Genomic DNA, 72,089 nt, shown 5'->3' on the forward strand with positions numbered 1-72,089 from the left:
GAAACTAAACTTTGTGCATATGAAAGAGTCAAAACAAGTGCTATGGTGGAAAAACAGTAAACAGCAAACTATTTATATTTACATAATTTCCATGTTGTGGCTTTATAGAAATCAGTGAAGCAGCATATGGTCATTTTCGGAATTTCATTGGCTATTTAAAGGGCCAGTCATCCGCAGAATGTGCTCCTATTGGTTTTACATGAAAGAAGAGGGGCAGGCACCTCCTTTCAGCACGGACTCTCGCTGGATATTGGAGGCTGTGGACAAGACATGAGGTGATGCCGCCATTTTGATACCAAGATGTGGCTAACGTTTACTTGCTAACACCAGTTATGATGGGGAATATGTGGGAAGATTTGGACATCTGCCAGCTAATTTGAAATGATGCAAATGCCGTTTGTGGATATTTATTGGTGTAATAATGTGTTTTGTATTAAATATTTTACTGGGTTTGATCGACTACACCTTTGCCAATGTAACAAGACTGTTTTTGTCAGAGTTGAATCAGGCAGAGTAACATGAGGCTTCATAGGTGAGTAGTGTGAATTTTGTAATTGTTTTTTTGTTGGTCTGTTGTCTGTTCATTGTACCTGCTGTTGATTGTATCTTGAAATGGTTTCTATCAATAGAATCACAAGAATCTTAGCTTTCCAAAGATGCGTCGCACGAGTACCCATTTAAAGACAGGAGTCGTGCACATATTATAGTTGTGTACTTAACAGTGTGACAGCCCGTGGATGGGCTGTCAGAACGTTAAGGGTTGATCAACCTTTTCACCTTTGTGGTTGCAATACAGTAAAATTGTAAATTCTTATGTTGGTATTAGGTGCAGCAACTGGTTGCGATTTGTCAGAGAATAAAAAAAGAAAAAAAAAATGTATATAACCACCTGTCATGTCAGCCTGTCCTCACAAGAAAAATGACAGTATAGGTCAAAAAATTCAGGTGGCAAAAACAATCTATAGTTATGTTTACGCCATCTAGCGGCTGCAGTAATTATAAGCCGGGGAAGTGACGCAGTTCAAATGTCAATATAAGGTAACAGATTTCCGTATAGACCGCTGTTCACTTTCCATATCCAGCCATGAGTGTCACGTTTCCATCTGCGAGTCCGGAGAGTTTTTTTAAAAACCGTAACTTTGAATTTTGTGGTGTTTACTGTTGCCATGGCGATGAAGGTTGCGTAACTTTAACCCACACCATGTTTCAAGTTCATCATTTTAACCCAAACCATGATCTTTCTGTAACCCTAACCAAGTGGTTTTGCGTAAACCTACCCGGACCTCAACCACAGCGTCATCACGCCATAAAACATCATTATTTTTTTACGACTACTGCTAATAGAGGCTGCATATTAGAAAATGCTCCTATAGGTCATTCTGGAAACACTCCTATGAGTTGTTCTGGAGTGCAGGTACAATGGACCTATGTGGTCGTTTCATTATGAAGCAAACTTTTGCAATTAGGGAATATAGAAAAATTATTTGTTAGGAAAGAAACATTCATTCATTTCTCAAAAGAGAATAATGAGCTATGAATGTCCACCTAATATGACATGGCCTCTAATTAAAAATGTCAATGATTAAAATTCAATTTAAGCAAACATGAAACTGAAACTGATAATAATCAAACGTGCCTAAATATAATAAGTAAAATGAAAACTAAATCAAAAGAAGCTGTCAGAATTGGCCGGACAAAAGGAAAGATTTTGTTCCAGCAGAAAGCAGGTGTAGAGGAGGGTGACAGACCATATGGGTTTTTGTTTACATAATTAAATCTTGATGGGGATTGTGCAAGGGAGGGGCTGGTAGGTTTAGCACTAAGTGTCTAATTTGCTGCAGGGTGAAAATAAGCAGCTTAAAAACATATGAAGTTGCATTCTGTCAGATGGTTCTGTGTTATTTGTCGGCAGGCTCTAATTACTCTGTCTGCACTTTATTGCAACGTGCATTCAGCGATGAAAAGGGAAGAGAGAGGAGAGGAGGCAGAGAGCGGAGCCGCAGAAAAATATTAGAAAGAGAGAGAAATATTAGCCTCCGTTCCATTATTTCAGTGAGCCGATGTTGGTGGAGCCCAGCAGGAGGCCTGTTATCATGCATGTACTGTCATGTGATTATCATTCCTGTTATTCCCAGTGGAATATGTAACATTTTGAGGTAGTTTCAGCATTAAAATGTGTTTTGATAACATTCCTAGTGAGCAACGTATATTTTATTTTCATGGTCTTTGTTCAGTGAATGTATGTTTAGTTTGTTAGTTATTATGGAGATTATTTCGGGCTTTCTATTTTTATTTTAGAGCGCTCCAGGGATGACTTGCATTTGAAATCCAGAATTTGAAGCTTTGCAATTGGCTGACCGGGGGACCCACCGCCCGGACCGTATTAAGGTTTTCTTTTAATGATATCTGGCAGAGACTCAGTAGACTAGCCAGACTGAATGTCCTACTCCTTACCACATGGGCTATAATGAGAGGATATGCAGTTTGCTGAATAAAAAGAGACATTATTCATTTCCCTGTTGTTTAGGCATTTAGTTGTGAGCAGAGATTTTTACAAAAAACACTAGTGTGGATACGCAATTGTTTACACATGTACACAGTGTTTTAAAAAATGTTGCTTGCTTAGCGTGGACTTAAACTGGAATTATGGTTCTCCAAAGACGCAAGTAAGCATCTCTACAAACCTACACAGAGAAGGGTGTTATGGGTTCCAAATCTCAATAACGCGGAGTGCAGACCTGCAAGACGAAAAAAAAAGCTTAACCCTTGTTAAAAAAATATAAAAGATAGAGCCACACGAACCTCTCTGAGCCACATCAGTTGTGACTGAAATCTCCATTCTCTGCTCATTTGCTACAAGCTGCAGGTTGTAGCAAGCAAAGAAACAGTATTCCCTATGTACAAATGAGGCAGTACATAGGGAATACTGTTGGCTTTTGACTATTTTTTTGGTCAACATTGGGTTTATTTTGTTTGTTTTTGCTTCATTTAATGCAGATAACATTCAATAATGACAAACAGAAGTGGCAGTAAAATAGGAATAATGGAGTAAAAAGCAGCCGTGTGTTTTCCTCGCTGAACCTTCTTCTGTTTAAGGGTTTCCTGTCCACAGGAGGCTTTTCTTTAATGTGATTCTGTATAGTTTTCTGCTTTGTCTTTTATCTTTATTCTCAGTAGAAAGGGCGTGATGTTCTAGGCTCCTAATGTTGCTCAGAGCCTAACATGGTTACCTTAGTGTTACACACTGAATATTTGTTCACCTCTAACAGAATGCCACAAATGGATCGGAAATGGCTGTACAAAAACAGTGGTAGTTCTTAAGTGCAGCCAGCTAAAATAACAGGTCTGGAGGGCACTAAGGACGGATGGAAAACTAAACCTAACAATGAGCCTCTTTCAAAGGAGGTTTCTTACATGCCACTGGCACAAGATGATCTGCAGTGTTTTGTCCAAATCCTTGCTTCTGGCTGCATACTGCTGCCAACTTCTACCTTCAAATTTGACTGAGCTAGCTGCAGGTGAAAAATTTGTCTATAAATCACATTTTTTTTGTGCTCTGTGTATAAATTGATTTGACTTCACTTAAACTTGAATGTTACCATTCTTTTCGATTTCTTTCAGAGTTTTTTTCTCTCTTTCCCCACAACCTTCCTTTCAATGGCTTCATCACCTGTTGTCACATTGTCCTTGATGCTCAGCAGCAGAGTACTCTGTTCTCTGCATCCTGAACTGCTCAGTTTGTTTCTTTCAGCTTCGCTGCAGGGAGGAGCTCCCACTGCACCCTGAGCTGAGGACCATTATGTAATTTGGCACCGCAGTGCTTGTCACACCAGTCAATGCCCGCACTGGTACAGATGGGTTAATTGGTTCTTGGCCCTACAGAGCACCTTCAGGCTGGAGTACAGAAAAAAGGAAAAAAAAAAAAAATGACACTGCATGGAGCAAGATTTTCTCTCCCTCTGGCACTAGAAATAACACACAATAGTATCACATTTTTAAACTACAAACATTACTAGCATTAATTTACCAGCATTTTTAGTATATAACATTTATCAATTCAAGATAATAATCCAGATCCTCATTAATACACCTGCCATAGTTCAGTTACATGCAGACCAGTCCAGTACAAGAACAGTTCTGCTCTAGAAAATAAATCCATGACCAAAACCAACCATGATGTCAAAGAAAATTCTAATCTGGTCCTATTTTGGTGCTCTGCCCATTTTAAGGTTTTGAAGCAGGATTAAGAATGGGGACATCTCTCTACATATAGCTATCTAACTACCTAGCTACACACTCCCCTTCCCGCTAGGAAAAGACAAACATGAACATGATGTCAGACTGTACAAATAAAGTGAGATGAAATGGTTGATTATCAGGTTAAAGAAATACACAGTCCCCGTCAGCTTTATGTACTAATATATCAATATTACAGATATTATTTTATATATTTTTTTAAACCTGCAATAACAGATTTTTGGTTACTTCAGGGCAGTGAAAATAAGTTGTGAGCACAACACTAACATATTATTACCTTTTAAGCTGATATGTTTTCACATCCAGCAGTTATGGAGCAACATTGTCATTCATTTGGAGTTGTGATTCTATCTACCTGAATGTAAGTCAAAATAGTCACTGTCTTTTAGCTAAATGCTCCACTATGCTCATCAGCCAGCCTTAAATGTGTCGGTTTGCCATTTGGTGCTGAGCAATGATGCTACGAGAGCACTGAGACAGTTAAGTTGCAGCTAAACGATGAGCTGAAACTCGCTATAAAGCTCCGTAAAGCCGAGCGGAGCTGCAGAGTCACTGCTAATTCTGTAGGTTCATCGCTACGAGCCACACCTCGGCATTACACATTGCCATTTTGTTCATTATTAGAAAATACAATATATAGAAAGTAAAGGGTCCTTATAAAACCTTAACAATATTTAAGAGATGGTAATAAAATTAAATACCCTAAAATATAACTGCACCAGCTGTATATAACAATATAAATTAATTAAATAAACCAGCATTACATAAACATCCTGTCCTCTCTGATCATTCTCCTCCAGCACTTATATAACAATATAAAAATAAATAAATAAAAAGCCGACAGCATTACCTCAAAGCAAGACATATTAAAGTTATAGTTGTGTCTCACATCCAGCTAATTAGCTTGATTCAAAAAAGTCTAGATAATTGACTAACTTCTCCTTTCCCCCTCTTCCTCTAACTGACTTGGATTAGGTTGCATTTGAACATGCAAGTTTATAAAAAGTTACTTCCTTGGTAGTAGGAGAGTACATCCAGTAGATAGACTGCAGGCTGAATATGGGAATTGGAAACCAAAATGTCCAAAGCTCATTTTCAATTTCTCCTCAGATCAGATGAAGCTTGCTGCTGCTTTAAGCCTGTGCTGTGCAAAGAGAGTCTATGAAATACATAGGAAATAACTTAAGAAAGATTTATTTTACATTCAAAAATGCAGAATACAAAATATTAACAGCTTAATATTTAGTTCAAACGGTTCTAACATCTAAAATAAATGTTGACTGACCTCTTTCTGACCACTTCTTTTCTTCTTCTTTTTGAGACGTACTGAAATGAACCGATTCCCTTTATTCTTCTATTCCTTTGGAATGTGCTGCTTTATAAATGCTCGACTGAGATTCAGACAGACACAAGGAACTGAAATTAATTAAGATGAACAAAAATCAAAATCAAAAGGACGCTGGAAAAACAAGACACTGACCCCAAAATAACTTTACAGACTCTTAGACTGTCTTTGCTGGGTCCTGCAGTGTTTAAATTCCATGTCAAAGAAAATGAGAGATTCCTTTTTTAACACATCATACATGTGTAACTGGTGGTTTCTAGTGTTGTGTTATAAGGAAGAGCCTCAGACCAGGGTGTCTTTGGAGGTGTCCATTTATTCCTGCAACTGACGACAGAAGTAAATAAAAGAAATACTCCGATCAATTGTGATGCTAACTCAGGCTCCTACACAAATTTAATAACACAGAAATGTGTTAGCATACTGCACAAAGAGTCCAAGCTAATAAACAAACTTACACCCGTAATTCAAAGGAAATGCACAACGTCGCTTACCTCTCCCATGAAGTACAACAACAAAAGGGGAGACGTAAAGGTGGGGGACATCATTTATAGGGGGTGGGGGGGCACCCACAAAAGTGAACGTAGGGGTACAATGAACTGAGTCTTAAATGTTCCACATGTTGACCCCGGAGGAGTAGCACATCAAATTTCGTGTAATTATAATACACATGCTACACAGTTGACCATGTTACACATGTTGCCGAAAACATGTGAGAAGACTGTGAACTATGTGGTACTGAACTGTGGATTTAATGTGTTAAACTGTTTTTCACCATTACTGTGTTCAGGATTTTTTGGGCGGGCCTGAAATGGTGAATCCATGACATAGAGAAGTGATTAGCACCTCCCCCACTATATAAACACTAGAGCGCACATACTCACAGTTACTATTTTTACACTGGTTAGTTTTATATCAGAGACAACTGGGATTCACTTCAGATAGTCCGCTATTACTGGTGAATGGGGCTGTTTTCAGTCAATGTTAGCGCTCAAGGAGTTATTTTAAACCCAGTGAAGTGTCCGTTGACGTGTGGAGCCGCCAGCAGCTTCAGCTAGGAGGACGGGTAGAGTCAACAGACGTGGCGCCAGCAACGGCTGACACCAGCCGTCGCTTCAGCTTCAGCACCAGCTGTACGGCTGGGAGGTCCCTGGCCAGAAGAAGAGTATTTGCTGGGCAGCACTTCACCAAAAAACACACCATGAGAGGCTTTTGCTCCAAGGGTGATGGACACAATGAAGCTGCCTTTCAGCAGAGATGTGTGTAACGTTAAGTACAACGAATTCCATTGAAAAAAAGGACAATTTAACAGAACGATGATTGGTGATGGTTCACGTGTTAACTAGTCATTTAAATGACATTTTTACTGAAACAAGTCCACATTTACCCACAAAACATGTGCTGAATAAAACGTTTCTCCTAACGTTACTCTATTTTTAAAATATCCTCCATGTTGCTAGCCTTACACCTACAAAAAATTTAAAATTGTGTATTTTCATAAGGGAGTTTGGTATGAGCATTGTCAACTCAGACAGACACGCCCCCCAGCATTTCAGAGCAGAAAATACTGCTTATTCTTCCTCGATTTTCAAATCTTATTTTATAAGCTTGGTGACTTTTTTTAATCATTCAAATGTGGCTGGGTGCTTAAATATACATTTTTCTGTGGTGTGACAAATTCAGAACACATATTTAGTATTGTTTTATACACAGACTTTAAGTCGTCATCTAAACTAGAGACTGTTGAGGTCATCTACCTTTAAACCAAACCAAATGACCCAAACCAAACAGAAATGACCTCCAGTAACCTGTGCAAAGTGATACTGTAATGAAAGTGACTTTTTTTATTGCAGTGAAGCAAAATGCCCTGTCATGTGGTAACAACATGGCAAAGTTGAGATTATACTTTTGAGATGAAATGCTAAAAGGCTTTCAGAGTAATATTGTGACACAGGGGCTCAAACTGCAGATTCTACAAAAAGTTGGGTCTCCGCAGTTAGTGAGCTCAAACAGTGAGTTGGAAAGGATGAAGGGTTTTAAATGTTCTGCATGCCAATGGTAAGAAGGAGGGTTTTGGCGTCACACCTTGAAGAGAGGATGAAGGATGGATTTTGACTTGCAGTATGCAGAGAAGGAGATGGATGAAACTGTTTCCCAGTAGGGTGGAGGGATTGCTTTGCTGTGCAGAGGGAGACAATAAAGTTCAGGTGTAAAAAGTAGATGTGCTGGTGTGTTTTAGTAGAAGTAGCAGAAGTCAAAATGCAAGAGTGAAGAGCAGCTAAAAGGTGATAATGATAATGATTGACATAATAAAAAAGACATTTTGACAGTCTTTTGGTAGACTTTTAGGCTGTAAATTAAATGCCTTAAAGGAGGGTAGTTTGATAGAGTCAAAGTGGTAGAATTGCCCCTGAGTATTTTAAGTTGTCACTTTTTAAAGCTAAAATGTATGTTTAGAGAATAAGGCACTTCAGCCAGCACAAATGAGAGGATTTACTATTGAAGTGCATATGTACAGAGTGGATATTTGGCATCTAAGCTCTGACCTCGTCAGTCCCTGTAAACATACATACACAACTCAGTGCTTCAGAAAATACAGAGTGACAAGAGGAGTTAAATTTTGGCAGGTGGACACTGGGGTGAAGCTGAGGCTTATGAAGTCTCCCCCTTCTGGCAGTGAGAGTAATTACAAAAACACTGTCGACACGTTAACGTCATCGGCTCCACTGTAGCCTAAGTTACTCCGTCGCTACTGTTGCAGCTGTCAAACAGTGGATAAATTGTTCTAAGTAACACATAACCCCTGCAAAATGATTCGTTTCACTAGCAGAATTTGATCCATTCGATCTGATAAGATTTGGAAAGTCTGGATGAGCCGCACGATTAAATTATCTTATCCCCATTCAAGTTAGCAGAGAGCTAACTGGAAGTTAGCAGGCTTGGCCGGCAGAAGTCTCTGGTACACATGCTGTGCATGCTCAGCATGCGCCGTAAGCTAGATTTTAAAACTCTGTATACTGTGGAATGCAGCAAGATTTACCTGGTAGTACTAGATTTAATCAGCATTATGTGAACTCGTCTGGCGAGGGCTTGAATGTAATAGATGTTTGTTTATTTGTAAAAGTTCTGTACTGCAGGTTTAAATACACTACTTTATTGCAAAAGGTGTGTTGGATATATGATGCACCATGAAGAGCATATCAAGCCAAATGCTGTATATATTTCCATTCATATAAAGAAAATCCATTTCACAATGCAGCTGAAAAATCAGCAGGAGGCACCGGGTTGCCTGAGGGTGGCCAACACCAAGTCAAATTTACCTACAAGATCTCACTGTTTGATAACAGACACGGGGGGCCAACCTGGTCTTTAGAAAACTCTGGAAAAAAAAATCTATACTAAGTTTTCCTCTGCCTGAAAAGGATTTTCAAGCATTGTTTTGTGACAATTACACGAGGCTCAGATGTGCATCACTCATCAAGTCACATGCAGGCCACATAGCGTGAGGTCCTAAAGTGCACTGAGCTGCTGCCTCATCTGGACGGTTGTGTTTATGTTTTTTTAAACAAGCCGGTGATGAAAACATTCCTACAGTACGGCTAGAATTAATGGGACAGTCCACAGATTGACTGAGTATTGATTTCTGGATTGACACTCAATTAGTTTTTCCAGTGGTGTTTTCTACATTTTTAAAACATTTCCAAATCCATTATTGATGTCTGTCTATAATGTACTTCATTGCTCTTCCCCTGTTTATTGTATTTTGTCTTAGCTTTTACGTGTTTGATATGTTTAAGGTATCTGCAATGAATATATATATTATTTTACAAACAGTTTTTGAAGTATGCCGCATTATTGGGCACACCCCTAGGCCTCTTTGCCAGTTTGGGAATGCGATTAGCCTCAAACTACATGACCATATACATAGCCCATCTATGTGTGAACACCCCACTGGCTGATGAGAGTGTATACGTATATGATTGGTTGGTTGACTTAACCTTTTGTAAATGATCTTATGCAAATGTCCTTTATAATGTGTTGTATACTGACCCTTTTATCAATTGTTTTTTATATGTCTTTTTACTTGTGTTGCTTTTATATGCCTTTTATGCTCTATGTAAAGCACTTTGAATCACCTTGTTGTTGAAATGTGCTACACAAATAAACTTGCCTTGCCTTGCTGAAGGCCACTAGCAGAAACATGTTGGCTTTTATGGCATAAAACAGCTCATAAACATTATGTAGCTTCTTTCTCCCTCTCTTAGATCATCAAAGACAGTTGAACATACACATCCACAGCCACATGCTCCCTCTTTTCTCTCTCATTATCAAATTCTTTGACATTCTGACCAAAAACTGAACTGCTGTCCTTTATTGAGTGTGTTACTGTGTGGGTAAGTGACAGAGTGAGTTCAGGACAGAGTGTGAATGAATGTCTGTGTGTGTGTGTGTGTGTGTGTGCGTGTCTCTCACCTTTCTTTGCCAACACAATACCTCAAGTCATAATGTACTGTGTATTTCATGCTTTGTTGGCCCTTGCTGCATGTCGAGTCTCAGCAGCCATCAAACATCCATATTACAGAAGCGCATTTACATATCAAGGGACCCTGCTCAGCCAAATCTAGTTGGAGCGAGTACCTTTCCCTCTCTGTCCCGTTATCGCTCTCTCTGTATGTTTCATGTCTCAGTCTGGCTCTTCAGCTCCCTGCCCAATCCCCCCCCCCCCCCTCACACACACACACACACACACACACACACACACACACACACCGTTTTGTTCTAATCCTCTTTTGTTAAAAGCCTCTTTGTCTTTCCTTTTGTGTTCATTATTCATTCCTTCTTCGATTCCTGTAAAACTTTGGGAGGAGGAGAAGCAAAGACCTGCACACATGGTCCTCTGTGGTTGTGGATAGGAAGATACCTCACTGCTAAATCTGCTTAATAAACAAATGCATGTGAAAGCAGTAATTAACAAACAAATGTGGCGACTTTCACAACCCTCCTCTGCTGCAGCTGTGTAGGATAGCTTTTATAGCACTTAACTATTTATATTTTCATTACACAGTTCATAGTACATCCAGAGGATTATAAGAATGGTCTAATTAGTAGTTCAAAAAACAAAGATGGGTTGTTTCTTGTGGGTTTCTGGATGAACATTTGGATGGAGTGACCAGTAAAATAGTCTACAACATGTCCTCAACACCATTAAAATGAATCACGCAGACTGTTGTAGAGTTAAAAAAGCTTCCTGGGATTTGATATCAGGTTTTTTGAAGCCCCTGTAGCTCACTTTTGACACCTAAGTGGCCCACATGGACAGCGATAGATGTCTGTATGCAGGCTAAAGGACACTTCTGACTGGGTGTCCTTCATCCACTGAGAGCCATGACAGGGATAAATGTTGAGGATTCCCCACCCGCCAAACGATTTGAAGAAGTGATCTGCAGGAAAAGTGAAAACATTTTCAGTGGATTGCTTAATTTGTATTTATAACTAAGTTTACTATAAAAAAGATGTGAGATACAGCATAAACCTAATTTCATTGTATTATCTATATTCAAACAGTACACACTTTTTAATGGCAAGGTTATGTAATTTGTTGAAATCAGTGATAGCGACCATAGAAACCCATAAACAGCAACGGTTGTCATTTAGTTCCAGTCTAACAGGAACCTATTTGTTATTCATCTTCCACTAGAGTAATCTCAAGGTTAATGCATTTTACCAAGAGGGATTGAGTTTGTATGTTGCCTAAGCATATATGTGGTATTACATCCCTGAAGCTACTTTCGCTCCTGTCTTTCCTCAGCTCCTCACTGCTTCTTCTTCTACTTTTTATCATCTTTTTCTCTCATTTTCATTCCATCTATGCCTAAATCCACTCTTCTTTTGCTATTCTTCCTTTTTCCCAAGGCTCCTCTGCCTTTTTCATGTCTTATCTTCTACCCTGCCTCCATGTTAGTTATATTTTCTGCTCCTCCTCTCATCCCTCTTTTCTTTCACTCCATCTCTGATCTCACTGCCCACATTTGTGTTTCTGTATCTGTATTTTCCATCTCGTACTCTCTCTCCCTCTGTGCGCCACTATTTTCCACTTTTCCTGCCTTTTACACCTTGTCAGCAGCTTGTAAATTCAAACTGCGGCCACCAACGCACAAATGATACACTGTCCTTAGCACATCTGTCCATGTTACACTGCATATCCTTCTCTCTCTCTCTCTCTCTCTCTGCAGGTGTGGATGTCTTGTGGTTGCATGGAGGACATCACTTGCTCTAGGGTAGGACACATCGACAGGAAGTGTATTCTCTACAAGCTCCCCTGTGGCATCAGACTGTGGAGGGCAAGTCTGACACTCTGCTGTAAAAGGCAGACTTTCTGTATTATACCAGCCACCAACATCTAATCATAAGACAATACTGGAGGTGAAGCTTATTTTTTCTTGAAGCATATTTTTCATCTTATTATGTAAACCGCAAGAAAATATATAATAACATTTACCTGTATTTCCTCCACATTGTCTCATATATTCTATCTCAATAGAAAATGTAAATGTACCTGTGTTCGCCCTCTGGACTGTTGTTTCTGTCCCCAAATGACACAATCCTAGCTACATTTCCAAATAAAATATGAATCACTCTATTTTCGAAAAGTGGAATATTAACAGGATGCAACAAGATTACACAAACACAATGCCAGTAACCCTGATTCCAGGGTTACTGGCATTGTGCCTACTATCCAACTGATGATTAGTCTCCTCTGCGCACACACACACACACACCATGTGGTGATTTTGTCAGCCACTGTGAGGATCCCACAGGCTGTATATAAATATGGACGACACGTCCCCACTTCCTACCGCTATGCAAAAATGGAGTCAAAATATCTTGTTTCTTGGAGCTGCCATCTTGCTTGTGTGATGTCATGTGGAGCCAGTAGTAGAGTTGGGTGGGAGGAGAGGAGTCGGGCAGCAGGATGACAGCCCACGGGACACGCCCCCCTTAGCCGTCCTGCCACCTGACAGAGGTTTGAGAGCGGCTGTCACAGCTGTCAATCACAACATGATTATTAGTTATAATAGTTGGCTTTATTTGTCGTGTCATCACCGTTCTTATCTGTACAACCAGTGTGTTTGTGATTAAATTGTTTACCAGAGCACAAAACTGTTTACAAGAACACAACATTCTTCATAGATCTAGCCTCTTAATTGTTCTCAAAGTGCACCTTATTCATGCATTTAACTTTAAGATGCACAAATTTTTCTTCAGTGCCCCCAGACCCCCCCTAGGGAATTCACATCTTTGTCAACCTTTTCACCCCTGATGAGTTTTCACCCCTGTGTCTTGTGTCAGTATCAGTCTGAAAAGATTCCAGATCAGTTTGTGACAGCTCAGACAACAAGGTGCACAACTCCCACACGAGTCTTTTATATAACTCCCACGTCAAATATTACTGAGTTACATTGTTAATTTACTGAGTTACATCGTGCACACTTGTGTCTACTGTTTATCTCACAAAGCCTGGCATTGCTTTGTTTATCTGAATCAGTTGACCCACAGACAATAATGCTACAGTGGTTTACTGCCAGGAATACAGGAAGACAGAGCAGTACAGTCATAGATAAAACAACACTGTCTGTTTCTGTTCATCTGGTTCCAGAGTGGAGAAACAGCTGAATAAGTGTCACCAACAAAACTACTGAAGGCCAGTAGAAGAATATCAGCTCCAACAAAGAAACATTTTGCGAGTTTCATTCACCACAAACATAAAAAAACACAAATATGTCATATTTTGGCTAAAGTTTTCAGTGTAGTTAGTCATAAACTTTGAATCGCTGTTTCTACAGTCTTCACTTCCTGCAGAGTCGATGAGTGGAAATATAGACAGCGCCACTCGGCCATTGCAACCCACACTGTGGTCAGAGAAAGGATTACACCCGAGGGTTTAGCTGGATGCTCACATTGCGCCCCCCCCCCCCCCCCACGCTGCGCTCCCTGTGGCCCTCCTTGTGGAGTCCAAGAGCCAAAGACTCAATGACTATCATTTCTATCTGCATAATAAATGTTATATTTTCTCATTCAATGGTCTCTCCTGACTGAACTAGTTTTCAAAGCCGATCGTGGTCCAGTATGGAACTTACACAAATGCGAGGTGGAAACTTGAAGCATTTGCATATTCATGGGGGGATGGAGGAAATGTAAGCACCCAAACCAGAAACAAATTATCATTCCAAGCAGAGTATTGTTATTTGTCTTAAAACATGTCTGAAGGTCATTTTTAAGCATAATGACTCATTGCTCACTGGGTACCTTTCTTATCCTTTATTTTTTGGTGTTTTTATGCAAAACCGCTTAATAATTAACTGTTATAGCAGTTCTAGACCCCACAATAAAGATGATTATAGTATAGCATTTCTACCCCTGTAGTAAATTATATGGCTTAAAAGCTCCCATATCACCTCTTTCCAAAGAAGTCTCTTGACAACGAGAGTTAATTCTAAACTTTAAGGCCTGAAGCACCATCATTCGGCTATAATCAGCACACTGTTTCTCCTGCGAATGACATTCATATACAGCTAGTTTATTCTGCCTATACATTTTGTGGGAAGTTACATCACATTTGTTTCGAGGCCTTCCTCCAAAGTGACTTACAAGAAGTGCTTTCAACACCCACATGAATAAGAGCTGGTGAAGTCATCAAACATTAGAATCATAAGTGCAAGAGGTTTTTATAAGAAATGAGACATTAGTTAGTGCTTTTGCTTACTGGGGTGTCAAGGTGTACTTTGGAAAGGTTGGTTTTCAGCCTGTGACTTTGCAGGGAGTTGCAGTAGTCCAGGCATAGCTGACAAGCTCCTGGATGAGGGGATAGTAACTGGCAAATTTTCCGTACGTTGCACATGAAGGGCTCAGAAATCCATTTGCTGTAAGAGAGAAAGGTGTTGTAGGTGTTCTCTTTTAGTGTTTTTTTTTTTTCACCCCCATATCCTCATTGTAGAGGATTTGGTTCTCATGTTACTGTCAAATCTTTGGCTGGGGAGAGCTGTCTGCACATCCAGCTTCAGTGCAGCGTCCTCTGGAAAGATGTCAATGTGTTCCTCACAGTGCGGCCTTTGACGTACTTCACACATTAAAGATGGAGGTGTAAAGGCTTCTGGCAGTCGTACCAGAGATTTCTTAAGCACATTTCACATATGATATGTCTTGCACAAAAAAAAAAAAAAAAATCCTGTATCATGTTACTTTGGTCCTGTTCTCTTAAACAAGCTGAAATCTTTCCTGTTTACTGAGGCTTATGATTAATTACTGTATGTATGTATGTGTCTGCAGGGTGGATATGGGTTCCTCACTGTCATTGATTGGGTTGATATTTGTGTATGCATTTAAATAAAGCACATTGAATCTACTTGTCATGGTATGTGCCAAATAAATTAAATTCCATTGCTTTTTACTGTACATGGGAAGGTTTAAAGCAGACGTACAGTATGTCACCCTGCAGCATTGCGCGTCAACTGGTGGTGATTTCTGGTTTATTGTTAGGTTTGTTGTCCAAGCTACATAAAATTTGTGAAGTTTCCCATTTTTAATTTATTATTAAAGATATATTACAAGCACATGGTACAAAGACATGACACACACACAAACTCATCACCCTTCAAACCATAGATACAGATAAACACACATAGACTGTGGTTTGTCTGTGATATTAACCATGATGTTCTCTTTCTTCTTGTCTGTCAGTCTCTGTCAGGAGCTAAATCCTAATTTGGGTAAAGTCAAAGGTAAGTCTAAACAAAGAAATTGCATTATTTCAAAAGATACTTGAGACTACATTTTTGTCATGAAGTATAAATATAAAGTATATATTTCTTTAAATGTCTACAAATGAAGCACACAAGTATTGATCATATTAATTCTTTCAATTTTTCACTAACCCTCAGAAAAGAGCCACTTCATTTGTGTTCCTGGCCATGAGTGGCTTCAAGAATGAGAAATGAAAAACCTACTGTCAATGCACACACTACAGCATACACCATGTTGTATTCATTCATAAACCCCTCTTTAATTTAAAGTCTAACCACCAAGAAGAACATTTTACATTTCACACAAGTACTCTTAATATGGACTAAAGAGTAGACATGTTTTTTAATTAATTTGCTGTAATTAATGATCATGGTGCTTTCTTACCCACGAGGGCCTTAACAAATCTCTATGCATGTTTCCTCTCTTTCTGCACATTTTTGTTTATTTTAGCATTTGCAGCTTTTGTTTATTTGCAGTGCATTTATCTCAGCGATTCTTTCACAGTAGGAGCAGTACGTGACCATGTGCCATTCTAAGGTCTATAATCTGGATATGCTGAGTGAAGTAAGAATAGACAGAAGAAGCTGAAGACAATGCTTGAGGCTGAAATATTTTCTCCGTAGTGCTTGTCCTTCCCCGGGCCACCTGAAGGCTGAACAGCACTTCAAGGGTGAATATGAAGGGACCTGAGATGAAACTCAAGAAGGCTGTTAGTGATAGCTAAGGCAGAAGAACAGAGCTCCAGCATGTCCCTGAGCAAGGCAGCGCATATACACCCGTAGTGAGCATCTCTGTGGGATAACGGCTACGCACATCCAGAACACAGTGTTTAGTCTGCAACAGACACTGGAACAACAACCTAAAAATAGGGAATCTAGCTAGTGTTAGGTGAACACAAAGGGGTTGACAGACAGTGGCGAACTGAGGAACCAACAGGGAGAGTGACTAAGTATGTAGGCTACTACAGGGGCACGGACTCAGCGATGTTGAGCTGCAGTCACTGCCTGTCAAGGCCAAATAGAGGTGAAAAGGGAATTATTCAGCGATGCCGTCTGGAGACAGCTTGTGGCAAAGTGAGAACTTCGGTTTGAAAGGAAGCGGAGAAGAGAGGTTACTTGTGCTGAAGGTGTGACACCACAGAGACACACAACCTTACATTGTTGTACACAGGAAATTAAGGATTGTGCACACCTGGATTTTTTGGCATCTTTCTATCATTCAAATCTTGTACATGCACAGAAACCTTGCACACAGATCAGATGCATTTTTCTAAAATTCTTATGAAGATTTGTAATATATGAATCTGTCTGAAGAGTAAGAGGAATTTCACAAGCTGATACAGGAGGTGCAGAAGGCTGGATTATCAACTGGACCAACCCCAGACTCCCAAGTCCAAGGTTTAACTCCATGTCAGTTTGTTTTGGTAATTTGATAATTTACCATTTAAGGGCTGGTCCTACATTAATAGCTGTTCTTGACAACCGGATCTAAGCAAGATCACTTCAAGATCTAATTTCTGATGTGGGGAACCAAGTTTGATTGCTGTACTAGTTATTGATTCTGAACAGAAACACTAGTATGACATAGGCCCCATTTAAACCTGGTATTAATATGTGATCTGTATCGGGATTCAATATTTGAATAATGACATCCGATCCACTGGCCTTTGCATTTACACCTGGTATTAATAAGCATTCACCTTTAATTCAGCTTTCAGTTCTGCCCATTTTGACTGGGTCTCAACATTTGAGTCTTTTAAAGAAAGATGGTCCCACGTGAAGGGAAGCACATGACTTGGTGTCGCTCATTTTTAAATCACTTTTTGTGAGGGAAGACTTTCTAGCTACTGCTAGTACTTGTAGCTTTTAGCAGGCAGCTTGAGCTAGCATGAAGAGGTGGAGGAGGAGTTAGGTGATCATTCAACTTGCTGGGTGGATTTTTGTCAAGAATTTGGTTACACTTAACAGATAGCATTTACATCTGGCTGAGATCTAATCATTATGCAAGCAAGACCATCCCCAGATGTAATAAGGATTGTGTGGTCGCATTCCAATCACAATATCTTTTGTATGCATGTAGACCTGCATCAACATGTGGTTTTTCTTTAAACAGATACACCCGGATACAGATCACATATTAATGCCAGGTTCAGATGGGGTCATAAAGACACAAGGGAAACATATTAAATTTATCTTAAATATATCTATCTTTTGATATCTTAAAAGACATTTTAAAAAAAAGACAAAATGTATGTTTATCCGACAGGAAAAGTACATTAATAAATCTCAAGATTGTTCTGAAACAATTTATGATGAATGGCAGTTGTGGAGTTGGTGTGTAAAACATAACAAAAGACTAAACATGAGATTCTTTTGGTTTTGTTTTTTTATTCATGTAAACCTAATTGTCCGGAAAGGGATCAAAGTTATTTGAATTACATCAACACCCTTCGTAGAGTCTTCACTGCACAGTCAAAAACAACAGATTGAACCATGAATTACACAGGAAAGTTTCTTAAAGTAAAGTCGAGGCAACTTCAGCTTGTGAAATATTTAGCGGATGGGTTATTCCCTCAAGTGTCTGTCACAGAAAACCTTGTCTAAACCTGTCCTCTTTCTGCTCAATTCTGCGGGTGCTATATGGCTTTTCAGCATGTCGGCCTTTCTCTCCCAACCCCCTTCATACATTTTGCACACTCCTTCTATCTATGCACTAATCCCTCCTATCAACACTTAAGTGCAGTGTGTAGGTGTGTTTGTGTGTCAGAATCAATGCGTGTCCTTCAGCTGGCTCACTGAGGAGGATTTGAAGTGAATGTTGAGTGTGTTACCTCCATTGCTGAGGGAGGTATGGGAAAGTTTTCACTTGGTTTATTTATTTATTTTGTGAACTCAGGATATTGCCTGTTACATCAGTTTCTCCATTATGCTAAATACCCAGAATGCATATCAATTTTGTTAAATGAGCTGACAAGGAAACAAAATTGATTTGCTGCATTTATCATGCAGGACCAGACTGAAAGTAACTACATTTATTTGAGAGAGAGAGAGAGAGAGAGAGAGAGAGAGAGAGAGAGAGAGAGAGAGAGAGAGAGAAATGGTGAGAGTTTGCTAAATTTCAGCTCATTTCAAACCATTTGCGGAATAACATACCAAGTTTGTGAGAGGTTGTTTTAACCCAGTGCGTTAAAAAGTGACGCCACGGGGTCCTGACCAAGCTTCGATATGTGACGAGTTGGGAGTGAGAACGGGCTGTTAGATCACATAACATACAACATTACAGTTTACACTCAGTGCTACACAGTCTTACTTTTAGTAAGACATGATTAATGACAACACCTGTATGGCAAAAGGGATGCAATGATGAAACTACACAACATTCTTGTCATTTGAAATCATCAGATCATAGTTTTCAGTCTTTCATTACCTGCATGATGTGCAAAGCTGATTGTCAAAAACCAAGCTGCCCGAAGCATAAAGGGTTCAGTATGCTTGAGACTATCTAGTTCATACAAGGCGCCGTTTGATCATGTTTGAAGGCAAAAGAGTTGATACCTGTTACAAATGGCCACATTCAATGGCAGGGTGAAAAGCCTGCTGTCACAGCCTCCTCCTGGTTGCATCCTGCTGCGTCCGTGATCATCTGTCCAAGAGCTCTGTATCTTTTTTTTTTGTCTTTGTGATCTCAGCGTAATGAATTTGACAAATGGGGATGAGGGCGAAAACTTTCGGACAGTCTCACCTTAAAGGCAGTCAGGGTGTTATACTCGGTTGTTCACCCGAAAAGTGATTGAAATAGATGTGTAATGGTTTGCCTACTTTCAGGCCTCTGCACGCCTGACAAATGGCTGCGTGAAGTAGGCGTGCTTGTCAGAAAAATTGTTGGACACAACAACCTGAATTTTGACATTTGAAAGGTTTTGGGGAGAGGGGGTTTCAGACACTGTTTAATGATCCGACAAGCACTTTGTCTGAAGCATGATCCCTTAATGGAGCACTTAGTAAACATCGTCAAACCAGGTGAGAGGAAGCAAAATAATTCTGAGGGATTTTGTTTCCACGAAAATGCCCTGTCTGTTAGATTGGACTGATATCATCTGATATTGCATAGTCTGATTAAAGCATAATGCTAACCAGATGCTAATGCAAACCCTAACTAGAGGGTGTTATTCTGAGTCTAAGCACCAAACACACCTCAAACTGACAACTGTTTTTCTTGGTTATTGCTAAAAAGAACGTTTATTTTAATATCTTGGGGGGAAAAAAAAAAAAGCACTCTCATGTTCTGTGTCTGTTCACGTCACACACTACACTCTTAATTATCTATCAGTTGCTCTACTGGAGCTTATCTCTTCCTGTTGTCACCCTAAAGATGTTTAAATGGCGCTAACAGCTTTGACAAATCACTTTAATTCCATAGATGAAATACTGCAGGTCTGGGTACACTTCAACTGCTGTAACGATGATAAATAAATCATCTATCTATTACAGTGGTTCCCTACTGGCCAAGCCCCAGGATGCAAATTTTCATTTAGACATCAGGTCATGGTCCACAGACCAACTTAACACCCATTCAGTTTTATTTATATTTTCATTTTTATCCACCTGTAGATTTGAACCCAGAACCTTCGTGCTGTGTAGACAGTACTAACCACTGTGCTGTCCTTCAGTTTTATTTCCAAAATGAAAACAAAAAATAACAAAAGTAAAACTCAAAACTCAATGAAATAAGAAGCATTGAAGCAAGGGAAGGCAATTAGGACTTAAAAACAAACATGAAAAAATTATTAAAAGCATTGCAACAGCAGTTACAACTAAGCCAGGCTTATAAAGGTTATTAAAACTATTTTTTATAACATAGCATGTAAATGCAACAGTTGCAGTGCTGACAATTATAAAGAAAAGAAAAGTCATTTTCATGCTTGTTCCGCAAATTCACTAGTGGTTCAGTTGGGAACATTGAATATATAAATATGGACGACGCGTCTCCACTTCCTACCACTATGCAAAAGTGAAGCCAAAATATCTCAAGCAAGCTGCCATCTTGCTTGTTTGATGTCATTTGGAGCTAGAGTCTGCACAGTAGAGTGGGGCGGCAGAATGACGACCCCTCAGCTGTCCCGCCACCTGACAGAGGTTTGAGAGCAGCTGTCACAGCTGTCAATCATGACATCACAGTCCCTTTTGATATCATCAAATAACTAATTAAAAACACACTTATCAGAAAAATGAGCACTTTGACAAACTTCAGCACAAAAAGAGCTACCTAAAATGACAGAAACCATCTTTAGGAAAAATGCATTTTACATGCACTTTGATTTTTTAGTTTTGCCCACATACCACTAACATGGAGGGGGCGGGACTTATGACCTATACTGCAGCCAGCCACCAGGGGGCGATCGAGATGTTTTGGCTTCATATTTGGATTCATTATTATTGTTATCATTGCTGTTCCCATTCAGTTAGTTTCAGTTCAGTGAGGACTGTGCTTTAAAAAATTGCTAAATTAATATTACCTATCATTCTGAAAAGCAAATTCTAGTCGGTTTGGTTTGTTGTTGTTTGTTTGTTTGTTTGTTTTTTCATTTATTTACATTAACAAAAATCATACTTTGCTTTTACTTGGTTTGCTGATCTGTAAGACAGACTTAAAAGTGTGGAACATTGAAAATGTCGTCAGCAAAAACAGTCACATATGTGTTGATAATCATTTTACTTTAATAAACCAAGCAAATGAAACTTTGTGTTGTTATTTGTTCTGTTGTAAATATGAATAAAAAAACAAAAAAAAGTCATCACATGTTAATCATAAATCCTGCCATTTGCCCTGTTAAGGCCCAGATAGCTTGTAGATACAGGCATCTTTGCTGAGAGGGAGTTGTAAGATCTTAGTGTGTTACGTTCTGTGGTATTGATGACATTGTATTTATTGGAAAAAGTCTCAATGAAAGCTCAAAGTACTCAGCTTCAGTACCATCAAGTCATTTGAAAATAGTAAGACTTTAAAAGGGAATAAAGATGTATGTGCACTTATGTTGTGTTATATTAAATGTGAAAGTAATGCATTTATTTTTATATCCACTTGCTTTGCATCTCCAGCACCTGGCTGTGCAGTGATTAGTCTCTCCAGTAGTTTTTCCCTGAGAAAGTTTGTCTTGTGGAGACAAGCTCTGCAAACCTTCCTCACCATCTTTCCATTCATACGTAAGAGTGTCACTCTTAATCAAAGTAGGAAATGTGGAATTCCTGACAGATCTCACCAACTGGCACCGCCACAACCTTTCTGGAATAAAAAATTCACTGCCACACCACTGGGATAATCAGTACAAGCAGCTGTGCAGCCAAACTTTGTTCAAACCCACATAACTTTATGCTAAATTCTCATGGAGAGCCTAAAGTTTCCAAAGATACAAGATGTGTCAGACTGAGTTGTGGAGTAATATTTCCATTTGATGGGATGACGCAGTCATAAAAAATATGGAGCCTTGGGTTTTAATATTTTATTCAATGTAAACATCATAAAGTTTCAATGAGGAGCTGAAATAGGCTGATACAGAATATACATACAGTATATTGGAACATACTGGCTGTTTCTGTATGTATGTTTTTTTTATATATATATTCATATTTTGGTGTACTACAGTCCCCAAATGGCTATAGTGGGAATTGAAAAATACAGTTGTACTCCCTCAAAATACTGTTTGCCTACACCTGCAATATTTTTGTGCTCTCGTGTGGTAGTTTTTTCTCTGCAACCCATCCTTTCCTTACAACCACATATTGCCACTGATGATGTGTGATCCTTCTTCAAAAAGTAGAGAGAGATTAGACATTGGAGCAGGTTGTATCTGTGGTTAAATGCAAGTGAATGCACAAGTTTTAAGGAATAAAAGTCATAAACAGAATCTGGTAGTGTCTAGTTCTCTAGGAAAAATAATAAGGTATATAATAATGTATATAATGTAATGCAATTTTAAAAAATGGAGCTAAATGTGCTGTGCTGAAAAGTGGATGTATTTATAGTAAACTTGTGTTGGCTGTATAGCATCTTAAAGAGGACATATCATGCACATTTCCAGGTCTATTTTTTTTATTCTGGGGCTCTACTGAAATAACTTTGCACGATTTACAGTTCAAAAAAACTATATGCTCAAAGAATCTGACGTCATAATGGATGTAGGAAGCACTGAAAATGTGGATAGGACAATCTAATGGCGGGTCTGGGGGGGTCCCCCAAAAAACATTTAACAGAGTATTCTGGTGCCTTTTAACAGGTGGTTTGATACTTTTATGCTATACTAGCATGACAGAAATTATTGGTACATTTTGTAATTTCATCCAGAGGAAGTGGCCCCAGATCACATATTTGAAGATCAAAAGATATTAAAAAGCTGAAAGTACAGAAATTGATTTGATGACTAATACAGAGTCATTTTTTTAATGATAACCACTAACTGTATATTTAAACTTGAGGATCTCTTTATGCTTGCATGCAATTGCAATTTCTGTTAAATTAATTTCTTTAATGTTACCAGATCAATGAGGAAAGTGGAGAGGACAACTGTAGTATTGATTTGATTTGATTTGATTTGTGGATATAGAAGGCAATGAATCAAAGGGATAACATGTAAAAGTGCAACACTTGTTTCCAACATGGTCCCTGATGTCAGAAGTCAAAATGCCACCATGTATTCTCCAATAAACTACATTCATCTTCCAGTCATTTCTACTGCTATGAAGAATCACCAGGACCTGAGGCCTGTTTCTCAAACCCAGATTATGTTATTAGCCAGTTAGCTTTGTTCACACACACATTTTTTCACACTTAACACTGCTACCGAGAGGCACTCCACATAAATATTTAGGGCAACATTTCATGACAAAAGGCATCAAAATAACAACCATCTGCCACCTTTCATGAAAAGCAAAGCATTCCTAAGTGGGGACGTTTGTGGTACAGGCCTCTGATATATACTTTTTCGGCTAAAAATACACATTTGCTCACATTTCAAATAGCAAATAATTTAAAATCCAACACATAGAACCCCCAAATCTCATGAAATATTGAAATGAATGTGACATAATTAATCACCAACAGTGACTTAATGGGGTTGTTGCTTGTTGCTGTTTTTTATTAAATACATTTCATAACCTCACACAATTATCAGGTGCCCAGTTGTATCAACTAATGTAATGGTGGCACTGGAGTAACACTTAAAATATTTAAAGATGATAATAAAAAATCTGCCTTGGTACCTCTTTCATTATTAGTCCCTTCATCCCTTTTTGTTTCCTTGCTTACTTCACTTTTCCCTACTTTAACTCTTCATTTAATCCCTTTCTTTCTCTCCTACTCTTTCTTTCTCATTTGCCATCTTACTTTCCTCCTTCCTGTCATGTTTTCCTTCTTCCTACCTAGTGTTAGTGGCATACTGGTGTACGTGTGTGTGCGTGCTATGTAAGAATCTGCCTGAGTGCAAGGTAGCAGTGAAAACGTTGTATTGAATTTCACTGATTTGTACAGTCTCTCAATAAACAAGCGGAATGGACGCACTGACACAGCACTCTGAAAAGAATGCCGATGCACTGATTTTGGACATGGTAAAACATGGTAAAGGGGGGATGGGGGGGACTTGTCAAACCCTCATATGATAGCTGAAATGCCCGTGGACATATGACAAGGAGGAAGCAGAGGTAACATTGCAAACAGAGTGTTCACAGCAGGCTGACCCCCTGGCTTTTGACTTTCAGGGAGCATTTTTACATATGTTAACCTCATGTTTGGGAACTTTAACCATGTTTAACATAGACATCTAAAATTATAACAGTATATAAATGACAGAAAATCACAAAAAGCATGTTATGTTCCCTTTAATGGTATTTAGTCAGTTTGACAGACATTTTGATACTTTACCTCATTTTACATTCCATTTCTAAATCCTGCTGTGAATTGTGACCAGTTCATCTTGTTCATTTATGAATATTAGACAGCATCAAATGAGCAAAATGAAACCTTGAAACTAAAATGATTGAATACCAAAAAATGTATTCTGCCTTTTTTTTTTTTTTTTTTTACATTTTTCTGAAAATATTCAGCAGACATAAATTGGGATGAAAGACCAGAGTTCATCCATGCAAACCTTAGAAGAACTGAAGTAGTAGAAGACAGTGTAAACAGGTTTTACAATTATAAAAGATGTGGTCTGTCAATGAGGTGAATGCAGGTCTGTATCTACTTAAAACCACTTCATCCCTGAGAGGTTAAAGAACCTGAGAGAAAAGAAAGAGCCTCAAGACTAAGAAGGGGCCTGAATACTAAAAACATTGAGACATGAATTGTTCAAAACCAGACTTTTTTTAACAATTGTGTATAGCAATCCAAAGTAAGGTAAATTGAAGTCTCTCTCTTTGACTCTTTAGGGAGATGCCTGCTGCTGGTGTGACTAATATCCACGCTGGCAAACGCCCCTCTAGGCTTCTGATTCGTTGAGTCCGGGGAGTCAGGAGAGGTGTGACAGGCCTGCTCTGCACATAACCTATCAGCTGAATAATTACCGCTAACCTGCTTCTCCACAGGGCTTCTCTTCTATAAATGGCCGTGCTGTCTCACATTAATGGAAAATCACCGCTGTGCCAGTGTCACAGCAGCAGAGGCTCAGGTCACCGGGGACCTGGGTGGACGTATTCAGGTCAGTTACTGTCGAAAGATGAGTGAGGCCCTGGAGTAAAGAACCAGGAGTGCAAACAAGAGATTTTTCTCATTGTTCCTGCAGCACCCTGGTTATCAGCAATGTCCTGTTCCAACTGTTGAAAACTCAGTGACTTTGTCATAAGAAGATTGGTTTCACTGCTCCCTTTCCTGTGTACTCTGGCAATTGATAATTTGTCCTTTGACACTCGCCACACTCATTCCTGTACAGCAAGTCCTTACAGACAACATAACACAATCATGAAGACTTCACTAAGTTCAGAAAAACATTCATTCAAGTGAAGCCAAGTTCCAGTCAGAAACAGTTGTTGGGAGAAAAGGAAAAAGTGGGAATTTTGTGACTTGAGCTAAACAAAGAAACTGACACCATTAATATGACAAATCAAAGAAACTGACAGGTATCAAGGGTACAATTTTTGAAAATTTCCACACAAAAACACAGTAATTTGTATTCACAAATTAATGATCTGTGCCTGTTTATCAATAAATCCAGAGGTTAGTAATTGAGGTTGTGTCTGCAGACTATCAAGACAACATGACAAGAAGATTTTGTAAGAGAATAATGAGGATACAACTTACTGTTAACTTAGCCCAGTGTGAATTTGGCAAGGTGTGAATGAGTGTTAGTGCTAGAACCATTGTAAGATACCTGGGAAAAGTGGTGATGGACGCAACAATCTCAGCCATTCAGGCAACTCCTTCTGCTGAAAAAGAGCTTATGCGCTTCCTTGGCATGACCAGCTACTATGGTAGTTTTTGTACTAACTTGTCCTCTATAGCTCTCACAAAGTTGTAGCTACCTCTACCTCCTGAGCCACAGCCGCCCCATACTAGGTGACCCGTGTACCACTGCTCCTCGGTTAGGAGAACTATTCCAGCTACGAATTGATGCCAGTCATTTTGGTGCTGCTGCTGTTCTGTTACAAACAGAAATGTTCTCAGCAATAGAAAAGGAACATCTTGCACTTATTAGGGCCCTGCATCATTTACACTGAAGCACCACATTGTTTACACAGATATCAATCCACTGACCTTCCTGTAATTACTGTCAAAGTCGCAGGACTTTGTTGCTCTAAAATAACGTCATTTAATTTTCTCCTGAGATCACATCATAATTACTACAGATGCTACATTTTTTTTCTAGGGAGAACAGTCTCTGTACATTACACAATCCTTCACACTCATCCATGCACACTATACACCACTGATGTTCGATTTACAGACTATAAAGAAATCTTTTGAAAGTCACCTCTTTGTCTCTCCCATGAGCTGAGCTGTGACAACAATTTTGAAAAGTGTGTTTCAAGAGGATGATGTCCAACTGCACCTGATCCTTTTTAACTGTGTAAAATCCATCAAAGGGTAATTTACTGAGTTAATGTGCTGATATGCTCTGGCTGTTATCTGTTGTACATAGTATCTTGTGATGTTCTCAAAGACAAATTTCACACCGCAGTAGATAAGCTAACAAGATTCTGCCTTTGTTGTTGTGTCACTGGCGGCCACAACTCTCTAATCCCCACTCAGGGAGACAGTGAGCTGACAGAGTTGGTCCCTTACTGTATGTTTCATGTTTCATCTGTGACACAGTTTTGTCCCAAAATCTGTCTTATGAGTATGAACATGCATCCCATGCAGGCTTGAAAAAGGGCTCTACTGTTTTTTACATTTGTCTTTAAAGGAGAATGGAGGGTGTGTTCAGCTTTGATTTATGTTGGTGATGAGTTTTCACTGCAGGAAAAAAATATCAAAAGACCCAAAGAAACTTTTCAAAACACTCAAGGAACATAATCAATTTCTCTGGTTTCTATCCATATTTTCTTATATTTTGAGTTTGGATTTGATATTTATTTGTCTAAATACACAATATCCATCTTATTCATCATGCATGTTGGAAGACATGTTAGTTGTACAGCACCCTCTCGGCTTCAGGTCTACAAGGGGTGTGTAATACTAAAAAGATATAATTTTGGTGACGAGGATTTGTTTTTGCATGTCTGGCCATCAGTTTTATCAGATATGATACTGTTGTAAATGCTGAAATCTTGGAATGTGGCATCGCCCAACAAGCTGTCAGATGATCATATAGGTTACAGAAAAACTGGTTGTAGAAAATAAGATCTCAGCATTATAATAAACCGTAGCTTTCATTTAAAGCCTGACTGAGACTCTAACATAACAATTCCAATTATTTGGTATCGCTACCATGTGCTGCTGCTGCCACAGGGTACAGGATTAATTGAATAGTCCCTGCTGGTAGTTGCTGTCATGCCAGAGAGATTCAGAAAGCTCAGTCAAGATCCAGTTGAGCAGCCCAATCAAAACCTGTTTCTCCTGTTTCTTTGTAATAAATATATATTTATTTTTGGCTGTAAACGTCACATATTTGTGAGTGAAGGGCAATAAGCACAAAGACTGTCTGAATCCAGATGTCCAGACTGACAGGCTTAAGGCGCCTTTAGACTGTGTGACAACAACCGTTATGTAAATTTACTGCATGTCACATTGTGCAAGCCCCTTATAATAAAATCATGGTCACAATCTGTGTCAGACTGCAAAATATCACTGTGAGACTTTCAGATTGTGCCTTGAATTTGTGGTGAATCATAGCGCTGTGCAGTAAATAGAAAAAGGTCTATGAAAGCAGAGACACGTCATCAGCTTGCGTCATCCATCATATCTTTTGATCAATCGTTTTTGGGTTGGTTTTTTTTGTGCCATGGGTGTACCCTAAACCTCAACTTTTCAGCAAAGTTGTCAAGACTGCACTTATGTTGTATTCTGATTGGTTTATTTATAGCCGTGGGTTGAAGCATTAGTCACATTGTGAGAATTTGGTCTTAAATTTCTGACACTGTCAAAATTTTGCCTCAGGCTGTCTTTGGTCACCAAAGCTCTACATCAGTCTTCAGTGGATATATCTCACAGTGCGATCTAGGACAGTGTTACGGATTGACAACCAAAGATTTGACCATGTATCTCTCATGACTGTAAACTTTCATCTCAGACAGCCCAGAATCACACAGTGTAAATGGGCCTTTAATTGGTGAAAGTCACATCTTGAATGACTGTTCAAGTCTACAATTAATAAAGTCTGTTAGGGCACACATGCAGATGTTATGTATAATACTACAAATAATGATAGCAATACTATCAATTATAAAATTAATAATGATCATTTAAAAAAATCAAATGAAATTTATATTCAACTCTGGCCTATCTAAAGCAGAAGCCTCTGAGCATATACCTCAAGCAGCTAAAACTAACCACACATGGGAATCCCTATGATGATGAGGGTGTCATCTTTGTTTGGCCTCTTGGGTAACTGTCTGCTCTGTCTCTGCAGGTGTTCGTTAGAGTAACTGGTGATACCTGAGGGCCCACAGGGTTGTTGTTGTTGAAGTTCAGGCTCAGCTACGACAGTGGCTCTCTCTCCTCTAACTGCTTGCTGCTGTTTGCAGCTTTGCTCTTCACCCCTACAGACACCTTTTGATTTAGTTATTTTGTTTTAGTTCTTGGTCTTTGCTTTCATGCGCCTAACAACACACACACACACCTTTGCCACCCATGCACACTGACACCACTGATTATACTGACATCTACACACAAGATTGGACTGGCAATCTGGCAATTCTGGCAAACGCCAGATGTGCCGGCCCACCTAGTGAGCCACAAGGCCACCAGCAATGTGGGAAAAAGAAATCAAGCTGCTCGGCTACAGCCCACTTGATGTTGGAACAGTCCATCTGATTGGGGGTTACACCGTCCCGATTGTCAAGAGGAAATAATCAAATCAAGTCAGAAAGACAAGAATGGGAGGACGCTGCCAAGGAGGTGCGAGAGGTGCATGACACTGATACTGCTAATGTTAGCTCATGAAGTGACAGTGTTAACAGCGGAGCTCCAGACCTGACCCTCTCTGTCACGAAAGTGGCATGTGAGCACAGCCTTTTAACTTTAAAATGAATCAAGAATAGATCACGGAGCACAACATCTTGAAGCATCCATGCTCATAGCTACGGAAAAATACATTCTTATGGCTTTGGACACTGATAGAATAATGGACAGGATGGCAGAGAAGAGTGCACTAATGAGACGTCTTCTCACCGCCTAGGGTAGGACATGCTGTTCTATTCTATTCGCAGTTTAAGGCTGCTGTGCTACGCTGATTTTTTAAATGATGTCAAGGTGAGAGTGTTATTATGGCTCAGCTGATTAGTCACACTGGGTCCGCTCCAATAGGGTGGAGGCATGCTGCTTGTCACAGCCTGACAATAGCAGTGAATGAACGTTTAAACAGTGTCGGTAGCATGAAATCCTGACTGTTAAAGCTTGATGTGTGAATTGCATCAGATCAATTGTGAACACAATGTTGGATGATTGACTAAAAATAGCTCTCACATCTCCAGATAATCGTAGGAAAGCTTTTGTCCAGTGTGAAAAATAAGTTCTGGCTATTTTGTTTCATGATGACAGCATTGCATTTTATCATAGACTTCATTCCTGACATATGATTATGTCATATTTGTTTTATTTGTGAAGTTTGTAGCATAATTGTGCTGAAAGTTGGGATGCCCATATCAATTGTCAAACAAATAAAATCCTAAGTGCACCTCTTGGGGTGCCAGATTTCCCTCTAGGCTATTTCTTGGCTATTTATTTATTACATTATTTTATGAAACCCTGCAAGTACACCTGGTTTTAGGGTGTCAACTTGATATCTATTGCTTAGCCTATATGTTATAAATAACTTGATATTGCTTTTTGTAACTCATAAGTGCGTGCATTGGGGAAAACTGGGGCCGGGGTCCAGACAACACTCAAAAATCATAATATCATGTCACATAATCCAGGCAGCAATTACATTATCCTCAAAACTGTCTTGGCAAAATGAGCTTTGTGTAATTTTTAGGAGACAGGGTTGTTTCTGCCCAACTTGCTTTCTCTCTATCTTGAACATGGACGACATTTTCACTGACAGATTAGTGTGGTTGATATTGAAGGTGAAGATGATTAATCCTCAATTAAAGTCTCTCTCTTTTATCTGATAACAGTGGTGATAAAAAAAAAGTAGGTTTATTTGTGTGGGACACTTACGCTACAAAAGGCATTACACTGCAATAGCCCATGACTCATATATTTCATTAAGAAAACATCCAGCCCATTGATTGTTTCTTTCTCTTCCAGACAAACCCCAACATTGCAGGAAGCAAGAGGAAGATGACGCTGAGGTTCTCTTCCATCATCAAACAAGCTGCTCTGAATGCAGTTGTTATCATAGCTGTCATTCTCATGTGAAAAACAATAATGAACCACTTCTCCTTCTGATTCAAACCATTTACTTTTTTCCTCCATATGTATGCCAAGCATTCACAGCCTTGGTCCGATTCGAGGTTTTGTATGTTGTTCAGCTTCACCTAGAGCCATGAATTATTTGTTGGCTTCAAACAGCAGCATCACAGTACTTCACCTGGCATGTGAATTGAAGGAGCCTGGATTTAAAGATGAAAGCAAAGTGCACTCATGTTTGAGAGAGGGCTAAATGACAGTGTTTTTCTTCTATCTCTGCAGTCTGTATGGTGTTCTCAAAGTGAAGCGTGAAGCGTGATTGAGGTTGCTTTGTCAATACTAAAATCATTCAGCAATAAGAGGTGATACAAGAGCACAAATCTATTATCTCTGTGGTGTCCATTTACTGCATGTGAATAAAATAACCACAGTGAACTGTCAGGATCTACAGTATAGTGAGAAGTTGTGAAACTTCCAGTTTGAATTGATTTTGTGACCGTTTCACACCTTTGCATCTTTGTCTAGGTTGTTCAAAATAATAATGTCAAAACACCTGACATTATTTTTGCAGAGTGAATTGCAGAGCTGTAGTAATAATTCAGTTGATTCAACTGAATCAAACATTGACCTTTTGAAATATTGTTTTCCCACCATTCAGGACACAAAAGGAAAATGCCGGGGATACAAATGTCGCTTGAGATGTTTCATCATATATTTTCAGTGTTAGATTTCCATTGTGTCATGCAGTTGTAAAAGCAAACCATTTTTTAAACTTGTTGGTGCATTTGAGGACACTTAGATATTCAATAAATGATGTGCGTCTAATGAAAAAACACGCTGAACAAGCTGCTGTATGTTTTTTTTGTGCATCCATTTTCTCTTTCGCTCTGCTGTCTGTTGGTATTATGTCATTATATCATATTCAGAAGAGATAAAAGTGATTGTTGTGAAAAGAAACAAATCATTTGAATCATTACTTAATGAATTGCATTTCAGGCAGTGACGAGGTAACTCTTTCAATAAACACAAAGATCTGTGATGCAATACCATGGAAGCAAATGATAACAATAATATGCATGAAACAGACTCTTTGTAAGTCCAAAGATGGAAATATACCACCCAAGAATGTAGTTTCACACACTTATTTTTGTCATATTAATAAAGCCTGCTCTGTTTTTATAAATCTCTATCATTGCACAAGCAAGATTTTCAGTCCCAGGCACAAACAGATACAGTTTTGGTGTGCGAGCATCGTTTATATATCTCACCCTATATCTGGAGTTTGTCAGACTATAGTGAAAAAAGTCAAGAAAAATATAAACTGTGCAAAGTGTTCAACAAAATGTTCAAAAAGACTGGAGAACCATGTCCTGAAGAAACTGCATACTGTGCACATTGATGCCGACTGTCATGATTTTTGGATTACTTTGAAACTCATTGACCCTAATGTATTGGTTGTGTTATAGATGCAGTAGGCTTTAATATAAAATGTTATATAACCAGTTTTTTACTGTATACACTGACTGAAATATAAATACAACTGATGTATAGGTTTGTATTTAGATGAGTGAGTTACATAAAAATCCACCCACCATACAGTTGTCAGCTATATAGAGCAAAACCTTTTTTTATACCAGGCTGTAAACATGTTTATTTCTGCTGTAAAATTGGAAATTTCAACATGGGGTTGTACACGGATTGACTCACTTCCAGAGCCAGCCTCAAGTGGCCATTTGAGTAACTGCAATTTTTTTTCTTTTTTGGCACACATACATTGGCTGAAGCAGATGTGCGATGGCCGGGAATCGAACCCGGGTCAACTGCTTGGAAGGCAGCTATGCTCACCACTATACCACCATCGCTGTGGAAGATGAGGATTTTACTGCCAACTCAGCACTTTATATCAGTGTAAGAATTCAACAGGGAGAGGAGGAGGAACAGAGGAGAGGAACACCAAGCAGATAAGTGAAGAATGTAGTTTGACAGACCTGTAACTAATAGTAATGTTATTATTAACTACAGAAGCTATACTGCAAAAAACTAAATGATAACAGAGTGGATATTATATGTAGTCATTCTATGAAGTAAAGGACTGTGCAGAAGAGTATGTAGTCCAGATCCAGTCCAATATCTAGAATCACTCATTAGAAAGCAACCAGATTCACTGTTTCATTCTTGAAGGTATTTCACTGCTCATCCAAGAGGTCCCTCTTGGATGAGCCCTACAAATTGCATGTGTATATTTTTTTTAGTGTGAAGTCTTTTGATTTTTTGTCTCTGCTGATGTAATGTCTACAAGTTTGTTGTCATCACAAAAACCATTGGAGATGCCGGGGATTGAACCCGGGACCTCATACATGCAAAGCATGCGCTCTACCACTGAGCTACATCCCCTGTTTACAAAGGTCATTAAGACAGCAGATATATGATAAGAGCTTGAACAAAGGGATGTAGTACAACTTAAACTGGATATCTACTTCGGGGTAAAGGGGATACGCCATAACTACAGCAGCTACATGTGTAGGCCCTGAAACCACAACGTAGGCTACGCTACAAATGATCCAAAAGTCCATAGCACCAAAACTTCAGTTTGCAATGATCTCAAACAAAAACAAGGAGCAAACCTTCACAATGACAAAGTAAAACCAGCAGATGTTTGGCAGTTTGCTCTATTGATTACGTAAGCAAAGAATCCATTATGAAAAAGAGGATTTTCAGTCAAATTTCCATTCTCCACAAATGTTCTTAAATCACTTGTACGTGTCTGTGAAGAACGAATCTGTTCATACGAGTGGTTCTTTGTGCCTATATTCTGTGAATCTGGGGTTTCACCATGGTTACGCTATCAAACCAACGTTGTCGCCGTGGTAGTGACTTGCCTGTGACAGCACCCACCTGTAACTCAAAGCGGCCACGCTCTTAATTATGTGTATCTTGAAGCCTCAATAAAATTTAAATGGGTGAGTTATATAAAAATTCACAGGAGGAAATTAGCTATAGAGACCAAAACCACTTGTTGTACCGGGCTGTTTGTTTCTGCTGGGCATGTTAACATGGGGGTTTACACAAACAACTCACTTTCGGAGCCAGCCTCAAGTGATTCATCCATCCATCCAACTACACGTTTTTTTTTTTTTGGCATCCATGCATTGGCTTCATTTTTCAGCACCGGTGGTTGCTGCTTGCTTTATAAACAACAAAGTAGAACTGCGATGGCCGGGAATCGAACCCGGGTCAACTGCTTGGAAGGCAGTTATGCTCACCACTATACCACCATCGCTGTGGAAGATGAGGATTTTACTGCCAACTCAGCACTTTATATCAGTGTAAGAATTCAACAAGGAGAGGAGGAGGAACAGAGGAGAGGAAGAGAGAGGTACACCAAGCAGAGAAGCGAAGAATGTAGTTTGATATACCTGTAACTAGTAGTAATATTATTGATTAAATGATAACAGAGTGGATATTGTATGTAGTCATTCTATGACATGAAGGACTGTGCAGAAGAGTAAGCAGTCCAGGTCCAGTCCAACATCTAGAATCACTCATTAGAAAGCAACCAGATTCACTGTTTCATTCTTGAAAGTATTTCACTTCTCATCCAAGAGGTCCCTCCAGTTCTCCTGGCTGGTGGGGAGACATGAGAATTAGATCAGACAGTGCGTGAACGAGAGTAAGGCATCGTTGTCAGCAAGATTCAAACCTGAGCAGGGAGACCCCAATGGGTTGCTAGTCCATCGCCTTAACCTCTCGGCCACAACAACCACCCTGTTAAGACTCTGTTGTTGGGGTGTCAAATGTATACATGTCACACGTGTTGTTCCACCAATACTACACTACAGTACAACATTCATATAATCACCTCACAAAGAGCTTCACAGACAGTTTGTAAGGGCAGTAGCTTTGGTGTATGATCATCTCAATAGAGATCTGACAGACATCTGACATCACTTTAAGCCTCAGTAAAATTTAAATATGAATAACTCAAATCATAAAAAGTTATCAATAAGAAAAGTCATAGGAGCCATCTGCCAAGAATTTTGCATTATTTGACATAGCTGCTTTTGGACGTACCAATAAAGCTATAGAATTGTTACTAATCAAACGTGTTGTTAAAAAGGGTTATGGTTGGGGTTGGGGTTGGGGTTAGGGTTAGGGTTAGAAAACTACATAAAAGTCACCCACATATTAATATATGAACAGTATATGTGGCATAAACCTTTTTTTTGATGACAGGGCCCTGGAACTAGAACGCAATACAATTCAGCCATTATTAATTTATATTTTTGTCATCCTGTTTTTCCATACTGAGGTCTATTCTGTACACACAACATCTGTTGAATGTCTGTCCGTCCTGGAAGAGGGATCATCTTTTGTTGCTCTTTCTGTGGTTTCTACCATTTTTATCCCATTTTTATTAAAAGTTTTATTAAATGTTGTATTGCTGTACAGATTTTAAAGCCCCCTGAGGCAAACTTGTGATTTGTGATGTTGGGCTATACAAATAAAATTGACTTGACTTGACTTAATGTTATTAGTTACACTTGTGTTTTGTCATGATCTGGCTCACGGTTCAGACAAAAAAAAGAAGAAGGAGAACACACTCATGGTTTGAAGCAAAAATGAAAAGAATGCATTCAGGCAAACTATTTACACACACAACAAAAGATAACGGAGTGTGAAAAATCAGTGGGTACATGGATGAGTGAAAGATGTGCTGGCAGAAAACAAAACAAACAAACACCAGAGACCATCTGGGGGTCTGAGTCTGAGATTGAGCTAGAGGGACTGTACAAGCCAACTTTAAAGACTTCCTAAACCAGCAGCCCAGGTGAACATCCTCTCATCGAAAACCACCAGTCTGCTGGCTACTTCCTGCAACAGAAGGAGAGAGGAAACCAAGCCAAGCAGAGGGATGAGATGCAATGGATGGTAAAAATAGAAAACGTGAGAGCGTTCACATCATGAGCACACGCAAGCTGGTAGTTTCCAAACTGTAATTATCACTTGGAAGTTGGCCTGAATGCTATTTACGAGTTGGAAAGTTGTAATTATGATAATTCCATTATAAAATGAATGCAGCTTTAAAAAGTGCACTTTTCTATTATGGTTTTGGAGTTCATTTCACCATCTATTGTACTGAACTGTATTAAAAATGATGTTCAGTAGCCACCTCTGAAATATAAGATGTCAGTGTGTCCTTGAATGCACCAAAAATGAGAATTTTTATAACTTGCAGCATTAAAGGCAATATAATGGTGATGTAATTTGGCAAACAGTAATGCTCACTGTGATGGATTTATCTCATGCAAGTTTAAAGTGCTGTTGGAAATTTGCAATTTAAATGCAGATGAGTTAAAGTTTTAAAACACACACTGCAAAACCACTGGTTTATCTTTTAGCCGTTAGCTAATATTTTCACTTATTTTCACTTTCACTGTCAAAAATGTATTAATGGAGGCAAAAGGTAATGTCAACAACAGATAATTAGCATTCCAGACTTTGTTCTCATTTCACAAAGTGCTCTGTGGTGAATTACAACAACAAGGGGCAGGTGTGGGAGAAAACATCACCCTGAAAAGTTCAAATGGAGCTTGGCAAAGACTCAACAATCATTTCATCTGTCACAACTGCTCTGTTTAGCCATTTAGCTTGGGAGCTGAAGACAAACACTGTGCATCCAATCAGAAACTCACTCAGGTTATCCAAGAAAATCTCATTCAACGGGAACAACTGTTTGGCGGACACAGACACACATGCATTTAGTAAACATGCACCGAAACCCAGATATATCCATCCTAAAATCATGATTTCTGAAATATTTAATTTCACTTGTTTCAAACTCAGATGAGGGGATCGATTTAAATTTCATCTCAGCGTATCCAGCACAGACAGGAACACAGGAAGCAGGGAGAAAGAAAAAAGAGAAGTTACTGAACCTTGCTGTTGCCACTGACTACATCCCACGCTCAGTGCAAATAAGGTGCTGTTTACTTATTTGTGGCACAGGTAAATACATTCAAAGCCCCAGTGCTGCTGAGAGCTCACCTCATTTTTCAGATGAGTCTGTTTCCCTCAGGAAACTGCTGTAGATGTTTCTGTTTCATCATTAATCAATTAACTACAGTGAGAGGGAAGCCGTATACCTTGTTTATGCCAACCCTTCCCATTAATGCTATCAATCATCAGTTCTGGTAAGACCGCAGTACAGAGACGTGTTGTGAAATTACATCGACGTAAGCATGAATACATACATTTTATTTGAAAATTAAAATAAGCTCCTGATAGACCAGAGATCCACTTTTTCAAAGCAGTGTACAGAAACATGGTAATAGCTTCTTCTTCTTCTCTTCACATGAGAGACCAGGTTTAGTTAGAAGGTTTTTCTTGCTGAAACAACAGCACTGGTTGTTTGTTCAAACAGATTCAAACATTTGCATTCAGCCTCACAGCTGAAAGTAGTGTGATATAGCCAACCTGTCACATTGGCTATGGAGGAAATGCAACAGCGTATATGATAAATGTTCAACACTGGCGACCACCAACATTTAAAGGGGACATATCATGCATTTTGTGATCTTCTGTTATTTTTATACTGTTATAATGTCGAATGTCTGTGTTAAACATAGTCAAAGGTCCAAAACTTGAGGTTAATGTATGTAAAAGTGCTCCCTGAAAGTCAAAAGCCAGGGCTTCAACCTCCTCTGAACACTTCAATTGCAAAGTTACCTCTACTTCCTCCTCGTGATGACATCAGATTGTTCAAGTATATGTTATTTCAGACAGAGTTTGAATTGAGAGGCTGCATAAAGAGCCAAGTATAAGATAAATAAGGAGTTTGTTGAACTGTAAATCATACAAAGATATTCCAGTAGAGCCTCAGAATAAAAATATAGGCCTGGAAGAATGAAAACAAATGTTTTTGGATTGACACCATCATAATCTGTCTTTATTTTGTCATTTTAGTATGAATTCTTGTCATGCCAAGCAGGTACTTACATCCTATATTACCATTCAGCTGGGAAAAAGTTCATTTGCTTGAAAAGAGCAACAGTAGCTTTATCAGATGACAGGACCGCCATGTAAAAATTTGTGTTATCAGAATAACTGATACAATCACCGTGGTCTACTTTGATCTTGGGCACAGTGCTATGAGTCATATAATGTAATATAAATGATTTTAATAATGGTTAATGCATTATTTATTATCTTTTTATTTTTTTATTTTTTGCAATAATTAGTCAATCAATTAGTCAGTAGACAAAAAATCAATCAGCATCTATTTTGGCAAGTGAATAATCTTTTTTTTGTTTGTTTGTTTTAAATACCAAAACTCTGCTGGTTGCAGCTTCTCAGATGTGAGGATTTAAAGCCATACATGAAAATGAACTGAATATCTTTGGACTGGGGATCAGACAAAACATGACATTGGAAGACGTCAACTTGGGCTTTAAGAAATTATAACAGGTACTTTTCACAGTTGTCTGAACGTTTACAGACAAAACAATTATTCAAGAAAATAATCATCAAATTAATTGATATTGAAAATAATTGCTAGTTGCAGCCAGTGGGCTAGTTAGAACAATTATGTCTTACAATGCTGTTTTTCTTAGTTGTTAATTATTAAGCAGGACAGCACCCGACCAGCAGAAGGCTGTAGAGCTGCAATGATAATTAATGATATACTTGCATTTATAACTGCAGGCTTCATGGCTTATTAGACAAAACTCACACTTTACATAGGGCCATTAAAGCGTGCAGTTATTCATTTTCATGGAAGTGATATTTTTATTTTGGTAGGGTGGGTTAAAGTAACTTGAGGCTTAAGCTCAACCTCATTTGACTGATTATTCAGTCCAGAGGACCCACATGAATTCCGCACTGTTACACTGGCATGCTGCAAAGTATAATTTTCAGGGTCAAACATCCAAATCTAATATGTAACAAATCTCTTGTCATTTCATAATGTTGAAAAGAAAATGCACAAAAGACCAATTTGACACTGTGGGTGGTTTTGTCTCAGTGTTTTGTATTCTTTGTAACTCTCTTCCACCTTGTCCTCCCTCCAAACTTCTCCTTTTGTTCCTTCATCTTACATTTTCCTCTCTTTTGTCTCTTGTTTTTTATTTATTTATTTACATGTCATCCCTGTTGTCCTCCCCTTTCTTCTACTTACCTCTTCTGCCTTTACATCACTTTGTCTTTCCCTTCCTGCCTCTCCTCAGCGACAACAGACGTCCCTCTGCACCACAGCTCCTGTCTCAGCTGAAAGATGAGGAACGCTGTGCCGTACATCATCTCAGCAGGGTTCACATGAGGTGTTTGTAACATTATGGCTATGCATTTCAATGCCATTGACCAGACACAGCAGGTTTAGCTGTAGGTTTATGCTGATGCCTCCTCTCATGTATATTTTAAGCACCTTGAAACCCTGAAATGAAAACCTATTAAATCAAACAACTTCAATTAGTGTATGTTAGCGACAGAATCAAAAGAAAAACAAGTTAATTTGTAGCTAAAATACTTATGCATGTCTCTTATAATTTAGAATTCAAATTGGTAAAATTGAACTAATTAATCAGATTACAAAGTATGTTTGATGGTAATCTGTTTATTGTTGAAACTGGCTAAAAATATTTTAATCAGACCAATTAAAACACAGAATTTCATTGTCAGAATCAGGTTGATGCACACTGATGTCAGTGCATATAAGAGATTTTCAAGAAATTAAAGCAATCTTAAAGAGGTTTAAAAAGTGAAGACAAGGATGTGAAGGAAAAGTTGTGTTGGGGGCAGACAAAGGTCATTTCATCACCATCTTGTCAGAATACTAAAATATTAGGCTGTTATATGCACTTTAATGTAAAGCACATTGAATTTACCTGAGTATAAATAAAATTGTCTTCCCTTGTCATTAGAAATAATATATTTCGGTAACAATACTTATTTGATGAAGCATGTTTAAACAGCACATAAAATTTAGATCTGTTGAAAATATTTTATGTGTTTAGTAAAAGTTGTTTTATTCATTGTAGCGCTGGTCCACATGTCATGTTTAAACCATGTGACCAGAAGGGCTTAATTACTATAGAAGAAGGGGAATTTTGTGTCATTTCTGGCTAAAGGTACTGCTGTTTACTGTGTTTTCTTATGTGTTCAAGAGAACCATGTGGAAGTTTGTCATCACATCTTAGCGGTACAGCAACCCCGTCTCCTAGAAATATCATTTATATACTATTAATATCAATCAATCAATCAATCAATCAATCAATTTTTATTTATATAGCGCCATATCACAACAAAAGTCATCTCAAGGCACTTTTCACATATGCAACAGCAAATATGTTTTGAGAGAAACACAATGCCACCCTGATGTTTTTATCAACATAATTAAAGGTGCAATATGATTCAAGATTCAAGATTTAGTTTATTGTCATTTTCTTGTGTATTTGCATACACAAAAAGAGCAAAATGCTGTTCCTCCCAGCCCACAGCAGTGCAACAACAACAGAAAGGATAAAGAAAGTACATGTCTCAGTTCGATGTAGATGACTCTTGCATGTCAACGAGTGACCAGCACTGATGAGGGAGTGAAATAATCCATTTTACTGTCCAGAGAACATTAGGCAGCATGATTGTTGGAGCTGCCGGTTTGTATGGGTTAACAGTTAGCCTAGCTTGCACTCCTTCGTGCTTGTCCAGCTTCCACATCCTGAATTATGTAAGAATTTTAGTTTAAAACATTCACTAAACTAAAATTATCAATAGAATGTGAAGACATAATAAAATGAGACCTTCCCTGACTTTCTTGGTTGTTTAGAACAGCCTGTGGACTGATTTCTATTTAAAGGACTCAGGACAGTTTTGCTGGAAGAGTCCAAAGGATGTGACGTTTATGTGCCTTTCTCCCGTCCCCCTACAGTGCCAGCAGAGTGTAACACTAGCTAACGTTAGCTTAGAAATGGAGTCCACTAACATCTGACTCCGAGCTGGCTTTCTTCCTATTGGACAGGTAAGCTAACATTACTGCAAAGCATGTGAAATATATTGTGATATTGTGGTTTTAGCAGGCTAATGTTAGTGCTGATGCTCGCACGTGCTGACGGAGTGCGAGCACAAGCAACAGGATGTTAACTGCAGCTCACTGAACTGCCACTGGTGTCATTAATGAGAAGGAATTTCTGACATATTGCACCTTTAAGGAAATATTTTGTAATAAATGCATCTGCCAAATTTTGGTTGAGAACTTATTTCATTTGTATTCCTACAATATCTCCTTGTAGCAACTAAAGCATCATGGTGTATGTTTTGTGGTTTATGTTTACGCACTCACTGCACTCGTGGTCTTGGTTTAATATTGAGAAATAGTAAAGTGACTTAAAACACTTTTTTGACATTATATTTATTTAGATTTTTTTTAACATACACAAACAAAAGTCAGACAATAAATCATATCTTTTTTTTAAGATTATTTTTTGGCACTTTTGGCAAAGAGGCCGGTAGGAAACGAGGGAAGGGAGGAAGAGAGAGATGTTTATGACATGCAACACAGGTCCCTTCCCAAACTTGAACCAGGGTGGTCATGTGGTCATGTGGTATGCAAAGTAACCATTCGGCTTCCGGGGTCGTCCAGTAAATCATATATTATGCAGACAACCAATCAGACAATTCCAAAAAAGCCTGCAAGCAAACTAGCAGCATGAGATGATAGCTTTGACTGGGCAGGTAATCAAACAGATTTGTAATGACCTGAAAATATCTTTTAAATAATAATTATGTTAATCGCTTTAGGTACAGTCCAAGAATTGTATGATAGCAGTTGTTTTGAAGGGTGAGTAAGAACCTGGAAAAGTGCTGTTTCTTTCAGAATAGTTAGAGACGACATGGTCTATCTCCCAAAAATCTTTTCCACTCCCATAATTTTGTGTTAAAATACGCAGTGTCTCTGGATAACAACATAACAATCATGTCCATGATGTTTTGCTAATAAATGTAGATTAGATAACAGGGTATTGATTTGAACACAGGCACGCAATGCTGAACCCTGAGTGGCGAGCAACAACAGCTTATCAAATTCAAATGAGGTGAACCTGCTGAGTGAGGGCCAGAGTCGAGCAGCTTACTCAGAAAAACTACTCACTGTTTTCTCGTCAAAATGGAAAAGTACGTGGACGGACACCAAATAACAGTCAGTGATTTATTTCAGCAGGAAATACACTATTACAATCTGTACATAAACTAACAGAACACATCTGTTATCTGTAACCCTGCTCAGATGTAGTGAGAGCTACTGTGAGTACTGATGATACAGGAAAGTGTGCAGAACTCTAATGCATATAAGTAAAATATATAAGTTTCTGACTGAATTAAACTATGGACTAACATGTCTTGGGAATATCTGTGTCTTTCTGTAAAAGTAAAATAATACTGAAATACTGTCAGAAGCTCTATTCCTCCAATCAGCCAATCTCATCATCCACTCTTACATTTATTATGAGTGCACCTGTTGCTAGGCAACAGTTAACACATGTATAGAATACTTTTATCAACTTTTATAGCAATTTCCAATAACTAGTCTACAGCATCATGTAATATTACTTCTATGGCTGGCATTATTCTATATTTTGAGTGTTGTCAAAGTGGGTTAGTCCTGCCCTTTGTGGAAGTTCGATCCAAGCATGGTTCCTACTGAAGACATCATGTCACACATTTACAGTTTCATTTTTAATAAAGGGCTCATTAGGTTCCTAAAACAGCTGAGTATGGTAGTTTGTAGCAAATGTCACTCAAATAGGAGTAAATAGCGCATTTGTTGGGGACTATTCTCAGCTGCAGATTTATTAGTGTCAGTTTCCCTTTTGGTTTTGTTTTGCACTGACAACATGCACCTCACATCAGACAACACATTCATACACTTTCAGACATCACTGATACCGACTTTCACACCTCATTGCAGTTATTATTGTTCCTCAAAGCTTTATTTATTCTTCTTCTGTATGTTTTTTGGTCACTAACTTCTTCTGCATACTTTCAGCTACAGAAACCATTCAAAAATCAAAATGTTTTGCTCTTGGCTAATAACTCATAAACTGTGAGGCCTATCAATACAATATTAGCACAGTGTGTTCATTAGATGATGCCGATTCGACTGATATAGGCCACGCCCATTTGCACCTGGAAAATTTTCCCACCATTTTGGATTTTTCTGTAAATACATTTTTTTGCCTCTTTTGGCACATAATTCATCTAATAATCACCAAACTTGGTACAAACCATATTTAGATGACCCCGAATAAAACTTATGAGTTTGTTTTTGGGTATTACTTACTGTTTGTCTGTAATTGGCTACCAAACTTTCGATGCACTTAACGGGCTATAACTCTTCAATGCTAAATTGGATTGCAGCCAAATCTGGGAATGTTGTACATACAGCCACACTGCACAAGTGAGAAACATTTGATACAATGCTACCCACAGGAGGCACTACTGTAATATTAGAACATGATATTTCTACAATTCTGTTGTCTTTAATAAAATGAAACTTGGTACACGAGTTCTCCACGAGGCACGGCATATTGAAATATGGAACCAATAACCTCACCTTGTGGCCATTAGTGAAACACCACCGTACTACTTATTAACTGCCATATCTCTTGAATGTAATATTCCATGGTAACCAAATTCAGCAAAGTTGTACAGATGGGGATGGTGAACAAGTCTGTAGCATTTTCAGCAATGCTTCATGATTTATTTCATTTATTTCTACAGGAAATGCGTTTTCTAGTGTAAGTTTGTTGTTCTAGACAGTATTCAAGGAAGCTGACTGAAAATAAACTACAGTGTGTGTGTTCATGGTAACGAAGGAACATGTCTGGACAACAACTGAGCTGGCAAAGATGAATAAGATATATCAGGCTGCAGATACACACAATACTTGTTAGTTGATCAGTTCAGTGTTTGTTTTGGTCTTTTGAGATGAGTTTCAATAAGAGAAACATAGAATATTTCCAGAATTTTTAATGTCATAAAATACTCTCTAGTTGCAAAAGAATGGATTGTTATCTTTGTTTAATTCTTACTGTAACATCATATGCCAGAGGTAAATAAATAAATAATGAATTGCATGGCTACCAGCAGGAGTTGAGTTTAGCCTTGACAATAAATGTAACTTTTCAAATTACTGTCTTGCTTTAGGCTTTAAATATTAAAATGATTGATTCATTCTAGTTACTTCACTTTTTTCATCCAGGTATATCCATATCCACATTTTGCCTCTCATCTAAAACTGAATGAGAACTGAAGAAGCCTTTTGGATTAGAGGCTAAATGTCTTCACGAATTGACAACAAGTCCAGCTGTTCTTGACTCAATACTTTTGGAAAGGGATGCAACAGATAAAAACTCACAGTTCTAATCATATCACGGTTTTGAGTCACAGATCGGATCATTTTTCAGATCAGCAAAAGGGAAAAAAAGGGAGAGAAAAATATAACTTTACTTTCCATTTATCCTGTAAAACACTTAAAGCATGGAGCTTTGGCCTATGGCCTTAAATGTAAACAACATTTAAGATATCCGATGTTTAAATAAAATCTTAAAATAGCCTATATAAAATATTCAATACTCAAGTGTTAAATTAAAGTGCAATATGAGGCTTGATACCTTCTTCCTTTAAACATGGTAGTAAATGAAACAACAGCCTATGTCCTCATCATCAAAACTTGATGATAACTTACAAACATGAACACATGTCTCGTCCTGCACCTTAACTTGTTGAATGAGCCACCAAACAGACTGGGGGAAAAGTGCACCGCTAACGTCAGTTAGCAGCTAGATAGCCAATTAACTGCTGAGCTCCAGCACATTAAACAGCATGTAAACATGTTTGCAGATGTCACTTCGGCCCCGTTAGATGCTGGTTTGGTCGTTGCTCTTCAAAATCCCTGTTAGCAACATGCTGTCTGTCCATGACTTCTGCTTGACAGCAGTTTGTTTACTTTGTCTCCAATGAGACATTAAATTTTGCAACTAATCTGCAGTTCATATGCCTGCCAAACTGTGGGGAGTTGATCCGTAGGGATCACAGATCAACTACGTTCCATTACACCACTGCTTTTGGACTTTAATTTAGTTAATTTACTGAAATTAATGTTTGTAGAGATGTGATTTTTTTTGGAATTATCAAAACAAAATTGAATTCTAAGCAGAATGTGAGATTTTATGATGCACTGAATCTGCTGAAATGTCTGTACTGCATATAAGCATATAGCAAAAGCTGAGCATCCAGGATTACCTTGTAAAACTCATGCAGGTTTTACTTCTCTGAAACCAACAGCTGCTGTAAATTAGTAAAAATTATTCCTACATGCTAGAGAAAATGGTCGGCGGTACTGTTATATATTTGTAGAATATTGGATAAAATATGTAAAACCTTTCTCTGAATCAGAAACATGTTTATTTATTATGTTTTATTGCAAAGTAGGTTTGCACATATAAGGAATTTGCCTCAGTGTGATGTTGCCTGTTTGTATCATATTCCTACTGGTCACCTTTGACCTCTTATGATGATTTCAGTCCTAAATCTGTTGTAAAGGGGGTAAACCATGAATGGCAAACCCAGTGTGACCTTTTAGAAATGAACATTACACACAAAGATATATCACTTACCTGGTTTCAGTGGATTGCGCAAAGCTTTAATAACACAAGAACTGTGTAGATAATTTAATTAACTATTGACAGAAGTTATCATCTAATATGTGTTTGTTAAGCAAACCAAACTTGAAACATGACTTCCCTGCAGCTTTTGGCTTCATGTGACGTTACATTTTTCTTATGGCAACCGTATATATGAAGGTCAAACACAGCTTGCCTTCCTGCTTTAAACCCCCACCTCAACCCCTGTTCTCACCATGAATTATGAAATGACATTAATCAACTATGAATGCTTAATGCAGGCACATGTTCTCTCACATCTACATTATAGTTAAAACATTAAGGCGAATAATGTATAATTAATTACTCCACTGTTAGCAATATTAGGAGTCTGCATGAATTGACTTCACCTCGTGAATTTAGTTTTCTTCAGTTAAATCTGATCATTGTCTCTGAGAAAAACGTCCATTAAACTAATATTTCAACAAAATGTATTTAATATTTCCACCAGGAGGGCTTCCTGCAGTACAGTTTCCATGGAGATAATGAGATTGTATGACAAGAGCTCTTCTATTTAACAGGTGTGCCAGAAGCAGAAAAATGACAAAAGAAAATTCAGTTCTCAACATTAGGAAGACGACTTGTAGGAGGTGATTTACAAAGGCAAACATCTATTCCAATTAAATCAGATTTCTAACAAAAGCTTTATGATATGGTCTGATTATAATCACCTAACATAAAGCCTGACTATTTATGAACTATATTTTTTAATACTTAGTGAATGGTGTGTATTTTCACAGATCAGAGCATTTTTTGTTCTGTTTTGTTTTCTTCGCAAATATTGCGAGTCTTTGAAATGAAGATTCTGTATTTTAAATCCCTAAGCCGCACACTGTCATCATCATGAAATCATTCTCCTTTCCTTCTGTAATAAACCCATACAGTATGTTTGAGCAGAAAATCATTTCCTCTGCTCCTCAGAAAATTTTAATGGAAAACATTAAGGGGGTTTTGTTCCCAGTTGTAGTGCTCAAGCCTCAGTCTGTTTGCTGTTTGCTAATTATTTGTCAGAACAATAGGAAACCACAGTACATCAGAACATATCCAGTGTCGATCTTCTATATAAACTATGTATGAGATCATATCACAGATGGCAGATTATTGATTTAATTAATTCCAGCATTAGCAGAGATAAAATCCTCATTGGCTGAGCTGTGGGGAATGGCAGCGTTGTTCTGTTTGTTTAGAACAAACAAAAAGTTATTTGCTTTGGAGGGAAACGGTTCAGAAAACCCTCAGTGTTCAGATTCAGAGTCGATCCAGCAGAGTGGATGAGAACAATATCAGAGAGGCAGCAGAATTACATGCAGACTGAACGAATGGCAGCAGTGGATTTCCAACTTTCAGACTCATAGATGCATGTTTGCAATTTTGCTGGTAATAATTGCGAGCATTTTATTCGTAGCATATATTACATGTTTTCACCTCATATTTTTTCTTCAGAAATACACAGTTTTATACTCAGTTGGCACATGGTTGAATAATAGTTGACCAAAACTATCTTCACGGCTACATTGCCAAAGGCAAAATAGAAAATGTTTTGTTTAATTATTTGCATGAAGCACCACTTTAAAGCATAAATAGCAAGAGTAGCACATTACCACCTAGAACAGAAAATGACCTTTCTGGTATTTGTGTGTTTTGTCTCAACTTGTTGAAAAAGTCCATTTCAATACTTTTTCACTCCCAGTACTTACATGAGAGGAGTCAAGTGCCTGACCACAAGAGTATGGAGCTTTATCAGATCTCACTGGGACATGTTTGATTAATGAGGCCATTCTGTGGCTCAATAAAAAACGATGCTGCACAGCCCAGTCCAGCTCATACAGTATGTTTGTTGGCTTTATATAATTTCCACATAATGTACAAATAAGTACGATCAACCATACAGTATTACAGGTGCATTCAGGAGCTGAGAGGAATAATTCAGTTAATGAAGCAATTAAATCAAGCTATTGATTTAAAAATCATGTGCATGTTACTTTACATAAAAGAGACAACAAAGTATTATTTTGAAGGTTTTACAAGACTCATTTAAGTTACTTAAGGAGCCTCAATCCTGATGTATTTACACTGGCTTACACCATTAAATTCAGAATCCAGTTCAAGATCCTTGTGATCAAGTTCAAAGCCTTGCATGGTCAGGCACCTGCCTACAGTAATGAGCTCCTGCAGCCGTATAATACCAGTACCAGCACCAGTAATACCACTACCCTCGCTCCAGGCTCAAGACAAAAGGAGACTGTGCTTTTGATGTTGTAGCTCTTAAACTTTGGAACACTCTTACATCAGACTTAAGGTCTGTGGACACTGTGGACACCTTTTTAAAAAGCACACCAAGATCCATTTGTTTAGACTTGCTTTTATTTAATTATTATTTTTGTCTTGTGTTTTTAGTTGGATGTCTGCATTTAATGTCTGTTTGTGTTTTTGTTTTTATTGTGAAGCACTTTGTGACGTCTGCTCTTGAAAGGTGCTATATAAATAAACTTATTATTATCAACACATTTCTCAAAATCATTGATAAAAAAGATATATTTATTATTTAAGTGTCATATATTCAATGTTATTTCTATCAACCTCATCAATAAGTACAGAGTTTTAAAGGGGACATATCATGCTTTTTATGATTTTCTGTCATCTATATACTGTTATGATGTTGGATGTTAAACATGGTCAAAGTTCCAAAACTTGAGGTGACCTAATGTAGAAATGCTGCCTTCAAGTCAAAAATGAGGGCATCAGCCAGCTCTGAACACTTTGTTTGCAATTTTAGCTCTACTTCCTCCTCCTAATGACATCAGATCATTGAGGCGTACCCACCAACAGATGTCCTTTCCGTAACCTTTGTGGCTAAAGTTGTTTCATGATTGTTCGCACATTTGATATTAAGTGATAAGGTGTTTGGAAGTAGTTAATAATATTCATGTTGAATCCAACGAGAGAAGTGTGCATGAAGTGCTTGTTCAGTGTACAGTGTGTTGTACTTTTCAGACATACTCACACTTGCCTACTACCTCACAAAGCATGAATCATGAAGCACTGAATCCAACTGTAATGTACTCTGCTCAGACCCAGTATGTCATGTCTGTTAGTATAGAAATAACCGGCTGCTGTTGGTGTTATATTACCAGTGGAGGGACTTTCAATTGCTAAAAAAAACCGCAGATAAGACAGTGACAGACAATAACAAATAAAACAGTGCATGTTTTAAAGAGATCATATAATGCCCCTTTTCCCAGTTTAATATTTTCTGTGGTTTATTTATAAACATTTGCATATTTTTACGGTCATAAAGCTCCTAGTTACAGCTGTACAAGCCACGGATGCAGCCCCTCTGTCTCAATCAGCCTGAAATGAGATGTTTTGTGTCTGCTCAATGCCCCTCTGCTCTGATTGGCTGACTGTTTTCTGAGTGATGGACACCCAGGCCAACCACAAGTAACAGAATGTAGCCTACTGTAGCTAGGTAAAACAAGGGCTCTGGATAAAACTCACTGGTAAACTGTGATGGCCACTGCTGAGGATAATGTTATCCAACTTTTGGAAGGCTGTGCAATGACAAATTTGCTTCCTGACATCCAACAACTGCATAGCATTTCCTCCGGGACTGTCTGTCATCTGCTCTGCTCCGTGTGTGTGTGTGAGCCCCGCCCTCGGTGAAACACAGAGAGCAGAGGAGAGAAACTAGTGCGACCAATCTTTGGTGTTCTGTCCCCTGTGTGCATAGTGCTACACTTAGTGACAGAAAGGTAAACAGATGTACTAGGCACTGAAAGGGTTAAATGATGACTCAGACGTGGAAGTAAAGTTGCTTTTCCAGAAACTCTGTGAAACTGAAAATAAATACACAAGAAAATATTCTTAACGTAAGTAAAAGAGATTGTAGAAATGTAAATACTTGCTTGATACTACATAACTAGACAGATGGCTGCACTACACGTGGCAAAAAAAAGGGTTTATGTAATTATCTATAAATCTCCCTAAATGTGACATAAAACAACAAAATGTGCATTAATCCTTATCCATAAAGATGAAACATGTAATATAAACTTAGAAACAAAGCTTCTCCAAGGCTCAACACAGGCGGATACAAATGATTAAATAAAGGGAGTTCTAGAGCAGCTCATTGTGCAAAATCTCAAGCCAAAATGGCCAGTCTCACATAATGATCCTACCATGTGATCACAAATGACCAGTAGCGAACAATGTAATTTAAAGCTACAGTACATTCAACTGACCGCAGTCTTCAAAGCAACCACTGGGTGATGCTAAAGTGCTCTTCACCCACATGTAACATCACAGTGATTATGAGTAAATACACAGAAATGTCAGACGCAAATTCCCAAAATCAAATTGGAAGTAATTTCCATCTCTTAAAATGAAGGAGCTCTCATTTAAGAAAGAGTTTTTATTTGATCATTTCAAGCACCATCAGGGCCTGTGGAGAGGATCAAAAGTTACCCAGACTTCTGCAAATCCACTTGCTGAGAGCACTAAAGATGCATGCTAATATATTCAAAGTCAGGGTGATGGGAATTATCCATTAATTTGATATTAGTATGGGTGTCTCACAGGTGGTGAAAATGGAACCTGACCATTTGTCTCTAATCATCGCATCAGTTCAACGCAGAAACTAATGGAAGGTGTTGTCAAATCTAATGGCAGAAGGTGCATACTACAATAAAATAGGGTAATTCCACTTCACAATAATCACAGGGGTCCTATCAAGTCGATAACTGCATTTACAGCAAATGTCTCTCAGCACAGACCAGGCAATTTTCTCTCCTGCAATCACCGGAAACCTATTTTACTCAGGGAGAGGAGGGAATTCGGGGTGATGGAAACGAAATTTCCCAAGAGGGCTGGGACATATTGTGAAAATCACTTGTATTGGAATGTATCCAACAGATTGTCACTCAGAGGAGGGTGAATTTGGGAACAATATCGTGTTCACTCACAGGAACAAATGTGCTCCAAGGTTGAAAGGGGCAGCCATGTCAATTCTGTAGTAGCTTTTAGAACAATCTGAGGCTGGAGATATTATTAGTTTACAAAACTGCAACAAGTTTTATGTTCAAATTGTACAGTAATGAAAAGACTAAAGGTTTGAAGGCTGTGGTCTTTATTTTTCCAAGATATGTTGCTGCAATTTTCTTCCAGGAAACGCTTTATGGTCATGTAGTGATATTCTTCCCAGAGCAATCACAGTTTTGCTCTGTTGGCAAAGGGGAAGCAACAGGGTCTCAAGTAGTTTATAGGCTCAAGAGCTAAGAGGACAGCAGGAGGACAAGCTGTCTTCACCAGGGTGACTGGCAGTAGAAACTGACCGAATAAAAATAGTTTTCATATGGGTTCCACAGGAAGAAATGAGCATTGTTTTGTTTTTTTTTTTATTCATTGATTCATGCGGGAATCTGCCCTATAGTGACACCGGAAAGCTCATAGGGCCACTTGGAGCCTTGATCAATTAAAAGTTCACAACATACAAGCAGCAGGAGATATGTGGGATTTAAACAGCTGTCTATGGAGATTACATTTCACTAAGTATGCCAGAAAGAAAAGGAAAAAAAAATAGACTCAGATCATCAAAAAGATGTACGGGGTTCCTAGTGTGATGTCCCGTGAGTCAGTGTGGATTTACATATGTTATGAAACTGAAGCATATCTGATTGCAATTTTAGTTTTCATCACAATGATTTGCACAGTTATGCAGTTAAATAGCACTGTAGTGCCATATATGAAATTAGAGTAGAATTTAAAATTTGGTTTTCTATTTAGCATGTTGTATTTATTTTTATCTCTGAAATTATTTTTAAAGTTTAATTCTGTTTTATTGTTGACAATCTAGGAAAAAAAAACTTCCCTGTTTAATTTTCATATTGTGACATAAATGTCATCCTGGTAATGATCCACAAAAAAAAAAAAAAAAACTGAAGATTTTTAAAATAACACTCTTTTGTTGTTGAGAAACTATGATAAAATGTAACCTGAACAGTCTCTTTCACATCATGTTGTGAAAGAGTGTCTCTGAAGTTGGGAGAACTTCAGAGTGAGAGTTGTGCAGCAACATAGAAACTTTACCAATCAATCTAATTTAAAAAGGAAAAACTCAAAACAAGTCCTCAGACCTAAATGACAAAAAAAGAGAGAGTCAGTGGCTTCCAAAATATTTAATGATTCAGAAACTTATAAATGTGAGTGTTCGCTAGCTTGTTATGCTACATATCGCAACCTTTGACTTTCTACTACAGTGTAAATTTGGCTTTGGCTACACACACACAATACTTGTATGTAGATCAATTCATTGTTGGTTTGGCTCTGCACATGAGATTTGTTGACAGTAAGAAAAATATAGAAAATCAGCAGCCTTATCCTTTAAGTAAAGGAAACTGTAACTACTTGGTCAAGGTTAGAGAAAGATCACCTTTGAACCAATCGTGTTTGGTTGTTACTAGAGTTTTTTCAGCATTCCAACTACGCCATGCCACCTCTACTTGTGTTTCTGAGATAGGACAGTCATTCCTTGTCAGTATTTGTCAGGAAAACATAAACATAGGTTGTGTTTGAACAAATGATCCATGCTGTCATTTTTCTGGTGAGGACAGTCTGCAGTCTGCTGTAAAAAGAAGCAACCTGCATCAGATCCAGTCCCACTACTTGAACCACACATGCAATTACATCATCTAGAAGAGGCTTAAAAAAGGCTAACCAACCTGAGGATATTATTGTTAACTAAAAGTTTCAGTTTGTTTTTGTTCATACTATTCAGCACTTAATTAATTACAATTAATCATTAATTTTTCGTCTCTTTGGCTGGCCACCTCCCACTGAAAACCCCAATCAAAAATTTACAGTTTCAGTGCACATTTTGCTTCTCTTTTGATGTGACAACTTACTTCTTTGACAGGCAGGGTAATTTAAATGATGAGCATTTCTCTCCAGTGAAATTAATTTTGATATGTATCTGGCAAGCGTAGCCATGCTACCGCAGCGAGGCAGCTGGCCTCGAGCCAAGGTAAAGCATTAATTATTTTCCAATTAAACTCAGTGGTATTGGTCCAATTAATATACTGTAGATGGTAATGACAGGCACACAGGACCCAAGTTCTTTGACTAAGTTTATGTGTGCAATTTAAACAATTAAAATATTACAGGTATTATTTTCAGAGCCCACCAGATGGCTATTAGTTTGGGCTCAGTGGATAGAGCCCTGAGTATAAGTCATTTCCAGAGAAGCGGTAGGGATTTATTTTCCCAGGGCTTCAAACACCAGCTTGGAGAACAAAGTTGTAGGTTAGAAGCCATTAATTGATTCTGTAACACTGAAGATGTGAATTTTGACACAATTGTGTTTTGCCTCCAATGTAGATAAGGCTATTTTAAGCTAAATTTGAGTCCAGTCTTTTGGTGTCACTCTTGGTTCTACCATCTTATTGGCAGTCAACCACAACGTAAATCTTTATAAAGGAGTCACAAATATATTAATTAATTTTTTAAAAAAAAGGTTCAACATTTTCCTAAAATACCTTGATACTGTATGTGTTTTTCACTCAAACAGGAATAAATAGTGCATTTGTTGGGGACTATTTTCAGGGGTGGATTTGGAGCGCTAGTTTACAGCATAAACCTGTATATGGATGACTGAAAATAAATGACAGTGACTATGTTCATGGTAATGAAGGAACATGTCATCCAGTGCAATGGTGTAGCTTGATCTTTTTAATAGTTTTTGGATAACCAGGGAATTCTATGGCACAGAAGAATAGGATATATCAGGATTTGGATACACACAATGAAAAAAAGAATTACAATGATAGTGGTGGTGTTGCATGGTTGATGGATCTTGGATGATTTTTTTTTTTCTATGCAAAGGAAATATTACAAAAAATATTATAAATCAGAGCACTAGCAATCATCAAAGAACTGAATAAATAAAGTAAATTAGGTTCTCATTCTAACTTACATCATTAATGCATCCACAATCTCAGTTATCCTCAGGCCTAACCAAACATAGGAATCTAATGTAATGCAATACAAAACAATTAGTTAAACATTCAAACAAATCCATGGAATATAAACAAATAGGATTAAAATATAAGGGTGAAAAGTCTGTATTTAAACTTACATTCTGTCTTTCTGCTCACACAAACAATGGTTTGGAGAGAAGGAGACTCACTGTCTTAGAGGGTGGGAGTGTGTGTTGAGGTAAAACACACAATACTTGTTAGCAGATCAATTCAGTCGATTATTGTTTTTCTCAGTGGATTTTGAGGCAATAAGAAGAATATAGAATGCAATATATAAGACGAGTGGTAAAATAAGTGGTAAAAACTTTTCAGCTTACACTACCGTCGAACATAAAGGCTTTAGTCCAAAGTTGGTGTCAAAATTAGTAAAGGATGTGGCTCAGTGGTGGGAGGACAGGGTGAAAGTAATCTCTCCATTACTCCCCAAACTAGATGTGTTTTTAGGTTTTTCAAGGTTTAAATGTATATTTTTAATTTTCAATTCTTTCAGAGACATTTCATAATAAAGTTGTCAGGAATTTCAGTGCAGAAATGTTTCACCATACTATTAGCTTTCAATGTACAGTAGCTCCCACCAAGGTACAACAATAATGTTAATGTTGTGCTATTAATCCTATTTGACTGTTTTCCATTAAACATACACACAAGCAATTATTGGCATGAATAAAATATAAGTGGATACATACGGTGCATATTCATGCAATCTTCTCTCGTCACATGTGTAATGTATTGTACTCTCGCTACCACTGTGAGGATAATGATGCACAAAGGCCACTAATGTGAGCACTAATTCAAATGTTTGAATATAAATGTCCTTCAAATGTTATGAGCATGCACCGAAATACAAAAGACTGCTAGGTACGCATACAGTAGATGGATATATAGATGGTGTATATTGTCTTCGGGGAAAATGAGTTTTCACAGCATACACATGTTAATGTTTCACTTGAAAAATCTACACACAGGAGACACAATATACACTTGGAAACCAATGACCTATAGGGCCTACTTTAATGTATCCACATGGATACATATTTATACATACAGTGCTTAATGAGGTATTGATACTGTAGCCTGAAGCATATTTTCAGGCAAACAGATGACAGTGTGAGTAATTTATAACAATATGATTTCAAGAGTACAACTGGATTAGTGATTATTAGTTATTTCATTTAGCAGAGAGTAAAAGTATCTATTATGAACTGCTACACTTCATATAGGTCAAAATACATAAATCAATGACACAAATCCCATGTGGTGATGAAATTAGTACAGCAAGTCATCAACTGAATGACGCTGATGTCTCTCAGGAGACCCAATACACAATTAAGACATCAATCTGCCTGTCTCATCAGTTTAGCTAGTCGTGAATAAAGCTGAACAATTAAGTTTTGGTGATTAATGGTCAACAATTCCAGTAGCATAACTTATCAATACCAGCAAGACTAATATCAGTGTTTTTAGTATCACTCTAACAATGTATCTCGTAGGGGTGTGCCCGAATACAAATACATTATGCGGCAAAGCACAAATAGTGGGTTTTACACGAATATTTGTTTCATACAAATATTTTAAAAATTAATTGTTGGGGGTTTCCCCAGAGATAAAGCTGAGCTACTGACACAAACGAAGTGCTACCAAGGGACTCTCCATAACCTGTTGTTCCCCTTCTCCTTTCCACAAAGTTAGGTTGTAAAAAAAAAAGGCAATGATGAAAAGTGCAAAGCTTTAATTGCCTTTGAAGTTCCTCCCTACACGTTTCATGGTGTGCTGTCTCTGTTTTACGGGCGTATAAATAGGTAGAGGTCTGTCTGCAATGAAGCAAGGAGTAAAATTAAAAGTGCCATAAAAACAAAAACAGGATTTTTAAGCCTCTTTCCACTTTTATTCGAATACAAATGCAAATACAAATAATTTTGCTGCCTTAACAAATACAGACACAAATACAAATACTGGGATCTCTGCACATCCCTAGTATCTAGATAACAGATACCCTCAAACCTAGTCAAATGTGCAAGGCAGTATAAAAAGTATTTAATTGCGCACTTGAGCATCTTTTTGTCCCTTCTCTTCATTGGATAGCATATCCTGCCTTCTCTGTATCTGTATTGTATATATTGCATATATAAAAATGTTTCTAAGAAAATGCAGCATTTAACGTCAGCTTTTGTTAGCCAGACATGAGTGGCAAATTCAGTGTAGGAGGTGCAAATTGAGGCAAAGACACACTTATCCCAAGACTTTATGATTCTACTGTACTTTGTAAGTTTAGAGAGTAGGGATGGGTGGATACAAGATTTTATCTTATATAGGGATAAAAACATTCAAGATAATTTAATTGTCGTGAATTTCCATTATCGGGATAATCGTGAATATCCTCACGAGTGACTTGAAAAAGCTCACAAATGTACAGTATGATTGATTTCCTGATTTATTTTTAAATTGCCCTTTGCCAAAAGACAGATCCCACATCTTTCCAGTCATTTGTTACCATGACTAACAACCCAATCACCAGAATAAAACGTTGGCATTGTACATTTCAGCAAAACCACAGATACATTGAATGTCTACATTTCATATGTTGAATTTCTACATTTCGATGTTGGCCATTATCAGCTGAATGATTATGTTTTATGATGTGACAACGCTGTGGTTAAGGTCTGGTTAGGTTTAGGAACAAAAACCACTTGGTTAGAGTTAGGAAAAGATTATGGTTTGGATTAAAATAAAAAAATAAAAAAATAAAAGTGGCTGCAAATGTCCCGTTGTCTCACTAAAAACACCTGGCTTTGTCCGTTGAAACAGGAAGCAGGCGGAGGTCTCGAGGTGGTCTCGAACAGTGCTCTCTGCTGCTTTGGTGCTTTTCCAACTTGGTGCCATCTAAGTTTCTAGCCAACCACCTGACCCTCTTCCTCCCAATAAGAAAGTCAGCTCATATAGATGTCATCTGAACTATGTCACTTTGAAGAGAAATGCTGATATGATACTGTTGAAGTGTTGATATGCTACATATTAAACGTATTCAAACGTACAGATTCAACGTATCCGTGTTTTGCAGAGACGTACAATGCCAACATTTTATTCCTGCAACCGGGCTGTGGCTATGTGTTCAGAATGTGAATGCTTGGATATCAGGATGATGAGTAGATTCTTTTAATGAATGGACTTTTTTCTATCATTGTGATTACCAGCTGGGTGTTGGCGAGAGTCTGAATCTCTCCTTGTTTGTTTTTTTACTAAAGCAAAAAAAAAGATGTGTCCTATGGTTCAATAAAAATATTTGTTTCTAAATAAAATGTAAGGTTAATTGATTCCAGTATGTTTTTTGTGCCATTTTAATAGTCTTAAGCATATTTTGATAATTAAGCATGAAATTTACATATCGTCCCATGCCTATAAGAAAGACCAGAGAAAACTGGACGTGTAATATTTGCTTTTGTATCACAGCAACTGTAACCACAAACTTTCTCTAACCTTAATTAACCCCTAACCCAAAAGTTTCTTTGTTTTGTTTTGTTTTTTTTATTTGTTGGTTTATTAAACAAGGACAGTGCACATTAATAAACATTGCTAGTTATCCAAGTTATCCAAGAGGCTACATTAACCTTGACCTGTCTCAACTGTTGTTTATTTGCCACGGTGAGTTTGTGTGTTCAGTCTGAGCTTGTTTATGTCATTTATATTTTATCAATGCAAACCTCAATTCATAATGAAACTCAAACACAAACTTTGTATTGTCTTTCCTTTTATCCTTTTTCATTGATGCTTTTGCCAGAAAAAAAAAAAAACTCTGCTGGGCACCAGCTGAGTAGAGGAGCTGTGTGTGTGTGTGTGTGTGTGTCCCTCTGTCATTAGAGCCAAACTAGATGAGCTGTTGGGTGCAAACACATTAGAAAAGCAACTCCATCCTTTTATCATCGATCTCCAGCAGAGTGCTTGTTTCCTCATTACCTGTTTTTAATGCTGTTGGTATCATTTTCTTATTAGTTTCAGCCTGGATGAACAGCAGCTCGTAATATTTTGGCTGGCACTGAGAATATATATACCTAAATTCCATTTACTTTCAGGTTATGCAGAACATTTATATTAAATCACCCAGGACAGAGAGGCTTCAATATATCATAGTTTAGCTGCTGTCACATGATGTTGCTTTGTACTCTCTGGGTGATATTGTAATGACTGTAGTTGTGGCAGTCTGTAGGTAATGATGTCATTTATTTGAATTATGATGAGAAAAAAGATGAGGTGCTGCTTTCTTTCAAGTGACAGAGGCAGCCTGTCAAATTTATTATATCTGTTAGCGTACGTGGTTTCATTCAGTGGATGGCGAATTAAGCAGCTTGGTTCTCAATATGCGTTCACTTTGATGCGTCGGACAGAAAAAAAAACACGATTTATGACTGTTTTCCAAAGAGTGCAGGTGGAGCTTTGATTGGTTTGCTGGGAAATGAAAAGGGTGGAAATCAAAGTTAGGGGAGGGTCTGTGCACCTGTCACCACCCAGACTGAATTATCACTGTAAAGCTACAGATTCAAAGCCTGCACTGACTGCCTCCTCTGTCACAATCTGAGCATTAGACATATTCATCAGAGTGAAAACAATTGGTCTTTCATTAATTACACTGATGGTATAATTAATTAAACTACAGACTCTGTAGTATGTCTTTAAAACAACTGCTGATGGATTTGAGGGCTCCAATCTGAATAGGCTGAAGTTTACAAAAGCCTAATAATCAATACTCTTTTTGTCACAGCGACATCAGAGTGGCCATAGTTATGGTATAAAGTCTATTATGGCTTTTTTTTTCAAATTGTAGCCCATCATCTACAAACTTTGCATCATATTTATTGCATGACTCTGGATGCAGAGAGGTAGGAGGAGACTGTACTCACCAGGAAAAATGTTTAAAAAATCCTGTGTTTGTATTTTCCTGACCTCTTGCTGTTGTGCAAATAATTACTGTCCTGTAATAAAAGCAGAAGTGCCATGACATTTTTATATTGTCACAAAAAGTCTTTGGAAGAAGGTCAGATGGATGCTTTGCTGTACAGTGTGTCTGATTTTGACACCTGCAACCACAGTTCATATCCATCCTCTACCAACAACACTTGGTAGGTTATATGGGAACAATTATGGGTAATTATGGAGCATACATGCAAACAGTCTATTTATCCATATGAGGACCTTTTGAGACAAGACTTAAAATATTGCCCATTCTTTCCCATATAACCACTTTATACATACCTGTAGGTTGGAGCCACCCATCTTGCTTGCAAGCAAGATGTAATGTAAAAATACACATTTGTCTGCAAAATTTGTCAAAAATGCCAGCAAAAAATGCCAGCTTGAAGGATGTCCTCACAGTACCAGATTTAAAGTCTGGTACAGGCTTGATGTGAATGTTATTCAAACCACACTGTGTGAGACAAAACCCAAGGGGGTCACACATACAGTGGTGTAATATCAGCGCAGGTTTCTGGGGGTTTGGGTTTATCACATGCCACCTGTTTTTGTCAGCTTACTGATGAGATGAGATGGGCTACAACCACCAAGGAGGAGTACAAAACAAACATTACTTAAAGCCTTTGTGTCAAACACTATTTCTAAATTGGAAGACAAGATGTGAACTTATCTATTGAGACTTCTTGAGGAAAATATTATCAACTTTGTAATTCTAGAGTAGATTTTCCGAGACATTTAATAGCCATTCGAGGAACTGTATTTTCTGGTGAAATCAGACCTTGCAGTGATATTATAATTTAGAGTTAACAGAAATAAATCATTTTCCTCCAGGTCAATCTTTCTTATTCATAAAGTACCATAAAAATCCAAGATCCATTCATCAAATATCCAAGAACCACATTGGATCTGCTAACTTGTACATCAGCAGAATTCTAAATAAAATAAATTGGCCATCATCTAGTTTCCAACACTCCTGTGCTTCTTGTCAGCAACTTAATTTAATCACAAAATGGGTTCTATGGTTTGAAATCTAAAATTAAAAGGTCAAATGAAAGTACGTTTTTTATAAATGAGGCCCCAGAGCAGCAGCGGCCATCTGGCTACCAAAACAGTCCACAGGCCATTGTCTGGACGAAAACCATGACTCAGCAGGAACGAGGCGAGCAGAGGTCAGCCGAGCTCCAGGCAAGGTCACCTGCAGGAGCAGACAAGCTGGCACAACTCTTCAACACACACACACACACACACACACACACACACACACATACACAGATGGCTAAATGGTCGCCTGAAGCTTCTGTCAATCCATCTGTGGATTATTCTTATCATTTCTAGAAAGGTGATGATATTGATTCTCTCGAGTTTGGCTGACTGTGTTTGACTGATGCCTATCTCAGTATGCAGCACATCACCTGTCTGTCAGTGTCAGGCTGCAGAATCTGCCAGTGTCGAGTAAAACCCTGCACCAGCTTATGAATAAAATATTTCATATTTATCAGTTAACTTGATGTACCTCTCTTAAGTGACCCTAGCTTTGTTTTTGCATACACAGCAACCAAAATAACCAGAACTTAACAGAAAACATGAATTTAAAAAATACAATTCACACGGCTGTGGCTCAGGAGGTAGAGCGGGTCGTCCACTAATCGGAAGATCGGTGATTCAATTCCCAGCTCCTCCAGTCCACATGTCGATGTGTCCTTGGGCAAGACACTTAACCTCAAATTGCCAGATTTCCTCTGATGGGCAAGTTGGGACCTTGCATGGCAGCCGCTGTACCATTCAGAATGGGTGAATGGGATTCGTGATGTAAAAAGCGCTTTGAGTGGTCGGAAGACTAGGAAGGCGCTATACAAGTACAGTCCATTTACCATTTACTAAAAAAGAGGAGGGTCTTGGACTTTCAATGGTAATTAGCAGCATTTGTCAGCTATAAAAGAGTTATTTGATGTGTCAGTTTTCAAAGCCACTAAATGAGCTACAAAGAGGCCCAGTCATACATGTCTGTTCAGCAGGTGCACCAGTTAAGAAAATATTTATGTGAGGAGGGAACAGTCTGGATAATAATCGCAACATCTGTCAAACGCAGACAAAAAGAGTGAGAAATGCAAACTTGTTTGAAAACTTAACTCACGGGCATATGAGGGATGAAACCACTTTTAAATGCTTACGGTGCTTTCACACTGGCAGTTTAGTTCAAATCTGGCAACACAAACAAAGTCTTCCTCTTCATATAAGTTTTGCTGGAGACATAGCTGGCCACAATCAATGATAGCTATAGAACAGTGACCTGCAAGTGATCACTATGAGCCTTTTCCAAATTAGCCCCTACACCCTCTTCCTACCCACTTCTACTCATGCATTCATATGGAGGGTCCACCATATTAAGTGCCATCCCAAACCAATTAGCAGGGAGTGGAAGTGGGTTATAAAACCTTCCAACAGACTTACTGAGCACGTGCAACACCTACTGTGTTCGTCATGGAAGACAAATATTAAGTTCCATGCTACCACCTGTAAAAACACATTTACTCATTAACTGCTTAAACTAACATAAACATTTAATATTACCACGCAGATGTTAAAAACTTAAAGGTTACGTTGTATTTAGGATCAAATATACCGTTCTCTAGACTAGAAAATGGTAGACGTGTTCATTTGATTGTAAAATGTTGTATATTTACAGGGACTGATGCTAAAAACAAGCAGCTTGCATGAACATAAGAATGCAAAACGAGGAGATGTTTACAAAGAAAAGCAACCAAAGAGGCTTGGGAGTAATTTTAGTATTAGTATAGTATAGTAGCAGAGTAGTAGTAGAGCTAACCATACTTCTGACTACAAACTTATGAAGGGAAAGGTAAACATATTAATTGTTTCAGTGGAAAAACATTAATTAACGTTTGTTCACAAATGTAATTATCACAAATGCATTCTATTAATGCACCACAGGCTTTCAGTAATACTTGCAGTGTTACTGTGCCATTGTATCGCCATTTACATTTACAATATAATTCAGGATATTTGATGTGAATAATGAAGCTAGAAGGTAAACGCTTTTGAATTGCAGCACAACAAGTGGTCTTTAAAATTGGATTCTTTTAATGGCATGTCTGAAAAATGGCTCATCTCCACTTATACAAAAGGATCACTATGCAAGGAGTGTACTGATGTGGTCTATACTCAAGAAACATATTTTTGTATTTTGGATAATAAAATGATTTTTTTTAAAAAACCCACAAGAAAACATGGAAACAAAAAACACATCTACGCCTTCTGGAAAATCTCCTTCTCTCATCTTGTAACAGCTGGTGGATGATGGAAACCATTGCCACTCCTGATCATTGACTGTATATAAAGATTCATTATAAGTATATAAATATTTACATACAGTCAAAGATCCCGACAGATGCTGATTGGAAACCACGGTGACGAAAAGTTACAGCAGTTCCTGTTTCTGGCGGAGAAACTGAAGCTTGCCACTGAATTTATACCCTACACCTTAATGAAGGGAACCTCATTCAGCTGTGAGTGTGACTACAAACAGGATGCACTCCGTGATGAAGTGAGAGTGGGGAGACTCAGCTTTGGAAAAAACCCAGAGTCACCAAGTTTCCAGAAACACCTGTTTCGTGTCCAAATGAAGTTTTGCATTCCACTTGCTGGTGTGACCAGGCGCTAATAGGAAAAACATGTTATTCATGTTTTGTAGCAACAAAACAAGGGAAAATGATGAGGGGTACTTACTTTGTACTTCTTTGCGGTGCATACGGATGGTCACACTGTGGGGGGTGAGGGCATAAAACTGGCCTTAAAGGATTTGCAGAATTTTGTTTCTCATCCCCCTGTATTGTATTTCCACCCTTGTTGGCTGGTATTTTTTATAGACTTAATTACATTTGCACAGCATGATGGAAAATGAACAGCCTGTCCTGCAAAGATCTGTTTAACTTCTCTCCCACTTGTGGAAACTAGCAGCAGACATCACAGAAGAGTCTCTCTGTCCCCAAACCTCTCCATAATCAACCTCCAACTGTTGAAATTCTTTGAAAAATGGCTAATGTTTTTTCATTGTTACTTTGCCTTGTGCTGATCTGTGTTTCATTCTGCTGCTGCCTGCATGGTGCTGACATTTCCCTCTGCTTCAGGCCACATGCTTGGTTGTTCTCTGATCAAAAGATGCTTTATTTTTCTAAACCAGCGAGCAGTGGACAGAATTGCACTGGGAGTAAGGTGCTCCCATGAATCACCTGCAGGGTCCAACAGGGGATAGCAGTTACCAACGCCTTATTATTTGACATCCAGCTGCAAAAAATAGTATGAACAGGGGGCTCTTGGGGCTTTTGTCATCCCCTCATTTTTAATTTCACAGACATTTTATGAACTTGAAAGAGCCTTTTTGCCCTTGTTTTTAAACCTGCTAATACATCAATAACAGCAGTTTGGTTAACTGGTGAACATGACGAGCAAATAAAGACAAAGACTGTTGACAAAAAGTATACCATGCAGTTCATATTCTCTGTGACCACGCCTATGAATACTGTGTTTTTGCCCCTCCAGTAGTGCATTCAGGCCAACTTTTGAAGTGACACAATTGTATGCAAAGTCAATGGAAAGGCGTGAGTAGATGCAAGATTTTAGTAAATAATGCTGTTAATAAAGTCCAACTCTTTTTTTTATTGTGATGTGTAATTGGAGACTTTCCTACCAAGGAAAACAACAGCATCAGTCATTCTAGGAAATGCCCAATAATTACATACTGTATGTTTATGTTAAGTGACCAAAACCTCAAGCTGCTGTTTGAATTACGACTCTTGTGCATCAGGAGCAAAAAAGGAAATATCGTGATATCATTGTGGAGTCAAAAAGTCTGCAGATGGAGGAAGTTGGTGCGGTTGGATGATATGTCAGCCACAGGAGACGGCTATTTGCTTCCCGTTTCCTACTGACAGTCAACGTTGCTTTCTTTATACCCCCAACTTTAACCAACATGACAGCAGCCTCTCCCAAAACATGATCTTTCCCTAGACAAATCATGTTTGTGCCTTACTTTACCAAACCTGATCCATAGCTTTGTCAGATCAGAACAAATTATGTATTTTGTCATTTAATTTAGAGGATTTTTGCTATAATTGAGCAGCCACAACAAATGACAAATGGCTTGACAATATAAGAAAGACAACATACACTGTACCCACCTTGAAACACAACACAAGATATTACAGTGATATAAATGTACCACTTCAACTTCTTCTCGTATACTGTATATGGAGGTGACCCTATGAAACAGTACAAAGGGAAAATAAACCTTTTCACTCTTTGGGTTGGAAAATGTCTCTAACTTGTAAAAAGTGTTCAGCATCTATCCAATATAAGTATGTTTTAATGCATTTATAGAAAATACAATACGATATGAAAAAATAATAGGTGAAAGTGGTCAAAGTTGACAAGTTTCCTACTTCAATAGTCAGTTCGCAGGCTGGTTACTAATGAAAATCACCTCTTTTCCCTCATTTCATTAGAAACGAATGAATGAAAAATAAGAGGCAACACCGCATACAATGCGTCAAACTCATTACACTGGAGGATTCTTTGAAGCTTATTCATCCATGAGATGGACGTTTGCTTGCGTAAGTGAATGAAAAGCTTTTTGAACCATAATTTCCCAATGTTCCTCATGTCGTCAACACATCCTGTAAGGCAGAAATAAGAGATTAGTGCATTTTCAGCAAGAAGTCTTTCTGAGTGAGAGAGGAAGGAATTGAGGAGTTTTATAGAAGAGCAACCATCCAACAAAAGAGGCTGTTAACTCTGCAAAAGTTACCAAAAAAAGTATTTCACAGCAGAGGTGGAAGCCTGTCAGAGTGAGATAGTGAATTACAACCCACCTCTAATATTAAATATTCAGCATGTCACTTGTTCTGTCTCACATATCCCTCTCTGTTCACCCACACCTTTGTTAATTACTTGTTTTTAATTAGCTCCCCGATTTCCAGTTTAATTTAACGCCAAATATGTTTATGAGCATTCTAGACTTTCCATCTATATTTTTTAGGCTTTGGCTTGATCTCTCATCCTATAAACAGTCCTGCCAGACAGCAAAGACTTAAAGCCGCTGTCTGGTTTAGGTGGAGAGATGTATTTTGTGCAGCAGTAAATTACTGAACTGTGTGAAGCTGGTGTCACAGTGAGATGGGAGATGCTAGTTAACCTGCCATGATGAACTGCTTCAATGCCATTTGTCCAGCAGCAGACTGTGAAGTGCGGCTATAGAGTTTAGCTCCAGCATTGAGGAAAAAAAGGGAAAAAAAAAGCCCCTCTAGACAGCACTAAATAGTGGAGAAGGTCAGATTTATTTCCAACATACATCACTATTACTAGCACCCAACAAGAGAGTGGAGCTCAAACAGCACTCAGCCTTTCTGCAGTGAAAGGATTTTCATAAATTACAGCACATAGTTCATTCTGTACCCAATAAATGAGTAATTTATGAATAACAAAATTACCATAATGCATTTTGTTGTTTTAATGCTGCAAAACACTTTCTTGTGTTCATTACCTAACACAGAAGGGAAATAAAATGTATATAAAAAAACTGTTGCACAAAATAATTGTAGGGTAAGTATTTGTGTTGTGCAGATGGAGGCTGACTAGGACCAGAGTGCTGACTGGGACCTGAAAGAGTGTTTGAACATCTTTACACTGGTCACCTTTCAGATTCCATGTTGCTTTTAAAATTATTTTACTTATTTTCGAAGCACTTAGTGGTCTTGCACCAGCCTGCCTGTGCAGCCCCTTAAGTCTGGCACAAGTCTTCTAGTTGTTCCAAAGTGCGGGACAAAAACTTTTGGTGAAACAGCTTTTAGCTTTTATACTCCGAGTTGCTGGAACAGTCTGCCTGAGGATCTGAGAGCAGCTGAAAGTGTCGTCTCTAAACTTGAAGTCTACCTCTTCAGCCTGGCTTTTGATTATAATGTTTTATGGCCGTTATTTATTCATGTTTTAAAATGTCTTATCTATTGTCATTGTCTTTTTTCTGCTTCATCTACTTATTTTATTTTATTTAAATCTATTTCATCGAAACTGTTATAAAATATATTAGAACAAAAGTTTGATAGGTGTGTTTCATTTTGTCTTTTGTATTATTCACAGCAGTTTGACTGCTGTAGGGTTTTTGCAGTCTGCACTTCTTTGCCCTCAAACAGCCAATTTAATGACTGCACAGACAAGCAACTGACAGTGTATGAAGTCTGCCTGTGCCTAGTTATGTGAAAGCTTTCAAAATCTGAAAAATATCAAAACTCACTTTCTTTCAGTTACTTTCTTTCAGTTTCTCTCCTTACTAACCTTGACTCTGTACATGATGCATGATCTGGAGTCATGAAGCATCAGGATATGTGTGATTTTTACTTAAATTTAAACTTTTTGTTGTAATCAACCAACAACTAACCACGGCTGTTTTTGAGATGATTTTTTTTTTTTTTTCAGACTCACATCCTATTGACTGTCTGCCTCGGGCCTTTAAAGGTCTCATTATCCCACTTTTTGGTGACATTTCTGCAGGTCTTGATGAAACCATCATGCAACTGTCATCCACAATCCAGGAGACAAGGGAGTGATACTGCATGTTAAGAGATGATGCATAAGTCTAGGTTATAAATGAAATTCGTGGGTAACTATATAATCCTTTTTTTGCCAGAACCTCATTCACACAACCTGTACCTACAGAGAATTTTCAGTGACCCTGCAGCTCCCCTCAGCTTTACGGAGCTTTATAATGAGTTCCAGTTAATTGTTTAGCTGTCCAGCTGCGACTTTACTGTTTTGGTTCACTCTCAGTGCTCTCATAGCATTGTTTTCGGCTGCAGCAGGCAGCTGTTTTCAGAGAAAAACTCTAAAACCCCACTGGACACTACCTGCTCAGCACCAATTGGCAAACAGACACAGTTAACAACTAGCTGGTGAACATAGTGGAGCATTAAGCAGCTAAAGAACCAGATATTTCCTTCAGGAGTTGGTGGAGAGCAAAAACAGAGCTAAAAGAGAGTGAATATTGGACTTACATTCACCAGGTGGACAGAAACACGAGCAATATAGAAAAATAAGGTGAAAACGTATGTTACATTCACTTCAGTTCAAATATGTATCTCTGACTGTCTGCCATAGTGTAGTGCTGCTTTAATGGATTCTCTCATTCAGAATGAATGGATTCGGGGGAGTAGCACATGTACTATGTAGCACAGTGGCATGATCTAGGGGTCATCATATTGTGCTGTCCCTGTACATCTATACTGAGCTGCATTGCAAATATGAACTGATATTTATGTGATTACAGGGAAACGGATACCTTCTTGGACTTACTGCAGTTTGGAGAAGCTGGACTGAAGACAGGCCAGTGTGCGGGTGCAGCTAATAAACTATGTTGTTGCTAATAAACTCCTCACTTGCAGTACAACTACAGCACAGCTTGTTTTATTGACGTCCTTCATCAGTGTGATTTATTTGCCCCACAAACCTTGTTACTTCAGGCAAAGAAGACAACACACAGTAGGCTTTGAGTCTATATACTGACATTATTAGTCTATTTTTTAGAGCAATCTGTTTGGCTTGTGACCATTTTAAAATGAAGCAACTTGTGACCTTTTGTCACAAGTTGTATAAGTTGTGTATGAGCGTGAACAGTTCCACTAAAGAATAATATCCCCTTAGCAGATTGAGTATGGGATTAGATTTGTTTCAAAATAATTGAACAAAATTGGTTGTATCACTTACATACCACTTACCAGTCGCTCCAGTAGTAAATGGCCAATGGGGGAAGCAGTCCAGAAACACCCGTCTACACGAGAGCTTTGTGTCAGAACTGAAAAATTCAGCAACAAGACTGAAAAAGTGACAGGTCAGTGAAAGAAAAGTGAGAATATTGTAATTATAATTAAATGTAGCTGGAGCTTGTACAGTTTTATTGTAAGTTTTGCCTTTGAGGTACTTGTTTGGTTTCAGATTATTTCTATTCACTTTCAACATTTGAAAGAGATTTTGTTTAATTATTATGAAACAAAACAAATCCCATAGTGAATGGTGAAGAAGAGTGGAGAATATTGTACTCAAATAAAGCACTTTTGTATAGTTTTCTTGTATTTTTTGCCTTTGTTGTCTTTTTTTTTGGTTTCTTATTATTTCTATTCAAGAAAAAGCAAAGATTTCAGAAACAAGATGCACATATAGGAGACATATTACTACTGATGCAAGGACAACAGTGACTGCAAAAAATTTGACTTTTGTTGAAATAAGTTTGCCTTGAGCATAAGGAAAAATGCTTTTGACTCTGCTTTACTTCAGCACCATGGACAGAGATTTTTAGTTTGTTTTTTACAGACTGCAAATTAGTTTCAGACTTGCTATGAAAGACAGTTATTCTGGGTATTTTATACACCTCTGACATGCATTAGTGATTTAAAGGGATTTCTTTTGCGCAAGCACTCAGATGAATCTTTGTGTAATAAACGCTTTATACATTATACATGGCTTTCATAGCGATGCTTTATCATAGTTTTCTCTCAGAATTGGACAACAGATCAAGGTGATTGATTGGACAATAACAACACCGTTTTAAGATTGCAATCCAGTAGCTATACAGAGCAATTAGTGGCTATTTCTGATGATGGGTTGGTATCTTTCAGGCAGGGTTTCAGATACTTTAATGAAAAGTGACATAAAACACCCTGTTTGAGTCCATATGAGCCACTACTTTTCAGACATACATGTGAGAGGATGGCATTTGTTTTTGAATAAATAACTACAGATTTCCCATCAGATCAGCTCACTGGTCACAGTGACCACAGCCTTTTAATTTACTGATTTGTGATGCAGCTTTTCGATGGCATTTTACCACATCATAAGGTTTAATAACCTCCATCATGAATTAAGACAAAGGAAAGGAAACAAATCCATGAGCCTGTGTGCATTTACCCCTCCATGCCTGGTTGTGTAGCGCCCACAGATAACAGTAACAAATTAGAAAAAAAAAAAAAAGTTTGCCAACTCCAGGGACAAATACACATTTCCTAGGTGACAATTTGTCATTTAATTAGCGAGCACACAATACCAGCAGGATAGTCACCCGCCATGGTTGTGCCATCCATCATGAAAATATGCCACCAGTATTGTGTATCCATAATCATTCTCTGCAGACAGAGAATAGAAAAACAATAAGCCACCATGCGTCTCTCCCCCTCTCTCTCCCCACACCCAAGGCGAGGTAACGTGTGGCCCACTGTTTCCTGTTGCCATTTAGAGGACATCTATTATGGAGATGTCAAGCCACTGAGGGCTGGACTCCCACTAAGAACCTCCAGCAGACAGACAGAAGTGAACTTTGTTGCAGCGCTTCTTTCCATCTCTCCTGTCGCACTCTGCCTTCTTATCTAATAAAGTAGACCTGACGTGAAAAACAACCTTTAATAACAGAAGTGACCTTTTAGCTTGGGAGTGTGTATGTGTGTGTGTGTGTGTGTGTGTCGATGTACGGTGGGAGATAGTAGCAGTAAGTTGTCAGGATCATGGGCTCCAAAGAATCTTGCATTTGCCTGCAAAATGTATGGCTCTATACACAGACAGACTGATGGAGGTGAGGAGATAAATCTGAAAACACTGCTCTCCATTTTGGCCTTCTATTCACACTAAGCTGGCACTTTCAATAACCACAAGGAAGTTTTGGAAAACATTCAAAGTGAATTAATCTGAGAGTGCTGGTGTTAGATTGCAGTGCAGGAAGGGAATAGGCTAATAAGCTTTTCAAAAAAACACTACTACTTGACATGTCTGTCTTTTTTTGTTACCAGGCAACTGCACAAGTGTAAAACAGTGATCTGATCAAAGGTTAAAAATGCCAACAGCGCAGATTACACCAGCCCGGTAGTCACAGAGCAGTGATAATTAATGTGTGACAATCAGCTGTAAATTGACCACCAAGGTGTAGAAAAACTCCAAAATAAGTTGGTAGACACACAGTCAGCAACTGTCTACTTACACATAATCATCATTATCATCCCATTGGACTTGTGTTTCTGCCCACTTGAAGAATACTCACTCTCCTTTTAGCCATGTTTTGATCTCCAACAAATCCTGAGAAAAAAAAAATTGACTCTTTAGCTGCTTTTTTCATCAGCTAGACACTAATTTTGTCTGTCTGCCGTTTGGTTCTGGGTTAGTAGTGTATAGTGCGTATATCAGAGCTTGTTTGCTGAAAACATCTGTCTGAGAGAGCTGAGAGAGTGAACCAAACAGCAAATGTGTCAAGAAACCGTATTAATTGAATGGATCTCACAAAAAATACATAGAAAGGTACCTTTTCATTTTAAAAGCCATCATTGATAAACTTCCTGGTTACCTTTTGTGAAATGCTTTCTCTTTTTTTCTAACAGCTGTCAGACTAGATCATCTAGATGGATAATCTTCAGTATCCGTAGAGTCTGCTATGAATTTGGTAAAACTGCATTTTCATAGCATGCACCCTGGGCTTGGAAAAAGTTAAAGAAATAGATAAACTCAGAGACTAGAGATAAAAAGATAAACTTCATCTGGAAATACTGCCTTCATATCAGACATTCAAGTATCACGTTAAAATAATGTTTGGGAGGAAAATATGGCTAGTTTTATCTCACTCATCTTTCTCAGATTCTGATCTGTTGTGCTGGATGTGTTTGTTGTAAATGTGTTTATATGTAACTTTGTGACACCTTGGCTTTAATATAGAATAATAAAATCAGTACATTACATTATGTGATAGCACTTCATGGTTTAAATTGGACAGGCACGACAGAGCAATTGTAAAAGGTATAAAATACATCAAGTGGGAAGAAACAACAAAAACCTCTGTACATTAATGGAAATAAAATAATTCCACTGTCTCCCCTTCCAGCATCATGTGCCTTCATCTTTTTTGTTTACTGAATACATAAAACTGTGTTATTGCCCTGACTTCAGGCAGCTGTTAAATGCATCTCTGGCTTTGATGAAGTGATTAGCAAAACGCTGTTACCGCCAATGCCCAGCCTCAAGGAGAAGAGAGGGAATGAACATTAAAGACTGATACCTCAGAGTGAACACAGAGGCAGAGTTAGATAGTTGGAAAATACCTTGAAAATTTACCTCAGCTACAGATTCTGCAGGAGGATATTGTATAAATTAAATAAATAAAGAAAAGTTCGTTTGGGAGTTTTACTTTAATATCAGGATTTATCAGTTAATTAAAACATTTTTTGGTACACGTAATGAAATTGCATCGCCTTGATCTTCTAATGAGAGATTGTACTTTAGCTCTTAGAGGCTCGTGTCTCAATACTTGCATTTCAGTGCACCACCAAGATATTTCTGCCGCCCTCGCTTCAGGCAGCCAGTTAATGCTATTAAGGCTCTGATGAAGTGATAAGCAGCATGCTGACTTAAAGACAAAGAGTAAGCAGGAGATGCAGACTGTGATAAAGAGGGAAGGTCAAATGTTCAGATTTTTCAAAGCTTTCCCCAAAGAGAACAAAAAACATACTGCTGTGTATGCTGTTTTCTCAGCTCGGTTTCATATCACTTAATGCGTTCTTGTTAACAGCTGGGGTGTAGTGTGGTTCTGGGATTGATATACTTATTATTATTGACCAGAAATGTATACTGGAATGTAATCAACAAGAAGTGTGAAAGCACTAAGACTGTTACTTCTTTACAGTGAGTAAAGACAACAGGCTTAACATTTTTATGCATTTCCTTCTCCAAAACACTTGCAAAGCCTATGTTTTAAAATATGCTAAAAGCTGCAATGTTTACTTTCATGTTCAATAGCAAACAGTCTTCTCTGTTTCTTGGCATGTTAGCAGCATCTGTTGATCACTGAAATAGCATGACACAGAGGTACATCTCACAGTGAGCATGCAGTACACATTTGCATTCCCTCCTGCGGCATTCAGCAGTAATGTGTTTCTCATCATCTGTATGCACATGTGCTTTAGTGTATATCCTCATGCACATGCTAGAAGAGCACAAGATATAAACATAACTGGGACCCACTGATCACAATATTGCCCAAAAGCACCACAGGTAGTCTAAACTCCTCTGTAATGTAAACCATGTTGCTTTTCTACATTGATTGAAAATGCACACTGGATTTAAACAACATTCTGAGACTTGCACCTGAGGAGGGCTTGTTGCCAAAGGTTAATAAAGACTGTTTCATGGTTTGCCAGAATAGCTGTGGGTTGTGGAATTGAAGAGGTGGCTGAAGATATTGGTAGCAAAGCAGAATTTGTCAAAGGTAAATATACCAAAGAGCTCATGAGCTAACTAGTTTGCTAGTCATTTTCAGCTGCTGAATGCGAGACTTTCTCTTTGACAATGTACATGTGGCTGGCCTTCACCAGAACTTTGCTGGTTGGTGGGTGTGCCATCGGTGTGCTCTGGGACAAGCTTGAGGGACTAAAATTCAACAAGATGATGTCAAACTGAATCACTGGATTCTTGATCTGTAACGTATTTGAATCCCTTGAGTTTTATGCCATATTCACATCATGTGCCATAGATGATAGAGATAGAAAAGATTCCTATCTTCATGAGTTATGAGCGTTCACATCACTTGACAACTCAAGATGTTTATGTGATTGCAGAGTTGGATGTGTGAGGGTTACAAATACAGCACACTGGCAATAAAGCACAAAATCTGCTAAAGTTTAGTTTAATTACCTTGAAAAATGGACTCTTATCAGCTTCCATTTTGATTAAACTAGTTTCAAGCATCTTTATCTTTTCATCTTTTTTTGCTAGTTTTAAGGTAAGAAAGTGATTTGAAGTGGCCTGATTTTATGCTAGTTTCAAGGGTTAGGGTTAGGATATGTTGGCAGATTGGCAGATGGTTACTTTTGATATTGGCAAATTCTCTAGATTACACAATATTTTGCTTGTTTGTAGAAGGAGATTTTTTGCAATTCACATTTTACTGTTGTTACAGAA

The 72,089-nt window shown here is 38.2% G+C and overlaps 1 long non-coding RNA gene and 3 other non-coding genes across 4 annotated transcripts; 1 reads left to right on the forward strand and 3 right to left on the reverse strand.

The window, feature by feature from the left end:
* Positions 1-27,091: 27,091 nt before the first annotated feature.
* Positions 27,092-53,660, forward strand: LOC122995264. Its single transcript, XR_006406769.1, has 5 exons — positions 27,092-27,103; positions 42,245-42,358; positions 51,827-51,835; positions 52,227-52,231; positions 53,651-53,660. It is a non-coding gene; the product is annotated as an uncharacterized LOC122995264 (long non-coding RNA).
* On the reverse strand, positions 32,188-32,259 carry trnag-ucc. Its single transcript has one exon. It is a non-coding gene; the product is annotated as a tRNA-Gly (tRNA).
* Positions 32,720-32,791, reverse strand: trnaa-ugc. Its single transcript has one exon. It is a non-coding gene; the product is annotated as a tRNA-Ala (tRNA).
* trnag-ucc lies at positions 33,606-33,677 on the reverse strand. Its single transcript has one exon. It is a non-coding gene; the product is annotated as a tRNA-Gly (tRNA).
* Positions 53,661-72,089: the final 18,429 nt, after the last annotated feature.

The sequence above is a fragment of the Thunnus albacares genome, chromosome 13 (genome assembly GCF_914725855.1).
Source record: "Thunnus albacares chromosome 13, fThuAlb1.1, whole genome shotgun sequence".
Classification (NCBI taxonomy): Eukaryota; Metazoa; Chordata; class Actinopteri; order Scombriformes; family Scombridae; genus Thunnus; species Thunnus albacares.